Here is a 72,089-nt window from a genome sequence, read left to right as displayed (position 1 = left end):
ATCTGAGCTATCTTCATCTTCATCCCAATGTTTGTCCTGAAAAAAACTTAGTAACAATTCTCCACAACTTTTCGATTTTAACACAAGGGGTAAAATTGTTTGCATTCTCAATTTTGTTTCAGTGTCATAAATTTGACGTATACTGACATTGTAATTTGACCCTGCCAATGTACGGTAAGACCCAAATCTGTCTTCTAATGAGTCTGTTTGTATTTTCCCTGGTAAAAAATAATCGAAATTTAAAGTTTTAAAACAGTACTCGGCAAGAGCAAGCATAGCTTTTGTAGTATGGCTTATGGCTAGATGGGTTTGCTTTGTTAATCCACCAGTTGTACAATTCATTTCCTCCCATTTGTCTAACCAATTAATAAAGTTAGTTAAGAACTTATACTGAGCTGTGTCAATATTTGGTGTGAGAGGCGTTTGGAACTCATCCCTTTTATGCTCACCCTTATACAAAGTTTTCACATTCATTATTGACCACCACTTGCAAAGAATCTGAATGTAGTCTGTAAAAATATGAACGGAATCAAAAGAAAAATAGAAATATTTTCCTGGACTTCCAGGATAATCATACCTAACCCGCGACTCAAGGGGAGAGGCAAACATACTAACGGCCTTTTTATTAATAGCATTATTGTCAGTGGCTACTGATATGACATTAAACCCTATGGCAGCTAAACCAATCAAGATTTTTTTTATATATGAATGGAAATCGTCAGCATCTATGCTACGGACTGGCAAAATATGTGCCACATCTTTGTACGGAGACAATAAACTTTGGATCATAAATGTGAAAGCACTGGATGCAGCATTTGAGTCATTGTGGGACATACCAAATATTTCACTCTTTAGAAGTCTCATCGACTTTTCATCGAAGAATTCTGCTTCATGAAGAATGTCTTCTTTGCGAAAATGTAATTCACATACCTAAGGAATAGAAAACTCATCAATAAAAAAACATATGCAAAAAAAAAATATTGAATATTAAGAAAAGCGTTTAACTGAAAATGATAAAACTCAACGATATTGAACTGTATTTTTCTACTTAAAATCGGGCAGATAGGTGCAGAAAAAGATTTTAAAAAATCTTTCTGCAATAATAATTATCTGTCATCTTATAGATATGCGACAGGCGTCTCAGCATTGCATTGTTTACCTGATATTGAATGTTGCATAATTTTTAAAATTGCAACATTGTTTAACAAAATTATTACTTAGCGAAAAATAATTATGTTTCACTTTCAAATATATTTTGTTGATATGATCAACTATATTTGTTAGAACACCAGTGACATAGCCACGGGGGTCCAGACCTTTCTCCTAAAATGAGTAAGAAAATTCAAAAATAAAAGTGTCCACTCTTTTAATATTTTCCTATCGCATGCATAAGATATGGAAATCAAATCTGAGCGCATACATTCCCCAACTCTTAAATTTTGTTATAAAAACAAGTTTCACAAAAAAAAAAAAAAAAAAAAAGAAGACGTAATTGGGTTGTGCTTTTCCTATGAAAAAATGCCAAATGTCTTCGAAGAAGAGCATCGATTTGGATTAAAGATGCATCAAGTTTAAAATAGAAAATTTTTGAACTATTTTATGAAGTGTAAATGCATTTCCATTTAACATAGTAAATTTATTTATATATTAAGTATAATTATCAATTTAATTTAAAATAAATAATAAACCATTTCAAAAAAAGCAAAAAAATAAATAAATAAAATAATATAGTAAATGGGTAATTTGCTTTATGTTTGTCTGCAAGTAAAAACTGATGTTTATTATTATTAGTTGCATTCTGTTATTTACTTTATTACTTTTCATTCTTTCATATTTTATTTTCATATTGGTATGTAGGTTATATAGACCGCTGAACAAACTCTTGTATTTAGATATCATAGCTACTTTATCATTATTAGCTGCATTCTGTTCATTACTTTATTATTTTTCATTCTTTCATATTTTATTTTCATATTGGTATGTAGGTTATATAGACCGCTGAACAAACTCTTGTATTTAGATATCATAGCTACTTTATCATTATTAGCTGCATTCTGTTCATTACTTTATTATTTTTCATTCTTTCATATTTTATTTTCATATTGGTCCCCCGACACGACGACGCTTGGATATATTACTGCTATTATTTATAAGGCAATTTATCAGAAACCTCAAAAGTCGATAAATATTTTATTTTAAACATTTTTTAGTCGGGTATTTTTAGTTCTTTATTTTAGTTTTATTTAAGGTTTTTTTTAGTCGGGGTTTTTTTAAATTTTTAATTTTAGTTTCATTTAAAATTTTTTTCAGTAGGCAATTTTTAAAAATTTTAATTTAATTTTTATTTCATGCTTTTTAAAGGCCAGAATTCAAACTTTCCCGGACGTGAAATTGTAACACGAGATTCTGTGCCACTGCATCTGCGTATTCTGACAATAGTTGCAATTCAAGTTATTGCTAACCGTAGTATGCAAAATATTGCTCACCGTGATATGTAATTTATTGCTCACCGTATGCAACATAGTGTTGGAAAAAGGTTTTGTTCACCGTGCAATTCGTAATTATGTTGCACAAAGTTATTGTAAATACGCGATCGTAATATACAGTCGGACCTCCATATATCGAAGTAGCAAATTGCCGGGAAAAATTCGATATATAGAAACGATCTTATTTTAACATAAAAAACTTCTAAATCATTAAAACGTGCACGAAACCCAATTTATAATTTAAACGAGCATTAAATGAAAGATAACAATAAAAATATTAATTTTGCAGAAATTACATTTTTGCGCCTTCATACATCTTCATTCTTCGGCAAATCAACTTGATCTGTAACATTAGGGGATTTTCATTTTGACAATGGAATCGAGTGAAAAGTAAAAAATCAATCTACTTAACTTGAATGATTTTTACTGAAGCTAAAAAGACTAGGAATGATACTCAACAGACAAAAGGGATAGCTTGAAACTGATTTTATAGTGATACTGGTTACAACTAAGATTTGAAATAAACTTGAGGGAATGTAAGAACTCCAGAACGGAACAACGACCGAACTACACACTCCTAAACCCCAGATTCCTCAAGTTTTGTAGCAACCTTTAGTGAACATAATTTTCACCGCTAAGCTTCATTTTTCATGATACCAACAGTCTAAAGCAGAGAAAAACCTACGAGTATCTCGAAAAATTTTTCGATATATAGTAGAGACGTACCGAGTACTCGGAAACTACTCGGTACTCGGCCTACTCGGCCAATTTGCCGAGTACTCGGTACTCGGCCAAATTTTGATCAGATACTCGGCCAATACCGAGTAGTTGCAAAAAATTGAATATTGTCCAAGACAGATACTAAAATTTATAAAAAAAGAGCAAGAATTATATTCTGCAATCATTTACCATTAAAATTTATAAGTCAAATTTAAATTTTGAGAATAATGAAGTTTGTAATGCTTCAATGGAATAAATCTTTATTTTAATGTCTCCAAAGTTAATAAAACTTATTTATTAAAAATTATGCAAAAAAGAAAATATGGAAATATATAATGGTATAGAAAATATGGAATTTTTATATTAAAATTGGATTTTTGCTTCAACCAAAAATTAGTTATAAGAAATATAAAAATATTTTTGCTTAAAAAATAAAAGGAAATGAAACAACGGTGAAAGTACAGTGCAGAAATACTGCAGACACATGTTTTGGCATTACAAGGAATTCATTTTTTCAATGCACAAAATGGGAGCTCGTGGATTTAAAGACAAAACTCGGACTTTTTTGTTGAATGTCTTTACATTCTTTAGCTCACATGTTATGCACTGAAAAAGACATTCCCTGTAATGGGGGGGGGGGGGGGGGGGGGGGCAGAAACACGTGTCTGCAGTGCTCCTGCACATTTGTTTTATCTGCTTTTAAAAATTATTTATATTTGGCAGACTAGAACTATAATTGATTCGTATACAGTGAAAACCCTCCTAACGTACACCCCTCAAAGGCAGACACCACTCTTATGCGGACAATTTTTAATTCCCCAGTTCCAATGCAAATAACATTCTTAAACCCCTGTCCTGCGGTCATCGCTCTATTGCGAACAAAAAAAATTGTCCAGTTAGTGTCCACATTAGAGGGATTTTACTGTAATTTGCCTTAATTCCAACTTGATTAATCATACCTTTTATTTATTTTTAATTTTAAAAATAATTTTTTTGTAAAATTTTAGACAAACAAAACTGTTTATGTAATGCGTAATTAAATTTCAGCAGGAATTTAGTTTTAAAAACTATTATATGGACAAGGAGGTCTATACTACTATTCCATTAAGTTCAAAATTCATCACATGCGTGTAGATGGTTCTTCTTAGAACATAATTGGTACTTGGTAACTCGGCCGAGTAGTGAAAGGCTGGGTACTCGGCTACTCGGCCCAAGTGCTACTTGGTACGTCTAATTTTAAGATTCAAAAATATGTTATAATGCTTAGATAAGATGTGATTTTGTTTAATGCTTTGCTTAAAGATAAGGTTTCCATTATCATGTACGTTTTTAGTCTAAAATAATATGTTAACCAACTACTTTTCTGAACTATATTAGTCATGGCGTGTAAGAAAAACTCAAAATTTTTATTTTGTTCTAAACTAATTTTGGAGTAAAAGCAATATTACAAGAGTGAAAATCTGCATCACACACAGAAAGAGGGATCTATGTAGTTTTGACTGTTAAGGTTAAGATAGTATAATGCAGTGTAGTTAAATTTAGAGCAATACATTTTAAAAATGCAAAATTAATTTATAAAAGTAAAATCAACTGATTTTAATTACTGATTTTGTTAAAAAAATCACTTAATACAAATCAATTGATTTAAATCAATTTAAAAAAAAAAAATCACTTGATTTAGATCATGATTTTTAATCACTATTTAAATCAAGCTGATTTAAATCAACAAACCCTGATTAAACATGATTCTTGAGATACAATCAACTTATAAAAACCTATATTTACCCATAAAAATCAAATATTAAATAAATATCTTTGTCATTTTTGGCCTTTACAACCTTCAGCAATGTGATAATGTTGGAGTGATTATGAAATTCTTGAAGATACCATATCTCTCGAAAGGTTCGCTAAAAAAGAAAATTTAAGAAATTAAAAAATTGAATGCAAAATGAAGTACATATGCAAGAAAAGTAGGTACAAAAGTTGCCAGGAGAGATGCATGACATCCGTTCTCTCCGGGGATTTAAAAAAAAAAAAAGAGGACTAGATAAATCATGAAAAAATGTGTTGGTCCAATATTCTTAACAATCGAAATAGTAATAGTTTTATTTCTATTATATGTTTTAAAATAATATTTTGGTTTGGAAAGAGTTAATTTTTTATAGTGTTCTTACTCAGTGCTAACTTCATAGAAAAAATATTGTAAATTAATCTTAAAAAGGTAAACACGATTATAACAAAAGAAAAAAGATAACATTAAAATGCATATTTGCAATAAACTAATTTATAAAAATTTGCAAATTTGTGCAATTTAACACTGCATTTTGTTTTCTACTTTTCAGCACAAATCCATTTTTATTTCATAATTAATGCTGAAATTACATGACTTCATAAGCTTTGGTTTAGAGACGTACCGAGTACTCGGTAACTACTCGGTACTCGGCCTACTCGGCCAATTTGCCGATTACTCGGTACTCGGCCAAATTCTGATCAGATACTCGGCCAATACCAAGTAGTTGCAAAAAATTGAATATTGTCCAAGACATACTAAAATTTATAAAAAAAGAGCAAGCATTATATTCTGCAATCATTTACAATTAAAATTTATAAGTCAAATTTAAATTTTGAGAATAATGAAGTTTGTAATGCTTCAATGGAATAAATCTTTATTTTAATGTCGGCAAAGTTAATAAAACTTATTTATTAAAAATTACGCAAAAAATGTAAGTATAGAAAATATGGAATTTTTGTATTAAAAATGGATTTTTGCTGCAAACAAAAATTAGTTATAAAAAATGTGAAAATACCTTTGCTTAAAAAATAAAACAACCTTAAAAGTACAGTGCAGGAACTCTGCAGACACGTGTTTTGGCATTACAAGGAATTCCTTTTTCAATGCACAAAATGGGGGCTCGTAGATTTAAAGGCATCCGACAAAAGTCGTATTTTTTTGTTGAATGTCTTTACATTCTTTAGCTCACATGTTATGCACTGAAAAAGACGTTCCTTGTAACGGGGGGGGGGGGGGGCAGAAACATGTGTCTGGAGTGTTCCTGCACATTTGTTTTATCTGCTTTTAAAAATTATTTATGTTTGGCAGATTAGAACTATAATTGATTGGTATTACTTTGTTTTAATTCCAACTTGATTAATCATACCTTTTATTTATTTATTTTTAATTTAAAAAATTATTTTTTTGTAAAATTTTTGACACAAACAAAATTGTATATATATAATGCGTAATTAAATTTCAGCGGGAATTTAGTTTTAAAAACTATTATATGGACAAGGAGGTTTATACTACTATTTCAATAAGTTCAAAATTCATCACATGTGTGTCGGTGGTTCTTCTTAAAACATAATTGGTACTTGGAACTCGGCCGAGTAGTGAAAGGCCAAGTACTCGGTAACTCGGTACTCGGCCGAGTAATAAAAAGCCGAGTACTCGGTACTCGGCTACTCGGCCAAAGTGCTACTCGGTACATCTCTAATATATAGAGATTTTTTCGATATATAGAAACAACTTTTCTATGTAATGAACATAGAAATTTGCTGGGATTTCGATACATAGAAAATTTCGATATGTGGAAGTTCGATATATGGAGGTCCGACTGTAGTTATTGCTCACCGTATGTAATATAGAATTGAAAAAATGTTTTTCCCCGTACATTTTGTAATTAGAGTTGTAATATTCTGTTGTAAAAAAGTTTTTGCTCACTGTGCACTTCAAAATTATGAAACACAAAGATAATATAAATATGTGATTGTAAAATAGTTATTGCTCACCGTAGAATGACTGTTATGGCTCACCGTATGTGATGCAGTACTATTTATAAATTATTGCTTACTGTGCATTTCATAACTTATAGACGCAGTGAAAGGTTTTTTTGTAAATTACATAATGCATCATTCAAAAAATGAAGATCTTTTTCATAGGAGGTGAAAAACATCTCGGCTCTTTTATGTAAATGCAACTTCTATCCAAAACCAATGTATGTATGACGTTTTTTATATCTCACCATGCATTTATCAATTTTTTAGAAGTATTTAACAGTTTATTTATAAATTGCACAATGCAGCATTGATGTCTCTCAAGTTTCTGTAAAAATGTAAAATTTTCTTTAAAAACGAAGTTCTATTTTCACAAAGAGTATGAAGCTTTCTCAATGGCGGGAAGCACCATGGTCTTACATGTAAATACTAACATTATCCCTAAGTAATCCTTCTATATTGTTTATTATTGTTCACCATGCATTTCATAATTTATACAAGTTAACTCATGATGTATTTGTTAATGATACAATGCATGATTAATAATCAAAAATTATTGTAAAAATGTGAAGTTTACTTTAAAACTGTTAGAGAAAAGCATTTCTCTCTCTCTCTCAGCTCTTGTAAATGCAATTCCTATCCATAATAATTGAGTATATAATGTTTTTAATTGTTAACTATGTATTAATTTATAGGAGTAACTTAATAGTTTGCTTGTCAATTTAACATTACGGTATTAATTTTTCATATTGTAAGCAAATATAGTCTCGTTATGGAGAACTTATTATCAAGTGGAATGAATAAATATCCTACTGCTGTTATAGTTGTAGTTATTTTTGCCCCTAATTCCTTCGTTTTGTATTTAAACTGAACTTTTAAACATTTTTTAAGAGGGTTATTTGATATTTAAATTGTTTAGTTTAATATTTTTTTTAGAGTTTGTTTTCCATTTTGATACATTTTGTATTCTTGTTACACAGAATGTTTTGAATAAAAATTAAGAATTAAATTTTAAATTTCATCACCACTAATTTCAGCAAAATTTGACAAGCAGATACGCGTTTTATTTATTTACGCGAGGGAGCAAAGCTTAGGATTGCGGGGGGGGGGGGGGGCATTCCCTCGACCCGATTGAACATTACTAAAATCTAGCAAGCCTGTGCATGGCCGAGTGAATCATACTAAAGATTTGGAAATCTTATCAATAGTTATGTAACGATAAATGATTAATATGTTCACTGAAATATGTTGAATTCAAATCTGTATTTCTTGTTACTTTTCGGCAAAAAGGTTTTTATATTAGTGGTATTTCGAAAGAAAAAATATTTTTGCAGTGAAACACACAAGTGTTCCAAAAATGTATTCATGCAACGATTTATGCTTGATGAGAACCTAATTTCTTCCATAGCTGTTTGTGCAAGATGTTGCTTTCGCTTTTTTTTTTTCAAATTTGAAGAGTAAAATATAAATAATAAAATTTACGAAACTCGTTATGAACTTTCCTTTCACAGTTTGAAAACATATCTACATAAAATATAACGTTTAAAAAATGTTCCGAGAACAGTCGGATGTTGAATGTTCTATCGAGCAATTTCGGCAAGTAATTTTTGGGTAATTTAGATACAACCCTTCAATTATTATCCTTACTACGATAATAAAGGTTACGAAGCTCGTTATGAACTTTCTTTCACAGTTTGAAAACATATATATCCACATAAAATATAATGTTTAAAAATATGTTCCGAGCACAGTCGGATGTTGAATGTGCTATCGAGCAATTTAGGCAAGTAATTTTTGGCTAATTTAGATACAACCCTTCATTTATTATCCTTACTATGATAATAAAAGTAAAACTTACTTTCAAAGTTCGATGAAAACTCTTCCAATTTCCAATCTTCTAGTTTTTTCTTGACGAACAGATCAGCCATTTCGATCGCTCCGCAAGACAGCACGAAATATGCGCCGAAAGCGTATGAACATTGTCGACACTTGTTCACGCTCTTGAGCGACGCGTAGCATGCGCAATAAGAAAAGAGTTCGAAGCTCGCGAGTTTTATTCTTGGAAGTCACGCTTATTATATTTCCTATTTATACATGAATATTTATTAAACCATGTTCTTGAAACGTTAGCTGCAGTATTAAATGATTGTATGCATCTTTATTCATGAATTAGTGTTTGATAATGTGTTGTATTCTTATATGATGACTTGGGTATGTTCGTATATGATGACTCGTATTTCTCGTATGTTTGTATTTGATGCCACATTTACTCATTTTTGAATCAGTTTTATTCAAAAAAAAAAAAATGAATACATTCAGAGTTTCATTTTTGAATACATTTTTTTTAACAGTGTTCCCATTATCGAAACATAAGATCTTAAATTCTGCCGAAATTTCCAGATAAGTCTCCAAATTAGCGAGTTTCGATGAATAAGGGTAGACATCTTTCACACGCTTGCAGAAGAGGAGCAGGAATTAGTAACTGGAGGGAGGAAGTCCACTCATTGGCCTAGGAAATGTTGAGGCAAAGAGTCACATGGTTCAACTTCGATGTATGGGAGACTTATCTTACCTGAAGCGAGTTGAATACACCATATTTCTTCCAATATTTTACTTTCAAATATATCACGTGACTTGAGATCCTTTCTTCAAGAATTGAAGGCTTTACTCTCTCCACCTTTTATTCTTTTTCAATGATCAATGTCCTGCCTCATGCAGAGGGTGAAATCTGGTGCCTAAACTTTCTCGCCCAGTCTTTAGATTTGGTGCTTTTCTTGAAATTTCGGCAGACTTTAAGATCCTTTATCTTGATAACGAATGGCCCGAGGTACGAGGTCAAAAAACTGCTCTTGCGATTGCTACCTCTTATCAAACTTTTTTCATTCTTACAATTTTCGAGTTGTTCCCTGGTTAGCATGAAAACTTCAGAATTATGCCGTTGGAGCACTTTAACATCTTATCCCCTTTTTTTTCCATAAAAGAGGGAAATAATTTGCTTCCATTTACTTTTAAAAAGTTTTTTTTCTTATGCACTTATTTATTTTTACAGTGTTCGCTAACACTTTGGCTTAAGGATGAAGATCAAGGACAAAGCGTCTCGGTCAGCCCATGGTGATGTTTCTGCATCTGCATCGGCCAAAGCTCATCCGCCCACACCACAAATGAGCCAATGGCGGATCTTGAAGAATCTGGTCGTGGTGTGTTTAGGGTTTCTCTTCCTCTTCACCGCCTACCAAGCATTGGCCAACCTCCAAAGCACCATGAACATGGAGGACGACATAGGAGTCGTATCCCAAAGCGTGATATATGCCGTCCTGATTGTGTCTTCAATCTTCCTGCCAAAGCTCGTCATTCAGAGATTCGGATGCAAGGTCACCTTGGTGATGTCCATCTTGACATACGCCCCGTACGTCGCTGCCAACTTCTACCCACACATGTGGACATTTGTTCCAGCAGCTGTCCTGGTGGGAATAGGGGCGGCTCCTCTGTGGTCGGCAAAGTGTACTTACATCAATGAAATCAGTTTCATGTACTCAAGCCATGGGAAGGAAAGCTCTGATGTAGTAACGTCCAGGTTCTTTGGAATCTTTTTCATGATATTCCAAAATACTCAAATCTGGGGTAATCTCATATCGTTCTTTGTTTTGAGACCAACCCCTAAAGACGAAACTTTGATTTGGGGTAATGAGACATTTATAAACAACGACACTCTACTGTGTGGAGCAGATTTTTGCAGTGGGATCAATGAAAATTTAATGCCTCCATCCGTTGAAAAGCGACATATGCTCGTAGCCATATACATCTCGTGTGTAATTTTAGCTGCGATCATCGTGGCCTTGTTCCTAGATCCGCTAAACACAGAGAAATCGAAATCTAAAGAGGGTGAAGATAGTGTTTTCGCTAGAAGCATTGCAACACTTAGGCAGCTGAAGAAGGCGGACCAGATGTTGCTAGTGCCACTGACGATATTTAGTGGGATGGAACAAGCTTTTATTCTTAGTGAATATACTAAAGTAAGTTCTAAAAGAATTATAGTCAGAAGCTATTTCTGTTCATTATTGATTTGCGTTTTCAAATAATTTCATTATTTTGTTTGGGTTAAATAAATATAAGGTAACGCATTACATTAATAAAACCAAACCTAAAAGCAATATACCAGACTGGCCGGTTATCACACCCAGAGGCTGCATTTTTGTTCTTATCGGAACTCCTCAGTCTGGGATAGTGAATAACCGAGTTGGAGACAGATGTCATCTCATTGAAGTGAGAGCGCCAACAAACTGGTAGATAAAGAGGGTTTATATCTCAAACTTACTGCTGCAAACCTAAATGTTGCAAAGACTAAACTTAAGACAGTTGAATATCGAAAAACTGGTGTATTGCCTAAACTTTTGTTCAGTTCTTTTTACTCTGAAACTCAATTTTAACCCACTTCCTGTGATCGGATTCTTTTGAAATTTGAAATGTGACCTCAGACCCGAAGACAATGCAATATTCTATAATAAAATTACGATTAATTATTTGTGTTGGACAACTAACTATTTTCACAGCTCCATCCCAATTTAGTTTAAATTAATTACGTAGCCAAAGAGTGGCAACACTTGTTTTATTCGTTACTTGATTTTACGTTTATTTTACATATACTTTTTTTAGCATTGTCATTTCAAAAAACAAACATACAAATAAATAAATAGTGCAGACTTAAATAAAGTAATTGCGAAAACAATTAAAGCTTTGCAGACGATAATAAATTAATAGAAAATAACTGTGAAGCTCAGCAGACGAGACAAATTCAAATATTCAGTAACACTATTAAAGACTCTTCGTTTTATCCGCAAACCATTATTTTAGCAGTAATGAAACAATTTGAGACCTGCCTTGTTTCATTTCCTAGCAAATATGGGGGAAAATTTCGCACAGTACTGAATATCTCAATGTTAATTTACAAACATCTAATCTCGTTTTACGTTCTATAGGCTTACGTCGCATGTGCCTGGGGTTTGTACTATGTTGGACTCGTGTTTATCTGCTTCGGCGTAGTCAACGCGATCATGTCGTACTTGTCCGGGAGATTGATAAAATACGTGCCAAGAATGGTACTCATGATGACCGCCGCTGCTGGAAATTTGGCCGTTTGTCTTGTGCTACTGTTCTGGTATCCAACTTCCGAACACGCCGTGTATTTCTTCATCATTGTTGGAGTCTGGGGCCTGAGTGACGCCATCTGGCAAACGCAAGTTAACGGTAAGTATTAAAAGCTACCAATCAATTTTCTTAATCTTCCGTTAGTCGCGAACTCAGACACGGTTAGTCGCATTCTACCAAAGAGTTGTTTCATTGGGCACCCCGATGGGAGGTAATAACAGGTTTCTGCGACCCGCCCAAAAATTTTCTAAATTTCGTATGACGATTATTATCATTCGGCAAAATTTGAAGATCCTTTCTGCAAATAGAGAATATCCGCCTGCCCAAAAACTTAAGTTCGGAGGGCCCCTGGTTGTTTAGAGCTTTTTGCAAGCTAAACTAAATTTATTTCACTTTAAATTATTGATGCATTTTTTAAGAACAGCTGATTTATAATTATTAAAATACTTTAAGCTCTGCCTCCGAAAACTTCAAATAACGCTATAGTCAAATCTACTAGGGATGCAATTGTGAAGTGAGCCAGATTAACGAAAGGAAATATAAGAAATATTCTCTGTTTAAAACTTTTAACTGCTCGAGCTTTCTTCGAAGTTGCTTTAAAATAATAGCTTCTTTTTGAAATGAAACCACTGTAAACAAATAATATGTGCTAATAAAAATTTAGGGTGAATGTCGGGTAAAGTGAAATGGTAAAATATTCTTATAGTTTGCAGCCCCGCCTATCTAGTAATATAGTATAGTAATATATAATAGTTGAATTTAACCATGTTTTTAAATATGTAGTTAGTTCTAATCAAAAAATAATGGGCTCTAAAATGAGAGAAAAATATAATACCAATCATTTTCAAAATTTGATACACCTATTATAATATTTTGTAGTTTACCAAAAAATAATTTTTGTTACTACAGGGTGATTAAGTCTTTGTAATTTACTTTCTAAGTATTAACTGATATCTACTGATAATCGGTGAAGTACTTATTTAGTTAATACTAGAGGACCCGACAGACGTTGTTCTGTTCAGACTTTGTAAATTGAAAAGTTAAAAAAATTTCAATAAACTATCAAGTGTTTGAACCGTTTTGTTGAAAAAAATAAGTAAAAAGAAAATGTTTTAAGCTGCTTAGTGTCAGAATACGTATATTTATTACAACTTGATTTATCTAACGCCCACTGAGTAGTTGTTTCATTAACTATTTTTTACCCGTACTTGATGGTTTGTTCCTTCAGCCATACTCAAAGGATAAAAAGCGTTATTAGATATTAAGTGTAAAAGTTTAACTACCCATCTAGAACAAACGGGAAATCCCGCTGCAACATCCCCCATATGAAAAAGAATTTTAAAAAATCGAAAGGATATCGTTTAAAAAAAATGGTAAGTTCTTTGAATAAGTGAAAATCACTCATCCCCCCCTTCCAATGTAGAATAAACTAAAATGACTTAAAACTCTTTAAAACCCAAAAGCAATTCTTTGCAATTTGAAATATTTCGCCAAATAAACAAAAAATGCTATAAATTACATTAACAGTAGCTTTAAAATGTAAACGAATGATCATGCAACTCTATTGTTTATAGCCAAAGTCGCCAAGCCACCACGTTACTGTAATCCAGCCGATCAGTTAGCGAAGCCAATTCCAACCGATTAGCAGTCCGATCTTTTGAACGAAAAACTTTTAATACTTTTCATATATTGCCTAATTTATTCTTTCCATCAAAGATAAAAATCTTCCACTACACTGATCTTTTGTGTACAGAACTACCCTGTTGTAATTTACTGGACGAAAATAAAATTTGTTTCGTCTTTAAATTCCATCTTCTTTTCCTTTAATAATGTGCTGATTAATTGTATAATCCTTAAAGTATTCTTAACATTGGTGCCAAAACTCGGATGGATTTCAGCCGAGGAAGAAATATTGTTAGGTACGGTACTTTCTGATCATTTGGTTAGGAAAACCTAAAGCACCGATCCGGTCACATGGTTCAACTACGACGACAGAACACACGTTTTGCGTAAACCTTCCACTACTTTACTTTAAAATATATCACTGGACCTAAAATCGTTGCTTTCAAGAGAAAAATGAAGGCTTCGTTCTCTCTCTCTATCTACGTTTTATCTATTCTCAATCGACATATCGCAATAGGAAATTTCACTACAAAAAGCAGATGTGGCTTTCTTATTGTCCTTTGGCAACGGGTTAATATATTTATTTCAGTTCACGCTCAACAATAGGTTAAAATGAATATTAATAATTTGGGAGATATAACCATCCAATGTTTAAATTAATTAATTAACAAAAACGTTTCCGATTCGATCCATCGCGCTTCAAAACCATGCTTGCCACAACTTAATTACACACAAAAAATTTGATCAAAATCGGTCCAGTCGTTTATAAGCCTTATGGTGACAAACGTCCGCACAGAAGATTTTTATGTATTAAGATTAAGCATGTTTTGATCTTAAATGTTCAAGAAAATTTATGAAGTTCAGGCGGGGCAAAGCGAAGTACTCTATTTGTTTACTTAATCATTATTTAAAAAAAAATCATTTACGTAATAATTCATAAATTAATTCATTTGCATCGCTCAATTTATTAATTCACTTTTTTATTCATACATTAATTTACATATTGATTCACTATTTGATTCAATCATTTATTTTTTCTCAGATGTTAATTAGTTTATTTATTTATTTATTCGTTTCTTGTTTAGTTAGTGATTCATTTATTCATTAATTTGATGAAAAATGTTTTCAATGACCCAATAGAAGATAATTCATCAGAAAAATATTTTGCTTTTCACTTTTTTCCATAAAAAAAAGTAACGGTGAAATTTTGCCTTTTTTTTTTGAAGGTATTTTTTTTTTTGCTAAAAATACAAAACAATGTTTCAAAGTAAGTTTAATTTATAAATACATATTATTAGTTTTTTATGTGCTGAAGTTATTAAGTCTGCTGAAGTCATATGAAATAAAGTCGTCTTTTTGGAAGGGTTGAGTTTTTTTTTTTTTTTTTGATGATTTTTAGATTAAAAACAAGTTTTTGCCTGAATTAGTTCTTTTAAATAGAAACAGTGATCTACGGAAAATTATGAATGCCAAAAAAACCCCTAATGCGAACATTTTTTTAATTATTATTTTTTATTATAAAAGTTAGCGTACTTGCTTTGGGCGAACTTCCTCTACATTTGGCTTATAAAAATATTTTTTTACGAATTTTCTTAATGATTTTTTAGTAAAAAAACTTTACTATTGAGCTGTGATCCTTTCAGCGTACTACGGCGTCCTCTTCCGCTCCTCCGAGGAGGCCGCCTTCGCCAACTACAGGCTGTGGGAGTCCGTGGGCTTCTTCGTCGCTTTCGGCTACAGTGGCCTGCTCTGCGTCACGCCCAAGATCTACCTTCTGATCGCCGCCCTCTTCGTCGGAATGCTGGGGTACGTGACGGTCGAGACGAAGACGAGTACCCGGAAGATGGTGTACGACGTTTCGAAATAGGTGACGTATCCCGGAGAGAATTGAATGCTGAAAAAACACTTTTAATAGCACGATTCAGACCACTCACAACTAAGGCCCGTACAGTGGAGGAGCCGACGCATCCGCCATTTTGGAGCAAACTTGATCCAGTGCTTCGTAGCGATAGCATTGCTGCTGATGTTTGCCTTTCTTTAGCATGTGTTAAATTGAGTCAAATGGCTGGTTATTCGGCTGTTAATTGTGTAAACAGCTCTAAAAAGGATTTCAGTTCTTCAGATTTCCAGCAGTTGCAGAAAGAAAAAAAGATATGGATAAATAATAGCCCGTGAAGCGACTGGCAGCCTGGAAACGACGCCAACTGTATCCAAAATTTCGCCAATGTTCACCTTCGCTCTCCGACTCTCTCGTTCCCTGTTTGGCGAAGGATTGCCAATAAAGGTAGCTTTCCCTGTTGTACGCTTGCTCCAAAATGGTGGATGCGTCGGCCTCTCCAGTTATAGGGGCTCAACTCACAACGAAATGATAGACTGTCGTACGCAATACAAGCTAATGGGTACGTTTCCGAAATTGTAAAAGTATATTTTTTCTGAAAGAGCATGTTTAAAAACATAGGATCTGACCATTTATTAAATAATTCGACTAAATTTAATATTTTTAAAAAATTACTTCAATCGGTGCGCTTTCATTGTTTACGCTTCTGCCGATGACATCTCAAATGATGAAGTGCCATTCACTGATGCCATTCGCAGAGCACACAATTTAATTCGCTTCTTCACTCACGTGCACTGCAACGATAGGGTTGATAGCAAGCGTAGAGCGCAACATTTAATTCGCTTCTTGATTATCATATTGTGGAAACGCGATAGACAGATGCGCCAAAGTACATCATTTGTGACGTCATAAAGACCACGGCTTGTTTTCAAAATCAGACATTTAAAAAAATTAATTAAAAATGAACTTTTGGGGAAATGAAAGGTTTCCCTCGCTCCATGTTATTATTATTATTATTTTTGCTTATTCTATCAATTTCAGTGACTTACAGTATTACTTTTGCCTGAAGGAAGCAACCCCCATTGCATCTCTCACAACACACCACACATGTTTCTCTCTCTCTCTCACATTTTATTTTAGTACCTCATACCAAATTTTCTGGAAAATACCTATCCATATACCTATCCATACCTATTTGCTCCCTTTGGGAGCTTTATCAGCATGGACGGGCCATAATCGAACTGAGGCCGATGATATACTTTATAAATACGCTCAGTTAATCTTTGAACTGGGAGTTAAAAATATTTTTTACAACTGTGAGAAGTCTGCATTCATACAACTTGTAGCAATTCAGGAAACATTTTGACAATGATACTTGATATTTCCAGGAAGTGGATGAAAACCATTGAAATCCCGAAACGTTACACGGAAATACTCAGTAAGTTTCGGAATTTTTTTACAGTGTATCGTTGCTAGAGATATTTTTGTCGCCAAGCCTGCAACTTGTCAATCACTTTGGCCTCAGAGTCCGTTGCTTGTAAATTCTTAACGATTTCCGTAAGAATGGTTTGTTTACCACTGCAATATCAGTGCAACACTGTGAAAAAAATTCAGAAACGTTCTTAAAAAACAATGGCCATCTGATGTGCTCAATTTCTACCAGTAACATACCATGCAAAAAGCAGGAACGTTTTCCGCTAAAACTCAGTAACCTTCCTGAAATTAACCTGGAACCTTTCTAAATAATACAGAAATCTCAGTTAAGAACTGTAACTTTTCTAGAACCTACAGAGAAAACTTAAGTAGGGTTTGAGTAATGGCTTGTTGCCTTCCTGATTTACCAAGAACTCCCCAACAGCATGTTTCCAATTATGGCCAAAGGTAAGACAGAATTGCTAGAGTATACCTAACTACTCACTTGCCAGCGATTCTTACAAATATGCAGAGCCCGGAGCCTTATCCGCTCTCATCAGCCGCGTTCATAATGCACTTTTCGACCCGGTAAATCCCCGCTCTGGCTCCACAAAAACCCGATTGAAAAATTCCCCGTTTCCATGTAAAAAGAAGTTCTCCCATTATACCAGAGAAAGCGGTTTTTACCCAGCATCCTTAGCGGCTAGAAGATGAACTTGTTTCGCGTAATGCATTCTGGGTAGAAACACCGCTTTCACTCCAGAAGCTAGCAGGAGTAGAAAGATTCCACATAAACACCGCAAATAACCGGAATTCGGTGAAATGCAGGTTTTTTCCGGGGTCGAAAGCAGGGTTGCCAGATTTAAGAACAGTAAATACGGGACAGGCTTCTAGGAGTGAAAACCCGGGGGGGGGGGGATTTTTAAGGTTGAGGGCAATTACTGGATATGGTGTATTTTTTAGGGGTGTTTTCCGATGAAGATCGGTTCTTCATAAAAAAACTGAAGAATTCAATCGTATCAAATCATTAAACTTTACAAATGTCGCCGATCAAAATATAAGAAAATAATAGTTTAAAAAACTAAAAAAACACGCTTTCGTAGTAAAATGAACTAAAAAGTGAAAAATAATCTTTGGATGATAGTAGTCGACCAATCACTTAATTTTAATGTAATACAAAAAGCGTAGGGTGCTTGCTGTCTATTCACATTTTTGCTTGGACAACAAATGGCAGAAATTCAGGACAATTGATAAGAAGCACCCTACGCTTTTTTGTATTACATTAAAATTAAGTAATTGGTCAACTACTATCATCCAAAGATTATTTTTCACTTTTTAGTTCATTTTACTACGAAAGCGTGTTTTTTTAGTTTTTTAAACTATTATTTTATTTTTCTGTTTTTTAGTCTTATGTTGAAGAATTATCAGGTAAAATTGCAATTACTTCTTTTCGTAAAAGTTGAATTGTAATTATTTTTAAAACGAGTGCGAGGCAATATCTTAAAGTTAAGACAAGGGCACCCCGATGGAAAGCTATTGTGAGTCATCGATGTATGTTTGGGGAAACCATATCTACATTACTTTGAAAATTTGAGATGCATTTGAATAAAAGTTTTGTTCAACAATGGTCTGATCAGCAATGAATTTCCAATTGAAGGCTCACCTAAATTTTGGCATGAAATTAGTTTAAAACAATTATATTTCATGTTCTAATTACATTGGAACATTGGAACAAATTTTATCTGATGCAGAAAAATTAAAGGTTTTTATAGATATTTTTAAATAATTTTTGCAAGCATTTTTTACTGTATTTTTTAAAATTTTTCCTTTTTTACATTGTTGGATTTATGCCAAAATATTGATTAAAATTGGAGGAAATTCACAATTAAAAGAGTTAATTAATTAATTTGATTATAGAATATTGCATTCTGATCGGGTCTAATGTCGCGTGCCAAATTTCAAAAGAATCCAATCGCAGGAAGTGGGCGAAATTTGAGTTGCAAGATTCTATTACAAGATACATACATACATACATACATACATACATACATACATACATACAGGTGAAGCTAATAAAAGCGTGTTAAAAATCGTTTTCATTGCGATGGCCGACGCATGCGCAGGGGTATATTTCCAACATTAGTCAATGAGCAAAGAGGAAGTAATCATTGGTCTGCCGCTCATGGCAAAACAAAAACCAAATTGAAATGAAAATAATTTTTGCGTTATCTGCCACATAATTTTCTTTTTGCTCTTTTTTTTTCATATTTTTTTCTTTACTTAATTTTTTTTCCCCTTAAAATAATGCCTCGTTTTGTAAAATAATGTAATAAGCTAGAATACGGGACTTTAGCCGTCCCGTATGGAAGCTCCCCGGGACGCGGGACAATTTTTCAAAATACGGGACTGTCCCTTGAAATCCAGGACGTCTGGCAACCCTGGTCGAAAGTGTCCATGGAAACGGCCCTATTGGGATCTTTGTCATTCTGGAACCCGCTCTCATTGCGATCTTTGTCATTCTGGACGCGCCGTAATCGGTCTGTAGCCGATACAATTAACACAATTAACAAACATGCTCAACTAATCTGTAAACTGGTAGCTAAATATATTTTTCACAACAGTGTGAAGTCTGCATGCATGCAGTTTGTAGTAATGCGGGAAACTCTTTGACAAAAATAATTAATTTTCACATGAAATTGGTGAAAACCTGTAAAATCCCAAAACGTTCCCCGAAAATAATCAGTGTCGTTTCGGAATTTTTTTTATAGTGACGGTGCAGGGACAAACAAGATTTTTTTTCTGGACATTTACACTCCAATATCTTAAATATGAATAGCAAAGTTCAAATAAAATTTTGACTAATATCTTCACAGATTTAAAATTAACTGTGATAAATTCCTGAGTACTTCTTATGAGATGTGCAAGTTATGTAAATAAATAATTTATTAATTTTGTAAAGAATTGCAATGCTGTTGTTTTTGTATATTTTTTCCAACCTAGTTGACTTTGTTGTAAAATAGTCTACTAAATATGATTACAGAAGTGTTATTTTATGGTTTGTTGAGAGAAAAATAAAATATTTTCATTTGCTATTTCTTTTCATATTTGAGTATTGCTCAAAAAAATATATTTTGTGAGCTTTTCCGGACATGTATGCAAAAACATACAGACACAGAGAAGAAAAAAAAGCGTTTGAATTTAGTTACCTAAAATATTACAAGCACAAATTTCCAGCCTTCAGCAACGCTGAAATTAAACAACAACGCTATTACTGCCCCCTCTATATGCCCCTCCCCCATGCCGATAGAATGGTGTCGTAGTTAAGACGCTGGCCTCTCATACCCAAAGACGCAGGATCAAACCTGACTCCAGTCGGTGGATTTTCAAGATGCAGAACGTCGACATCGTCTATCACATGACGTGTAAAAGAACCCTCGATTACTCGTTTCGCTTGGAGTATCTCTTGGCAAAAGTAAGTTCTTAGTGCAGTTTCGCAACGAACAAGAGTTCAGGTGCCTTCATTTATTGGGGAATCTGGACGTCAAAATTCTCGTGGTAATGGTATTGTAACGGATCCGGTGCGACTTCCAACTCTCTTGAAAGGACGACACAGTTCTTGATTAAAAACACAGGAAATTTATTTACACTATGTACAGGAAAGAGCGTCAACAACTGCTAAATTAATCATCAGCAATTAAGCAAATATCACACAACACCGTAAACTCAACGGTTACACACGTATTTACTTCCAAATACGAAAAACAACACAGCGAAATGCCTCGCAATAAACAGAGCTAATACACTCTCAGTACAAATTCTCAATCCAAACTGACTCATTCACAAGATGCCCGTCGCTTTATACCGAGCGAAGAAATCTCTAGAAAATCCTACTAAGTTCTACGCATTTCTATATCTTCTTTTTATTCATTCACGAATCTTATCAATGAAAAATAGGGGGTCCGTATACTTCAATCGAATGTATAGGGGCTGTATATTCATTACAGGAAACTATTTACAGGTTACGTTACAACAATAATTTTAGATGAAAGATAATTTAGTAAACGCCTAATGTAGCTAGATTACGACAAATTAATCACAAAAATAATTACTATTTACAGAATTTGTAACAGTATCTCACTGTCAGTGATGCTACGTGAAAGTGTGGATGCTATGCTGGAGAATCGCACTAGGTCTGCAAAATCCAGTGCCTCTACTGCACCCCCATTACAAATTCTGAGGGGCTCTGATCTGGCAAGTCACTGCGTGACAGGCACCCCAGGGGACCCTCAGTGGCAATGTCTTCAGCCCCATTAGTGTTATATTTCCTTTTATGGAACCCGTGCTCGCTGGTCATATAAATGGTAATTGGTCATTCAGACATTATAATACTAGACTTTACTATTCTAATTACTACATTAACTATATACATAATACAATATACAAGACAGAGTGTGTCGCCAATGCGCACATCTCCGGAGTTCGTTTCGATCTGCTTGCTCTGTTCTGAGAGAATGTTTTCCCCAGTGACGTTGGTGGCTCTGACGTCACTACGATTACGATAGCAAATTTCGATAAGTTCAATACACTACAATTAGGGGGAAAAAAACTCTCCCTCTTCCAAAGGATTTGCTTGATTTGATTATCGCCTGTATAATGTCTAAGGAAAAAACATAAATCCTAGTCATAATTTGTACTAAGTACATTAAAATTTCGTAGTAGATTAAAATTTCGAACCGTGAAGTCATAATTCTTCAGTGATAGCCAAAAATACGGGAAATGTGTTAAAATATTCAAGTCTGGTTATACAATAGAAGCTTTTAAGATTATCGATAGCTGGTGCAGGTCTTACACATGTCATACATTTTTGAGTAATTTTAAGCTGTGTTTTGGCTTCTTTCAAAACTTTCCATCTGATAACCCTGGTCTGAGAATTTTTTTTTCTTTATAATGGTTCTGCGTTTGGCTATTCCGACATGGCATCCAGTCTTTCATGTACCACCATTAAAGCGCGGATGCCAATGGCAGAGATAATATTGACGTCCGATTTTCAACCAGATGAAGGCACCACGGCTTTCTTCGATGTGAAATTGCCCTGGAGATTGAATCTTGGCGGGGGCATTCAAAGCCAAACCAATAACCAGGGATATTAAGCAATAAGTTAACCGCTTCTAAGCCAGAACTCCCTGCAATATGCCAGACAGCCCAGTTATCACATCCTGAGACGGCAGTTTCGTTCTAGTCAGAACTCCTCAGTCAGGAATTGTGAATAACCGAGCTGGAGGCAGATGTCACTTCATTGAAGCTGAGAGTACCAACAAACTGATAGCAGGATGTGATAACCGGCCTGTCTTGTATATTTCATGCAGTTCTGCCTTAGCTGGGACTTAGGGGCGGTAAATTACTGATAAATATACAAGCTTTGCCTTCAATTCAATAGTCGAACCGCACCATTCTGCAGACACATCGCTGGTGAGATAAATTCACTCTATTTACTCAGCATCAATAAGATATAAAAACAAATTCTTGCAGAAAATTCATGTGGTGGCCCCTAAATTTTTTCCCTCAGAGTTCCAAATTTTAGTTCAAAAATGTTTCAATAGATGGCGCTGCACATAGTAAGCCGGTAAGTCAAAAAAGAAAATTTGAAATTCACCGATTTTTTCTCCGATTGTGACATGGGATTACAACCGACGATTGTTTGAAAATATTGTTTTGTTCTTTTGTTCATTATTTTCGAAAAAATATGATGCAATTTTCTGTACATTTTTGGATTTACGGGCTTATCTGCCACTCCCTCTATTGGAAAAATTGTTCAACTAAAACTTGGAACTCAGGGGGAACAAATTTACGACCCACCACATGAATTTTCTGCAAAAATTATTTTTTTATCATTTACCGTTTTCCTGTTATCAATTTTGAAAAACAGTCAGTCTTTTTAAAGACACCCTGTACATGCCGTAGAATCATACGACAAGGGCACTGACGAATTTTTGCATCTCGAAAATCCACCAACTTGCCATCACAGAATAGAAAGCACAAAGTGTCTAAGTTCTCAATAATTAGGTTTAATTATTTATTAACAGTTTTTGACAAAGTGTATTATCGTACGTGTAAGTATTGAAATCTGAGGCACTATTTTTCTTTTTGTAATATTTTCATTTATGTTCCTTGTAATGACCACAAACCGTTAAAAAGTTTTTATTTATTTATTTATTTTTATTACTTATTTATTTTTTTGATACTAAGCATACTGTTCCCTAAAATTCTAAAGCATCTCGTTTTGAGGAAAATAAATTCTGGTCACCTAGGTCAACTTTCCCCTACATTGCAGTTTAGCAGCAGCGAAAGTATTTCTAGATCTAGACCAGAGATCTCTAACGACTTCGATAATTCAAGGGCACGAAAGATAAACAACTCTAATAACAGCAAAACAATTATTGCAGTAAAAATAAAGCACCAGTTTCTGTAGCTTGACCGTGTTATGTCTAATTAAATAGATCCAAGTCACAGCGCTATTTCTGTATCAGGAATCCGTTCACGTTCTTGCGTCTTTTTTATTTTTACTTCACATTTCGTCACCACTTCCAAACTGCTGTGATGTGGACATGCGTAACTAACCGAAAGATATGTCAAAGACATTATTATTATTTTTGACTATTTTAACCTAATTTCTCACTCTAATTCTGAAGGCGTAGAAAGTGCAGCATCATAATAAGGTTATTAATAAATAAAAAGTCAACCTAGTGAAAGTAAACTCTTTACCTCTTACTGAAGGTTATTTTCTAAAATGTCTCGTTTTTGAGGTGTAGGACGTTAAAAGTGGGGCGACTTAAGCATTCGATATTTTCTAAATGCAAAAGACATGATTATAATGGTAAAGTTGCATGTATCAGAAATTAGGAGCAACATAAATAATCGCTCACTCCTTTCAAAAACGTCATATCTCAAAAATTAGCGATTTTGAGTTATGACTGTTTTTGAACTGACATGAACGAGTAGCATATCTCTGCAAGACCTGCATTTATAAAACTTAATATTTCGCCGTTAGAGGGCAAAAATGTCGTATTTTAGCCCAGTAAATTTAGGCCAAAAATAGGGTCGATGCACCACAAATTTAAAATTAGCTAAATTTTTCACGATATGTTCCTGAGCATGTGTAGAACAAATCCTGAAAAGTCCCCTAAGTTCCCATGTGAGCTTCCATCCAAAATGGCGGATCAAAGATGGCCGCCTGGTACATTTTGCCTCCCTTATACCTAAGTCAAAAATTAAGATTTTTCAGTTCTAAAAAAAACTATAGGTTCTACAAGTAATATTATTTTGATATATAACCTAAAATAACCAATAGAAAATTTCAAACACTAGTCGACCCGTGCGGAACTCCGCACTGTGCTTCGAATCGTTTCATAAGGCCTTTCGCTCTTTAAGAATTTCAAAGGAAGAACATTATGAAGAAGAACCGAAAAAAAAGTAAGCGCAGAAGAGAAGGCATGTAATTTAAAGACATAAGTAACAAAACCTCGTTAAATACAACGTTGTGATAATTTGATCATCGCTCACCTTTTGGTCGTACATATTTTCAATGCAAACATAAATATCATTAAAAGTGTGGCTGAGTAGTGACTCGTGAAAAAGCAATAATTGTGCACGTGAAAAAACAGGTTGTGGCAAATACACTCCTGCCCATGTGAGCATTTGACGGAAAAAAAAGAAACATTAAAGAGATATTTATTGGCACGGATTCGAATTGGCGCCATTCTGATTAACAGCCCGACACCCTAACAAACCTAGCAATTGCGCCTTCCTTTTCGAAAGCTATTCATTGAAGGAATGCGTAGTAAAAAACAGCAGAAAAGCTTTTTGCCAATAATAATAATAATAATAATAAGATCATGCATCTATGTTTTGTCATTAACCAGCAAGATACGATTTAAAATTATTCGTAAAGCATGGAATTTGATTAAAGAATGACGAAGCTCTCAAGTAGCGATTGAAACAAACATTCTAGAGAAGTAATAAATTAGATTGAAAATAAGTGTTTTTATCTTTGAATATTGAACTATTTCACATAGAAGGTTGCTTTAACCGTTACGGCTTAAATGCCCGCACATGTTTCTCTTTTAATCGAACACTTGAAATTCAAAACCAAAACCAGTTGAACTGAGTCCGTTTTTTAAGTGAAATTTTTCGAACGTAGACAAAATGTATTTTTATTTTCAGCAGAAAGCAGAGGAGTAGAAAATGATTTCTTGCTAATGAAGTTGATAATACTTTTAATGCTTTATATCGTATTCGCGCGAATAAAAAGTTAAAGGTTTACTGGGTGAAACTCGTAGTTTTAATTTGGCGTAGTATTTTTTTCATTTGTACAAAAGGTCGAACACTGCTATTAGAATCATCTACATTTCAGCATACAATGAAAATGTTTTTCTGCACAAAAAGGATTTCCTTTAAGTAAATCTAATACTTTTTTATGCTTGCATTATGCTGAGTGATCTGGATGTAGTCAAAGCTTTAAAAAAAAGGAAGAACACCCTTCGATTAACAGTCAACTTATCCAAATGATAACTGTAGCCTGCATAAAGGAGTCAAAACACCAAGTAGCATTCCTACTGCATTTATTTTATTACGTTTGTATGTTATGAGTACATGTAATGCGTAATACTAATATAAATTTGATATTATATCGGACAGCCCAAACTTGCCCAAAGTTCAGATAGTTCATAGCCGAACGCTCTACCGAAAAAAACTTATCAATTTAACCGAACAACTAAGTCCAGTGCTTTTAAGCTTTATTAAAATATGAACACACACACAGGCTTTTTTTTTTTTTTGGCCGAAAGCGACGTAAAAAATGGAAAACTGCATTAGAACTTTGCTTTTAAAAAATGCATAAGAACTACAGGCTGCATCGAGGTTTTGAAACAGCAAGGGGCGTTTTCAAAAACTTGATTTTTCGACCGTAAGTCTATTTTTCTTCATTAGCCAGCCTGATAAGTTTTAAAATGAGAAGGGAATAATATATAAGATAAGATATTGAAGAAACATTTTTTTATTCTTGAAAATTTTTACAATTTGTTACCGCAGGCTGCTTGAACCGTTATGACTTAGATGGCAGCACGTGTTCATCAATTAACAGCACGGTTAAAATACAAAATAAATTGAACTATGCTCTTTTTTAAGCGTAGCTTTTCGAATGTAGTAAAAATGTGATAAGTTATTTGGTTTTTTTTTTTTTTTTTTTTGCAAAAAGTAGAAAAAATATATATTTTACCCTTCAAATTGAGGTAGTAATTTTTTTATTTGTACAAAGAGTCAAAAACTCATTAGAAGAATATATATTTCAATATACGATTTATTATTTTTTTTCTGAACAAAAAACAATTCTATTGTAGTCTGAAATCTTAAACCTGTTACTTATATTTTCGCTTACATTATGCTTTAATTTTCTTACCAGAGCCAAAGCTTAAAAAGAAAAAAAAACCGTACAATTCAGAAGTAATTTAGCACAAAGTCACTTCAATTTTTCATATCAGCAAGGAACGTTTCCTTCTCATTTATTCTATTCCTTCATAGTTGTTCTTCACTTAATTAAGTGTTCATGTAATGCGCGATATTTCTGTAATTTTTTGTTGCAGATTGTCCGGACGTGGGCCCGAACACGCATTCTCCTGGTTACGAAGAGAACGCTCTGCCGATCAAGCTATTCAGCTCTGTCGGTCGTAGCGCAAATTAAAGTTATAAGTTTAACCGAAAACCTCATTCTGGTTCTTTAAAGCAGGTTTTTCGGCTGAAAAAAACAATTTTTAGACCGTGGGTCTATTTTTCGTCAGTAGCCAGCACCATAAGCTTTAAAATAAGGCGTAAATCAAAGAAATCGATCAAGAATTGAGGAAAATCTGGTGTAGAAACCAAAAACAGGCTACAGAAATAATATATAAGGATTTGCTATTATGTCGGACAGCCCAAGCTTGCCCGAAGTTCAGTTAGTCTATAGCCGAACGCTCTACCGAAAAAAACTTATCAATTTAACCGAAGAACTAAGTCCAGTGCTTTTACGCTTTTTTTAAATACACACACACACACAGATAGGTTAATTTTTTTTTCTTGGTGAAAGCGAAGCAAAAAATTGCAAAATTTTATTAGTGCTTTGCTTCAAAAAAAAAAAAAAAAAAAAATCTGCATAAGAACTTCAGGTTGCATCAAGGTTTTACAACAGCAAGGGGCGTTTCCGAAAACTTGATTTTTTGACCTAAGTCTACTTTTTGTCATTAGCTGACCTGATAAATTTTAAAATGAGAGGCGAATAATATATAAGATAAGATAGTGATGAGAAGTGTTTTTATTTCTAAAAATTTTTACAATTTGTTATCGCAGGACGGTAAAAAACAAAATAATTTGAACTAAGCTCTTTTTTAAGCACAGCTTTTCGAATGCAGTAAAAATGTGATAGGATATTTGTTTTTTACAAAAAGAAGAAAAAAAATGTAGTTTACCCTTCAAATTGAGGTAGTAATTTTTTTACTTGTACAAAGAGTCAAAAATTCATTAGAAGAATCTGTATTTCAATATACGATTTATTATTTTTTTCTGAATAAAAAAAAATTCCATTGTAGGTTGAAATCTTAAACCTGATACTTATATATTCGCTTACATTATGCTTTAATTTTCTTACCGGAGCCAAAGCCTTAAAAAAAAAGAAAAGAAAAAAAAAACGTACACTTAAGGAGCAATCTAGTTCCACGTTGCATTAAGTTTTCATAACAGCAAGAATCGTTTCCAACATTTATTCTATTCCCTCATATTTGTTATTCATTGATATTAAGCGTTCGTGTAATGCGCGATTTTTATCTAACTTTTTGATGCAGATTGTCCGGATGTGGGCCCGAACACGCATTCTGCTGGTTACCAGTCGAACGCTCTGCCAATCAAGCTATTCAGCTCCGTCGGTCTCCCTGCAAGTTAAACTTATAAATTTAATCGAAAACCTCATTCTGGTTCTCTAAAACCGGTTTTTTGACAGAAAGAAACAATTTTTAGACCGTGGGTCTATTTTTCGTCAGTAGCCTGCACGATTAGCTTTAAAATAAGGTGTAAATCAAACAAATCGATCAAGATTTGAGGAAGATCTCGCGTAGAAACCAAAAACAGGCTACAGAAATAACATATAAGGACTTGTCGACCCGTGCAGAACTCCGCACTGTGCTTCGAATCGTTTCATAAGGTATTTCGCCCTTTAAGAATTTCAAAGGAAGAACATTATGAAGAAGAACCGAAAAAAAAGTAAGCACAGAAGAGAAGGCATGTAATTTAAAGACATCAGTAACAAAACCTCGTTAAATACAACGTTGTGATAATTTGATCATCGCTCACCTTTTGGTCGTACATCTTTTCAATTCAAACATAAATATCATTAAAAGTGTGGCTGAGTAGTGACTAGTGAAAAAGCAATAATTGTGCATGTAAAAAAACAGGTTGTGGCAAATACAGACCTGCCCATGTGAGCATCTGACGGGAAAAAAAGAAACATTAAAGAGATATTTATTAGCACGGAATCGAATTGGCGCCATTCTCATTAACAGCCCGACACCCCAACAAACCTAGCAATTGCGCCTTCCCTTTCGAAAGCTATTCATTGAAGGAATGCGTAGTAAAAAACAGCAAAAAAGCTTTTTGCCAAAAAAAAAAATAATAATAAGATCATACTTCTATGTTTTGTCATTAACCAGCATGATACGATTTAAAATTATTCGCAAAGCATGGAATTTGACTAAAGAATGACAAAAATCTCACGTAGCAATTGAAACGAATATTCTAGAGAAGTAATAAATTTGATTGAAAATAAGTGTTTTTATCTTTGAATATTGAACTATTTCACATAGAAGGTTGCTTTAACCGTTACGGCTTAAATGCCCGCACATGTTTCTCTTTTAATCGAACACTTGAAATTCAAAACCAAAACCAGTTGAACTGAGTCCGTTTTTTAAGTGTAATTTTTCGAACGTAGACAAAATGTTTTTTTTTTTTTTTCAGCAGAAAGCAGAGGAGTAGAAGATGATTTCTTGCTAATGAAGTTGATAAAAATTTTAATGCTTTATATCGTATTCGCGCGAATAAAAAGTTAAAGGTTTACTGGATGAAACTCGTAGTTTTAATTTGGCGTAGTATTTTTTTCATTTGTACAAAAGGTCGAACACTGCTATTAGAATCATCTACATTTCAGCATACAATGAAAATGTTTTTCTGCACAAAAAGGATTTCCTTTAGGTAAATCTAATACTTTTTTATGCTTGCATTATGCTGAGTGGTCTGGATGTAGTCAAAGCTTAAAAAAAAGGAAGAACACCCTTCGATTAACAGTCAACTTATCCAAATGATAACTGTAGCCTGCATAAAGGAGTCGAAACACCAAGTAGCATTCCTACTGCATTTATTTTATTACGTTTGTATGTTATGAGTACATGTAATGCGTAATACTAATATAAATTTGATATTATATCGGACAGCCCAAACTTGCCCGAAGTTCAGATAGTTCATAGCCGAACGCTCTACCGAAAAAAACTTATCAATTTAACCGAACAACTAAGTCCAGTGCTTTTAAGCTTTATTAAAATATGAACACACACACAGGCTTTTTTTTTTTGGCCGAAAGCGACGTAAAAATGGAAAACTGCATTAGAACTTTGCTTTTAAAAAATGCATAAGAACTACAGGCTGCATCGAGGTTTTGAAACAGCAAGGGGCGTTTTCAAAAACTTGATTTTTCGACCGTAAGTCTATTTTTCTTCATTAGCCAGCCTGATAAGTTTTAAAATGAGAAGGGAATAATATATAAGATAAGATATTGAAGAAACATTTTTTTATTCTTGAAAATTTTTACAATTTGTTACCGCAGGCTGCTTGAACCGTTATGACTTAGATAGCAGCACGTGTTCATCATTTAACAGCACGGTTAAAATACAAAATAAATTGAACTATGCTCTTTTTTAAGCGTAGCTTTTCGAATGTAGTAAAAATGTGATAAGCTATTTTTTTTTTTTCAAAAAGAAGAAAAAATATACATTTTACCCTTCAAATTGAGGTAGTAATTTTTTTATTTGTACAAAGAGTCAAAAACTCATTAGAAGAATATATATTTCAATATACGATTTATTATTTTTTTTTCTGAACAAAAAACAATTCTATTGTAGTCTGAAATCTTAAACCTGTTACTTATATTTTCGCTTACATTATGCTTTAATTTTTTTACCAGAGCCAAAGCTTAAAAAGAAAAAAAAAAAACGTACAATTCAGAAGTAATTTAGCACAAAGTCACTCCAATTTTTCATATCAGCAAGGAGCGTTTCCTTCTCATTTATTCTATTCCTTCATAGTTGTTCTTCACTTAATTAAGTGTTCATGTAATGCGCGATATTTCTGTAATTTTTTGTTGCAGATTGTCCGGACGTGGGCCCGAACACGCATTCTCCTGGTTACGAAGAGAACGCTCTGCCGATCAAGCTATTCAGCTCTGCCGGTCGTCGCGCAAATTAAAGTTATAAGTTTAACCGAAAACCTCATTCTGGTTCTTTAAAGCAGATTTTTCGGCTGAAAAAAAAAATTTTAGACCGTGGGTCTATTTTTCGTCAGTAGCCAGCACCATAAGCTTTAAAATAAGGCGTAAATCAAAGAAATCGATCAAGAATTGAGGAAAATCTGGCGTAGAAACCAAAAACAGGCTACAGAAATAATATATAAGGATTTGTTTTACCTTAAAAATTGAAATTTCTGTGTTCTTTGTAATATGCTGCAGAACACATAAGCTACTAAAATAAATAATTTTTGGGGGTATTTTGTAAATATTATTTTCACTAGTATCTTAGTCTTTAGTTTTTATTCTTCGATTTTGAAAAATGCTACTTTGTTTGAATTGATACTTGTGTTTTACCGACATTTTCCCATAAAAAAAAAAGTTATAAACATATATGATCTGCAAACTGTGTTTTTTATCTGAAATGTACAGTTTTCCTTTCGAAAAATTCATTGTTGAGCTGTTTAGCTTTTTAAAACTACCATAAATCGCAAAATGATTCCAAATTCCTTTTTTGATATTAAGTGAGGATTAAGAAAAAAAAAAAAAAAAAAAAACTCACGGTAACAATAAAAATTCATCAAAAAAGATTCAAAACTTTTATTTTTAATAAAAAAGGTCGTTGGTCTTTCAAAATACTATTTTTTGTGCATTTTAGGTAGCAAATCGTAACTTAAGAATGATTTTTTGAAAAATATATTTCCATATAATTATGTGACAATGGAAAAAAAAAAAATGTCGGTGAAAAATTACTACCTTTAACTTTGGGAAATTCTTTTGGGGAGTTCAAAGTTAAACTTCGGGGGAAAAAAGGGGTTATTATTAAGAAATAAATATTCTGCTCAATCTTCCACAGCTTTTTGACAGGATTGCAATTTTTCTCAAATAAAACAATAATTTACGATATCATTTCAAATATGAATTTGTCCCTTTTCGAGGGCATTCAAAGCCAAAGGACTACCCTCGGGATCTTTTACATGGGGCGAGGGGTGCAAGTGAACTGATGTAAAATTTTCTGAAGACAGTGTGAAATTTTCGGAAGCTCGACCCCCCCCCCCTCTTTTCTGTAAAAACTCTTCAAACATACATACAGAACTCATATAAAAAAACACATTTCCAGATTTTTTTTTTGCTTTTTTTGAGCAATCACGATTGCTTATTGTTCTCACTTGACTGTTTTGATGTGCTATCATTTTATTTTCCCGCCAGCACTCTCTGCAGTATCACCGTCGACCAGCTAGCTCCTCACGATGCTGCTCCCATAGCGAAAACCGTCTCCAGATTGCATCCATATGCTACACACACGCGCATACATACACAACTACACACACACACACACGCACACACAAATACATACACCTACACACACATACACAAACACATACACACACAAACACATGCACACACTCAAACACATACATACACACACACGCATACATACAGACACCTACACATACATACAGACACTTACACATACACACTACCCACACACTCATCACACTCATGCCTGCACATAGACAGAAACACATATGCCTACACACATACACATTCCCCACCACACACAAACACACATACACACAACTACCCACACACTCATACCTGCACACAGACACAAACACACATGCCTACACACATACACATACCCCCTACACACAAACACACATACCTCCCCCACACACACATAAACACACATGCCTACATACACACACGCACACTTGTGATTGCGAAAAACATAATTTGAATTCAAGAGGTTAAAATTCAAATTATTTTTTTTTTTTGTATATACTGTCGGTTTTAGAATGTTGCCAGACCAAAATTTTCGAAAACGGCAACCCAAAATTTTCGGAAATGTTGGAAATTTCGGATCACATACACCCTTGCATGCTGCATAATCATACGACATGGGTGCTCACGATTTTCTGCATCTCGAAAATACACCTACTGACCACCGCAGGTCAAAAACCGTGACCACGGTGCAGAAGGAAAAAATATTTTTTCTTTACTTTTAAACCATAAACCATACTTAAAATATGGTTTTTTTAAAAGCATTTCCCTCATGATTTAAGTAGTCAGGATCGTCCACAAAGGATGTCGTGCTTTAAGCGGGACCTCTTCCCTCTCAAAGAATATTTGTAAAATTGTGTAGTTTAAATAATTACTTTTTTTTTTTTGCCTATAAAATCTACATAAACGGTTAGATGTTTAAACCTAAATCCTAAATCATTGGTAAGAAAATAATTTTTAATATAATATTAAAGCTAAGAGCTTTGTGCTAAAAAAAGAAAAAAAACATGGCTTTTTCATGTACATTTCAGCCAAACTAAGATATCACAAAAACTATGAACTGTGTAGTCTGTTTTTAGGTTCAAAACATAAAGCAGAGTATTGCATATCTTTTAATACCAATATTGTATCTGTAGGTGAATTAGATTTTTTGACATCGTACAAAACTATGCTAACGAATTAAATAAATGTTAATGAATTGTTATAAATGATCTATTTTTAAGTCTTTTTTTTTCTAATTGGACGCATATTTAAAAATAATGCACTGTTTAAGGTCCAAGAGTCTAATTATTAAAAAGAAAATTTAAAATAAAAAAAAATAAAAATAAATAAAAAAAACGAGTTCAAACCTATACGTAAGACGAAGTTACCCTTCATGACTGTATTAGACTCTTTAGAAATAGTTTTCAGAGCACTATAACTAACTACCTTATAACTACAGTAACAAAAAACTATATCACCGTCGCAACACACGTATTGCGAAGGTAACGGCTATACCCGTCACGAAAAAAAAAAAAAAAAATCATGTATCGAGCCATTGTTTTTGTTCAATTGTATACATTTACACGCCAACCAGGAAGGGTAATCAACCTAATAAACGCAAACCATAAATAGTGCTACAAGATAGAAATTAAATTTTGTTTAGGTGCAGAAACAAAAGATATTAAGCAATTCTGACGCAGTTATGACACCCACGCTCTACTATTTTTATTGACTCAAGAACCTCTGAACAAAGATTCAACACAAAAGAAATATCTCATTTGCTGTGAGTTTACTACAGAATGAGAGTATGAGTCCGCAGAGCCCATGCATTATTTGAGGGACAACATAAACTGCAGGAACTCATATAGGTATGCTATTTGATCAGCTGGAGACTTCAAGTTTTCAGCTCGAAAAATCAGCTTCAAGTTCTTCTACGTCTTTGTATTGTAGAATCAAAGACATTCTAGTGAAAATGCAGACGATGTAAAAGAGTTATTGGAAGAAATTTTTCTATTGCATTTACCAAAAACTAGGAATTGCAGAAAATGCCTGCTCAAGAAACGTCAAAGTTATGACAAAATGAGATGTATTAGAAGCTCCAAAATTGTAATTTGCTGTTTATTTTTACATATTTTGCACAAGAAAAAGATATCAGCTTGATGCGTCCATAACCTTATCTTGGGAAAAGAACTTTCATTTGATACTTGTCTGCTTTGGACATAAATCTTGCAAAAATAACTATTATACTTAACGATGTCGAAAGAATTGGAAGAAAAAGGAAATGCATGTGTGGTACAGAATGGATCAGTATCGAAAATACAGATTACGGTCACTACTTTCTGCGAAGATGAGAACGGAACGCTGGATGAGAAAGCTGCGACCACAAGTTCAGCCAAAATCGACGGCGAAGATGAAAACTCTAACATCTCGTCTTCCCCTCAAGCGCAAATTGTTCGCAATCTTCTAGTCTTGTCCTTTGGACAGTTCCTGCTGTTTATGGCATTTGACACGATGTCCAATCTGCAAAGTACCATCAACGGCGACGCCGGTGTCGGAGTTGTGTCTTTAGCCGTTATTTACGGATTCTTGACATTTTCGTCTCTGTTTCTGCCAACGCTGATTATCCGTAGTCTTGGATGCAAGAAGACCTTGGTGTTCTCCGTCATCAGCTTCTGTCCGTACATCTTGGCCAATTATTACCCAGCATGGTCAACGCTTATTCCAACTGCTGTGGTGTGTGGGCTGGTTTCTGGACCACTGTGGTCCGCAAGAAGCACTTACCTAAACGAAATCAGCCACCGCTATGCGGAAATGCGAGGGTCTTCTGCAGAGGTTATGAATGCTTGGTTTTTCAGTATAGCTACCACTATTCAACAGAACACAGAAATTTGGGGAAATCTGATTTCGTACTTTGTCCTGATGAAAGAGGATGACCATGATTCGTACATCTCCACCGCTGTTTTGGACCATTGCGGTCCCGATTTCTGTGATGACACTGGATTTAGTTCAAACCCCAACCTGTCACCCCCCGCGGACGAAAAGCGCTACATTTTAGTGACCATTTTTACCGCCCTGAGTCTCATGGCGGCGTTCTTCATGGTGTTTTTCTTGGACCCTTTAGAGTCTGAGGAGTCAAAAGAAGACGAAAGTCACCATAATTTCCGCCCGATGGACATTTTTGCAACATTTAAGCAAATGGTAAAAGTAGATCAGTTGCTTTTATTACCCTTGTCGTTTTATACTGGTCTCGTGGATGGATTTTACAATGGAGATTACTCAAAAGTAAGTATTTTGCAGCATTTTATCACTGTAGTTAACATTGGACATAAAGTTATTTACTTTAACAAATTAAGTGTAAGTGAAATCGTGTGGTTGTTTCGTGTGCTTAAGCAAAATTTACGTCGACTCTTCGTCTAATTTAGCACGGAGGACCTTGATACTCAGGAATTCAGATAGAGGGACTTCTTAAATTTAAAAGCTCCAAATCGCTCTAAATTTAAATTTAGATTCGTAAATTTTAAAAAATTACTTTTTGATATACACGATCTAATTTCCGTATTGTTCGAGATTTGCACCACAATTAGAGCACTTAAAATATTTTCTTCTAAGTAACGTGAATAGGTTCGGCGGAAATTGCCTCAATCAATCAAAGAATCAACTAATCAATATATATCGTAAAAATAAATTACATATAAAAAAATTATATGATGTGAATGTATAATTTTTAAATTCTATTAAAACGCAGTGGAACTAGGGGGGGGGGGGGGTCATGAAGTTGTTTTCATGCCTTATAAAGAAAAAATTCTATCTCCAAAAAAAAAAAGGAGTTTTTTTCTCAAAATATGTTTTGCAAGTTCAACGCAAAGCAGCACACTTCTTAGTGATTTCTGCTTAATGTCAGAAGCTCAGCACTTTTTCACCCCACAGAAGGTTTCCTTGTAACTCTCGAGACACGTTTATGCAATACTTAGTGCAATTTGGTACTTTAATTAAGTTGTTTTTATTGTTTATCTATACTAATTCTTGCAAACTTTAAACTGCGCATTTTATGCGTTTAACATTGTATATAAACATTAAATCTATTAATGTTCAATCTTAACCCTAAATTTTTCAAAGCTTTCTTGGAGAATTTGTGCAGGCAGCTCCATTAGAATTTATTCTTTTTATGCTTAATAAAAATAATCATTATATTTTCCCCTATTTGTTCACCTTAATGTCGTTTAGGGTTTCTCCAAGCCAATGAGTTCTTTTCTATTGATAGACATCTGGCGTTAAACAAACAATTCTAAAAGTATAATTAGATAAGTTTTTCCGTTTTTATTACATTTAAGGATAAAAGCTGTAACTGTACGCACATACATTTACAGAAAAATATCTGTGCCTTTTTTTTCAATTTGATTCTAGAAGAAAATAGTTAAAAATAGCGATAAAAATAGTTGCTCGACAAAAATAACTCCTGAAATAGCTCCTAGATAAAATAGTTTGTTATTATTTTACTACTCTCTATATTGAAAAGCAAAATATACGTAAAATACACCGCCAGCTCAGACATTTCCAGCCGAGGACAGCGGTTTCGTGCTTATTAGCCCTCAGCAGCCCGGCATAGGAAGTGACTGAGCTGGAGACGGAAAACCTCTTAAGGAAGCCAAGAGTGCCAAACAAACTGGTAGCTAATATATAATTAGCGCAGATCAGACGAGTGACCGAAGCAGTGGTTCGGTTCAACTCGAGGATTGAAGGCAAGGCAAGGTTTATTCAGTAAATTACCGGGCCCAATAGCCAGGGCTAAAGCAGAAATACATGAAATACACCGCCAGTTCAGTCATTTCCAGCCGAGGACAATTGGACATCAATCCATCCAAGGACGCCTGGCTATTGGGCCCCCCGGTAATTTACTGAAACCTTACCTTGCCTTCAATCCTCGAGTTGAACCGAACCATTGCTTCGGTCACTCGTCTGGTCTGCGCTAATTCTATATTAGCTACCAGTTTGTTTGGCACTCTTGGCTTCCTTAAGAGGTTTTCCATCTCCAGCTCAGGCACTTCCTATGCCGGGCTGATGAGTGCTAATAAGCACGAAACTGCAGTCCTCGGCTGGAAATGACTGAGCTGGCTATTGGGCGGTAATATACTCAAAATATACAGTTTGGACTAACTAAGTTAGCTTAAAAACCACATCTTTTGCTTTTAAATTGGTAATTATTTTACTTTTTTTTATTTTTTTTTCAATAGAGTATGGTAATGAGAGTATAAGATGGCGGTATAAAAAATGTGTGCAGTTCATGCTTTCAAAGTAACCCGCATTTTTTTCCCAGTAGTACGTGAAATGATTCGCAAAAAACTATACACAGGAAAAAAATTGCTAGGGTTTTTTTTTTGTGAGTAGATGTATTGCTATTCAGATAAAAACAAAAGTGTGAAAATAGTCATAAGTTTGATTTTATGATATTTTTGAAGTAAGAACCTTCGAACAAGCGTATTTTTTTGGCAAATTTGCCTTATGTGAGATCAGGGCCATCAAGCGCAAAGGTCAGCCCTTGTCAGTTTGGTTCCCGGGCCCGCTTTCCCCATGAAACTCGTTAAGTTTATTTTACTCTAATTCCGAACCAGGTCCCTTAAATATCGGGCCTCTAGTTTTTGACTCGTCTCACATGTCATCTCGTCTGCTCTGGATGTGAGATAAATCAATAACACAAGAAGTCGTAAATATGTTATACTTTCGAAATCCAAAATCTAGTAATTGTCGACATTTGCCGGTGAATATTAACATTCACATAGCTTAAAGACCGAAAACTTCTGGTGAAGCACGGTGAAAGTTGACATTCTCCAATTTTGTCAAAGTAAAAATATATGTCTATTGCGCAATTTTTTGCATGATTACTTCAAAAAACGCCAAAAAGTGTAAGAAAATACGAAAAAAAAAAAAAGAGAGAAGGAAAGGGAAAAAATTAAAACATTTTGTTTTTTACGATGAAATAAAAGCTCTGTACCATCACCCGGCTATACAGCATTTAAAACAATAATTATGTTCAATACCATGATATAGATCCTATTAATACAAAATGGGATCCAAGACAATTTCCTAATGACAATTTCCTAATTTCCTATTTGGGACAATTTCCTAATGACAGCTCTGCCAACATATAATAAAAATAGAAATTAAATAACAAATTAGCAAAATAATTTTTAAAATACATTTGCTTCATTCGCAACGATTCAGTATTACTTCAACATGTGATGACAACAAAAAGATTGTATTCACTTTTTTTCAGCACACTTTCAGCTGTTTTTGGGGTTTGGCAGGCCCGTCATTTTCGGATTCTTCCAAGAAGGAGAAGGGGCAAAGGGCATGTACTCAATGTAAATTTCATTGGAAAACAACAAAAACCACGCTCACTTATATGTAAAACCATTAATTTTTTAAAGCCGGGATAGAGGGAAATCGACTCCCCCCCCCCCCCCCCGACTCTCTAAATGACAGGTCTCGGCTCAGAGTGGTGACCCCACATGCCTGTATAGATATCAGACATTGATATTTATTGACTATATAATATGTTTACTCTTAAATGAAACATTGCTCCAAAACAAATGTCGTTTATTATTTTAGTTTCATTTTACCTTGTGAAAACATTTTATACACATTTTTAGCTTGCACACACGTATGTTTCAAATAGCTCAAACACTTGAATATTCTTTGCTTTATTGATTTAGACATTTTGTAAACCCTCGTTGTGGACCCAGACGCTCCCCGATGTCAGGTTACGGGAGGTCACTATGACCAACCGTTTTTCATTTTTTTTTTCATTTAGCAAATTTCGGCTGACGATCCATAAAACGACACAGACAGCAATATTGCAATTATTTTTCAATCTATTTTCAACTATGCCTAATGTTTCTTTTCATCAGATGAAAGTATGTATGCATGAACGTACTTTTTGTTTTATTTATTTATTTTATCATTCGGAAAATTCAGAGTTAATTGAGAATTTCCCTCTTCCAAAAGTTTATGTTGGGGCACATCTGTGTAGCGGAACTAATCCACAAGTTACCACAAAAGAAAATAGGGGGGAAAAAAAGAAAAGAAAAAACATGTAATATGAAATTAAACATTTCACTGGAAAGGTTATTGTTTAATTTTATTTGTATGTTTCTTTTTTAACCCTTAATTGCTGAGTGTTTCCATTTAGCATATTACCTAATTCTCTCTTCTGAACATGCCCGTGACCAGGATTTCTAAGAGAGATGGTTATTAACTTTTTTAAAAGCAGTTTTAGTTCCGAAGCGAAATAAAAATTGATTTACTTTTTCCACCAGTCGCTGTATGTTCGTTTTGTTTAGTGTGGTACAACTGAGAATCCCTACTTGTTCTTATGAGAAGAATAAAAAATTACGACTTGGTGTGTCAGGTAGCTTTACAGTTCTTTGCAATGATTAATTCTGCTGAAAAGTAGATACTTGTTATTTATTCAGTTGAACCCCAATGTTGCCAAATGGGTTTTTAATAATAAACCATACTTGAAATAAAATATATTTCCAAGCGTTTTATGAATTTAAAAATATAAATCAAAACAACATTTAAAAAAATGTTTCTGAAAAACCTTGAATTTAAAGTTTAAATGGATTGAGTCATGTTGAAGTTGTCTTGTGCCAGCTAGGCTGGCAATTCGGGGTGCGCTGCTTCACTTTCCCAACTGTACCGTAATTCGGTGTGAAGTCCGACTACACACATGCCATAAGGACCCGTTTATAGGGTAGGCAACCATTCACAGCATAACAACACATTCACACAAAAGGAAGGACAAGGACAGGAGAGAGAAAGTACATCCATGCCCTAGCCGGGATTCGAACCCGGGACCACCTCATATTGAGTCATGTATTTCTTAAATAAAATTTCACGCAAGAAGTTAGCCTTCTATAATCTGAGACATTCAAAAAGATTATAAATTCTGACATCTGCTCTCCTAATCAAATTGAAAAGAAAAAATGTAATGCTTGTGTTAGTCATCGCATATTCATTTAACAAATAATGTTTGTTTTAGGGGGCGTGCACCAATGATATCACGCTTTGAGAGGGGGTGAGCATGAAATTATGACAGTTTGAGACAACGGGGAGGGAAGGGTAACAAGAAGTGTGACATCACACAATTTAGTGTAAGAAAAAAAAGTTTTTATAACAATATATTTATGCAATACTAGAAAATCGCCCGTCAAGGTATGATGGGTGAAAATTGTTTCTACATTTGAACGAAGCAATTGCCTGTTTTGTGATAGTTTGATAGTTGAAATTTTAACCCTAACTCCAATGGATGATCCCTAAACTCCAGTAAATAGCGTTCATTGTTGACCACTTTTTCGTGTCTTCATTCTCCTAAAATGACAGTATTACCAGGAAAACGGTTAAGTTACCGGATCGAGTTCAGTCCTGTCAAAATAAAGCCTTTCCCTGCATGTTAAACATTACCAAAACATATTATCAAATTATCATACCGTGGCGCGAGTTTCATTGTTGATGACGCCAGGAGCGTTACTTGATTATTGACTATTATATATATATATATATATATATATATATATATATATATATATGAGGATGTTGTGAGTGACTATTAGAAGGGGAGGGGAGGGAGTAAGGTGAAGTGTGATGCTAAGTGACAAAAGGGAAGGGGTCAAATTAATTTTAAAAAATGTGAGACATCAATTATGGTTAGCCCTTTATGGGATGCTCTTATCTTTAGATTGCGAATCTTTCTTTACTCCGCTACTTGATTTTCAAGTAGCTAAAAATAATTTTAAAGGCCATTTTGCTAGAGATTTTGAAGTAAAAAAATTAAATTCCTTGTTACTGCTTTGTGACAAATTTTTGGACGAAATCTGATCACCTACTGTTACAATAAAATGAATGCAGGAATCCTTATCAACATCCGTGATTAAATATACATCGTTCAACAGGATTGCCGATGAGATTTTTAGCAAAACTCCAAGATAAGGATCAAAAATTCCCTTGTAAGAAAAGCCAATATCATCCTCATATATATAATAGCCAATCATCGAGTAACGCGTATGTTTTAACAGTGAAACTCGCGCCACGGCATGATGATTTGACAATATGTTTTGGAAATGTTTAACATGCAGGGAAAGGCTTTATTATACTAAAAAGACTATAATTTTGATTTAAATTTATTATGCACAAATTGGGGAGCACTTAGCTTGTAAATTAATGTTAGGAGCCGAATTTATCTCTTTATTACTATTATTATTATTTCCTTTTCAATATGTTCGTTCCTTTCTATTGGGTACACGTGCTAAGAAATTACACAGAAAAGTTACTAGCAAGTCATAAACAATATTTTATTACTTTATTACGATATTTAGCAACGAAATAAACAATTTACCTGCAGTGCTTTGCTGTTTTTAAACTCATTTAAAAAAAAATATGTTACTTTCTTTTATAAATACAGTGTAAATTACGGCTTGGAAACTTCTGGGAGAAAATCGAAACTCCAGCGAAGAAACTCAAATACTTATTGAAAAATTAGTTAATTACTATACTTTACTGTGGTATTAGTTATTTACTACAGAAAGGTTTAGCAAAAATTAAATATATGTCAAAAAGTTATTACATTGTTTTTTTTTTTTTTTTTTTTTTGTTTTTTCTTTTGAGACTCTGATAGTGCACAGTTCAAAAACCTCAACAATATTACGGTGCACAAACCAAAAATACTAAATTAGACTGCAAACTCGAGTCCTGTCTAATATTTTTAGACTGTGCACCAGGTCCTGACTAATATTTTAGAACTGCGCATTCCAGTCCTGTAATATATTTTTGCACTGTGCAATGTGCATCCGAGTTCTGCGGGCTCAGAAATATTGAACAGGACACGGGTAAACAGTCCAAGAATATTATGGCCATGCATTGTAAAAACGATTCAGAAACGTTCCTGGAAAGTAATGGGCAGCTGATGTGACCAATTTCTGCCAGTAACATACCTTGCAAAGTCCAGGCCCGTTTTCTGCTAAAATTCAGTAACCTTCCTGATATTATGGTGGAATCTTTCTGAAAAATTCAGAAATCGCCCCGTTAATAGCCAGTCGCGTCTTCGGAAAATTAGAGTAAACTTAGGAAAGTATAATGTCATTGCTTGGCATCTTCCCGGTTTATCAAGTCAGTTCCAAGAGAATTACTGCAAACATGGCCAAAACTACGCCAGAAGTGCATATAATTAAGGGTAATTTTACTCACCTGCAATTCTTCCAAAACTACATTGTCCATACTTATTTGCTCCCTTTGGGAACTTATTTAGCATGGTTGAGCCTTAATTGACCTGAAGACTACTCACTTTATAAATACGCTCAGTTAATATTTAAACTGGGAGATAAAAATATTTTTCACAACAGTGAAAACTCTGCAATCGTGCAACTTGTAGCAATTCAGGAAACTTCTTAACAAGGATACTTAGTTTTTTCAGGAAGTGGATAACAACCACTAAATTCCCGAAACGTAACACGGAAATACCCAGTAACGTTTCGGAATTTTTATACAGTGTGGTGGCCTGATCGGTAAGGACTTGTGACTGGAGGGTTCCAGGTTTGATCCAGGCTGGTCGAGGATCCCCATCTTAAATAATGGTGACTGGGGGAACGTTAAATATGCTCGTGGTGTAAAGTCCCCCAAGTGAATCGATACCTCTGGGGATTCTGGATCAGGGATTGCTCGACTCATGGTCTGGATCAAAAAATCAGAGCTGTCTTCAGGGTCCCATCCAACAGGTTAAACCACAAACTGTGGTAGGTACGGGTGACCCTGGAATGAAAAGACGGTGAAAAGTCCAAAAATATTAGACAGGAATCGGAATAAAACTTCGACTAATAAAAACGTTCCAAGTATTTAACCCCTTCAGACCTGGTGTCTGGTATACCGGACATACACTTTAAACAGCTGCTAATCATTTAATAATTGATTTAATTAGTTGAATTTTTTTATAGTTGACTTTACATTCTACTTATTATAATCTGTGAAATAATTTTTCGTTTTGGGATTGATAACACTGACATATAAGGATTGAGAGATAGAGAGTGGCTCATTTTTCCAACCATGGATTTTCATCTGAAAAGCGAGGTTTTTTTCCTGATTTTCTTGAAAATATAGAATCTTTAATTAATCGTTTCAAAGGCGTATAATATGTTTTATAATTGTTTGTAGAACATTTTATAATGAAGTTTGTTCGGCATTTTATCGTTTTTGTATATGAAATATTGATTTCAAAATTATAAGTCTAGAATATTGGACGTGCCATAACTCTTTTAATGCTTCTCCTACAAACTCAAAACTTTGTCTATAAGATACCCATTACCATAGTACACTGCAGGGGCGGCAAATAGGGGGAGCAAGAGGGGGCGTTTGCACCCCCAAATATTTTGCGCAGAATATTAAGAAATCAGGAAATTCAATTTACCTAACGCGCAAATCAGTGATCATATGCAATAGGAAGTTAAAAAAAAAAAAAAAAAAAAAATCTGCAGATGATCTTTAGTAAAAGTTGATGAAACTCGAGGCCTGTCCAGCCACGAGCAAGTGTTTTTCGCTATTTGGATAAAAACTTTGAAATTCATGAATCATTTCCAGAACTTTCATAATAAAAAAATAGATGGAGAATAAATTTGTTTCAACTAAAGAAGAAATTTCCTCATATGGTTTATATGCCTCATACTTGTAAGTGCAGTGTTAAGATGATGCTTCTGCTTCTAATGTGAGAGGGCAGTGCAGTGTGACTGGCCCGATTTTTACGAGAAGTTTCTTGGTATTTTGAGTTCATTGTTGCGCTCATATTTTAAATATACATTCAATTAGTGAGTGAACATTGATTCCTCCTGTTAAGAGGCATATTTAGCAGTTCAATACATTGTATACTTTCATGGAAACTTCTTACAAAAGACACGCTATTTTTGAAAAATATTCGTGCATCAACAGATACTTTTGCTGGATGAGGTACAAAATAGTCTTTAAAAGTTAAAGCTAGAACTCTTGATCGAGCTCCTATTAAGAGCTTAATTTGGATTTATTGGACATATTAAAAAATAAATAAATAAAAAAGTGACAAAAATCCACATGATGATGCAAAGTTAAATGATTGACTCAATATTTTGTATCAAATAATAGATTCATTCAGTTTCTAATGAAATTAACACAAGATTTAGTGATAAATCTAAGTTCAATATTAAATGTGCAGGTTATTGAACAAGATAAATAAAATATTTCAGTTACAAGTAAAAGTTGTTGAACGAAGCAAAAAGAATTGTTTTGCGAAGAGCCAGTGTACTTCAGTGATGAAAAATGAAGACTAGAGCACAAATTTTAAACTTGCATGGTTTTTTTTTAAAGAGAAAAATTTTAAAGATGCGTTTTCTAACATGACTTTGTAGCTTCAATTATTTTTTCACCGATTCCAATCAACTCAGCTAACTGTGAAAAATCATTTTCGTGTCTCAGAAGGTTAGAGATTTTTTTTTTTTTTTTTTTTTTTTTTATGCATGATGGGACAAGCGAGACTTTCATCTTCAGCTATACTGCCAAGAGCATGCCGCTGGATATTGACGGAATATAGTACCAAGATTTCCTCTTCTTCTGGATTCCAAAAATCGTGAATTAAAAATTTACTTTAGAAACTGTAGTATCAAGATCTTTTCTGTTATAGCTGACTATTAAAATAAATTAAAAGTGTGGATATTAAAATTTGAATTTCTTTAATGACCTTACTTAAAAAAAATGTACTCGCATTTTATTCCACACTGAGAAAATTCATGTTTAAAAAACTCGACCCCCCAAATGAAATGTTGAAATGCCGCCCCTGGTACACTGTGTACCAAATATCAATATTTTTGGTCCAATATTTCATAATTCCGACTGAAGGGGTTAATATTTATTCTCTGTGCAATTGTCTGGTCAACAAATTTTTTCAATAAATAATGGCTACCAATATCTTAATTTCCAGGCATACGTGGCGTGCGCTTGGGGGGGTACCACATGTTGGAGTGGTGTCCATTTGCTATGGTGTGGTGACGGCCGTGGTGGACAGTGCCAGTGCTCCCACTGTGGCGGTGCTGGGCAGAGTTGGGGTCTTTCTTGTGGCAGCCCTGGCCCATTTCTCGCTCTTCATCTCACTAACTTTGTGGAAGCCTTCCCCGGAACACACCACCACCTTCTTTCTCGTGGCTGGAGTGCATGGGATTGGAAATGGCATATGGATGTCCCAAATCGTAGGTAAGTGGTTTTTAACCATCTGGTTCACCGTCAACTTTGACCTTAAGCCTGGCAGCAAACCGCCGGTCGAAGCCTTCTTTAACCAATGAGGAGGCTGCAATCTGCTGTCATTGCGTCTGACAGGGGGTCAAATGGTACACTGCAAAAACGATTCAGAAACATTCCTGAAGAATTATAGGCAGCTGACGTGCCCAATTTCTACCAGTAACATGTCTCGCAAAAACCAGAAACGTGTTCCGCTGAAAATCAGTAACCTTCCTGAAATTATCCTGAAAAATCCAGAAATATCTGCACGTTTAAATCCAGTCGTTTCGCTGGAACTTTAGAGTAATATTATGTAGGGATGAAAAAAAAAACAGCTTGGCCATTATCATCGGTTTCAGCTCGGTTATGGACCGTCCATGCTGATAAAGCGCCCAAAGGAAGCAAATAGGTATGAACGACGTTGCTTTGCAAGAATTGCAGGCGGGTACAATGCTCGAGAATTGCTTGCAATTCTGCTTATGAAACTTTCTTAATAAATCAGGAAGGTGCAAAGCTATTATAATATACCTACCTAAGTTTTCGCCAAAGCTACCGAAACAAGACTGACTTCAAACAGGAAGATTTCTGAATTTTTCAGGAGGCTTCCGGTATAATTTCAGGAACGTTAATGAATTTTAGTGGAAAACGGTCCTGGTTTTTGCAAGATATGTTACTGGCAGAAATTGGGCACGTCAGCTGCCAATTAATTCCAGAAACGTTTCTCAATCGTTTTTACAGTGTAGCGGTACCCACACGGCTTTGCCCGTAGTAGAAAACTAAAAGATCATTTGATTAGCCTGTAAATAATGGATGGTGAATTTCTCACCAATATGCTTTATTAATTTGCTCGTCCGTGTTATGGTAATTTGCTCATCCATGTTATAGTAATTTAATCGTCCATGTTATGCTAATTAACTCGTCCATGTTATGCTAATTTACTCGTCCACGTTATGGTAATATTCACTCTGTAAAATGGGCTTAAAATTGGAATAGAAAAAACAAATCGAATTTTCGAGAAATCGCTTCGAAGTGCTCACCCCTATGCTGCGAACTAATTTTGTGTCAAACTTATTGAAAATCGGCCGAACGGTCTAGGTGCTATGTGCGTAACAGACAGCCAGAGACAGACTTTCAGGTTTATTATTAGGTAACGATTATATGAAAATACAAACAAATATTTACATTGTACGTATCGTATCTTTCTTCAAAATGTACTTTATTTGTATTCCTACCAGTAGTTTCGAACATAAATCTATAAAGTAGCTTTCCATTGAAATGTTAAAATTGAAAATTGTAAAGATTTACCGCTTGAGCACAATTCAAAATGCTTGTAAATTTTTTTAACTACTCTACTTGGACAAACTGCGACATAATTTTACTGTAACACTATACAAAATTTTGTTTCGCAAATGTACTGAATGTTTAATTTAAACGACAAATAACTGAGAAATTAAAGAAAAATAGAAACAGAAAGCTATTATGACAGCTATTTTGTTTCTAATAATCTCTACATAGTATAAAATGAAGTCTCCAAAAAGCGTCTGTGTGTTTGAACGCACAAAACTCGAGAACTACACGGTCGATTTCGCTGAAATTTTCACAGTTTGTTCCTTTAAGTCCTGAAAAGGTTTGCAGACCAGTTCGAAAATAATTCGATGAATAGTTCTTTTTTATTCCAATTTAGGCCCAATTTTCACATAAATTCTCAAATATGGGGGTGAAAAGTTACTTGCACATATTAATATTGCATATCGTTAAAAAGAGTAGAATTTTCCGCGTTCAACGCAATTTGTTCCAATGCTCTAACTAACTTAAATACGGTGGGAGTTATTTGCGTTTTTAGCTCGAATTTGTTTAGGCTTAGCTGAAATTTAGGCACTACTTTCTTCATTAAATCTATCAATAAAAAGTGAAGGAATGGTCCCACAGTTTTCATTTTGAAACAATTGAAAAGAGCTACATTTTTTACTCCAGATCCATCTCGACCTAAGGTCGAAAAACTAAGCTTCTATCTCTAAAGGAAAAAAAAAGTTACGAGTCTTTTTTTATCAAATTCAAAACATCGCAGTTCCATTCAAATTGTTGACCATTTTCTTTCGCATTTTAATTCCTTAAACTTATTTTATTTGGTGTTTCTATGGCTACGCTTTTTAAATCTATCTTTCTCGATTTAATTTCTTAAAAATATTTTATATCTTCATTGTTTGAAAGTGTAATTTTGCATGTTGCTTTTTCTTTTCTTTTATTTAAGCCTGATTGTTGAATATACGTCACTTGACAAAATTTGTATTTTAAACGTGGACCGGGCAAAGCCAGGCAACGCAGCTAGTCTTATATAAAAGCCTGTTCTATTATATTCTATTCAAGAGTCACAACTGACTACAACTGTATTTATGTCGAGGACTGCATACTAGTGCCTTGCCTCCATTATTTTATATACCGATAGATGGCAGCACCATCATCGGATCGAACAGTTAATGAGAATTTAGAACTAGTCCAAGAGCTGATAGCTACCTGGTACTAGCACCCCCAGAGGTATCGTTTCACTTGGAGGACATTGAGACCACGAGCATATTTAACGTCGCCCAGTCCCCTTTAATGACGACGGTGGGTCTTCGACCAGCGGGGATCGAACCCGAGCCCCTCCGGCCCCGAGTCCAATGCCCTACCGATCAGGCTACCACGGCCCTAAAAGCCTGTTAATTGCTAATTCTGTCACACGTACTAGCCGCCATAGAGCGGCTGGATTTAACCTATTCGTCAGCCGCCTCAACTTCGCCGTCTATGGTGGTTTGTGCAACAAAATAGTAGTAAAGAATTGATGACATCACGAGTATCAGCAAGAACAAGCTTCAGGTATTACATGGAATAAATTATAGAACTTAAAAGTGTCTGTAGAATTCTTGAACAAATCGCGTAATATTATTTGCTTTATGTTCTGAGCAAAATAAGCCCGTCTCGTTTTATGCCTTTAACTGATTTTTATTTTGTTTTTTGCAGCTTTCTATGGATACATCTTCAAGAAGAACGAAGAGGCAGCATTTTCCTGCTTTTATTTCTGGAATTCTCTCGGATTTCTAGTCGCATACAGTTACAGCAGTTACTTCTGCACTTACATCAAACTATTCATCCCTGTCGTTATGCTCGGTATCGGTCTTCTGTGCTATTTGGTGGTGGAAATTAGGATCGTGAAGAAAGCCTTGGCTGCCTACAACACCAAAAGAGTGCAGTAATTGTACCACAAGAATTGAGCGTGTCCAGTGTTGATATTTATTTGAATGTATGCTGTATGAAATATGGATGTATAGGCAAGGACGCCCCCCGAACGAAAATTTTTAGGAGGACGGAAAGCCTCAATTGCCGAAAGGAACTCCAAATTTCGCCAAATCATGACAATTTTGCCAAATGGAACTCCAAACTTCGCAGAATGATGATCCTTTTGAGGAATGGAACCCAAATTTCGCCTAATAGTGATAATTTTGCCGAATGGAACTCCAAATTTCGCAAAATGATGATAAATTTGACGAATAGAATTCAAATTTCGCCAAATCATGATAATTTTGCCAAATATAACTCCAAATTTCGCCAAACGATGTTAATTTTGACGAATGGAACCCAAATTTCGCCAAATAGTGATAATTTTGCCGAATGGAACTCCAAATTTCGCCGAATGAAGATATTTTTGCTGAATAGAACTCCAAATTTTGCCGAATCGTCGGACAAAATTGCCGGAAAGGGAAATTTTTGGAGGGTCACGGTGACTACCCATGACCTCTAACTGGAGCGCCCCGTATAACAAAAGGTTTCCTACTGAATGGTAAAAGTGAACAGCATAGTATAAATTTTGTTGTTGATTTATTTAGTCGCAAACCAGTGAAGAAGAATTTCACGACAAGCTCACCTAATCCAGGATTACCTCACAAACTTTTATTTGTCTCTTTGTTTCTTGAATTTCATTCGTTCAAGTAAACGTTATGTTCAAAGTAAAGTCTTGTGTAGTAATGCAAAATTTTGTGCATGAAATTATCTGGATTTTTATTAACTAGTTTTAGCTATCTCAACAAACCCCCGATTCCTATTGCAATAACCACGTATGGTGCTGGGGGAAGAGGGGGCGTGACCTCATACTTGTATTAACCACATATGGTGAAGGGAGCGTGACCTCATGTCAGTGTTCAAAGGAGGGCGCAGAAAAGGTAGAAGACCCCTTGTTTGAAAGACATGAAAAAATATCGAAACGATTTTTCACAGGAATTGGTCTACTGTCTTCTGTTTAAACGTGTGCGCTTTGAAGTAATGGTGTTTGTTAAACTACCATAATTTATCGTACGTTCTACGCAGAAGCTGTACATTTAATCAAACTAGCAAGAAGTTCTGTCCAGAACTAAATAAGCCTACTTTCCCGTGTACCAATCGACTTTCTAGTATCTGATCAAAATTCTCAAAATTAGTTGAAATCGCAAATTATTTATACCATATTTTTTTAAATATTTTAACCAATTTCTAGAAATAAAAAAATATGCCTCGCTCTTCTCAAGAATTAGATGCATATCAAATAAATAAACGTTTTATTCCGTTAAAAAAAAATCTTTAGCCGCTTTCAAAAAAGAAAAGAAAAAGAATTAAAATTAGTAAACTCATGAAAAAAAAAACCGTTTGTTTTTCCCCTGTTGCCAAAAAATAATTTTAAAGTGAATTAATGTCATTTCAAAAATAAATAAAAATTTGCAACTCCAACAAACTATAGGGGGCACTGCAGCCACCGTCTAATGGCGGATGCAAAAGGTAAAACAAACGCATGCCGTAGCGTAGAAAATGCTAATAAGCCTATTAATTTTTGTTTGTATGCATGAATTTTTTGCTTTATCCTTTCTAAATTATTTTTTAAAGCCTTGTAGATATTCTGGTCCACGAAGAAAGAAATGAAAATTCAAGAAGCATTATTAAAGTCAGAAATCGATGCAAATTACGTAGTTCGTTGTTCTAAGCAGTCATTTCCACAATGCTGAATTCAATATTTATCAATTCGTGATGGAACTACATTTTCATTGTGGCCATATGGCTGACAATAATAACATTTAATGCTAGATAATTTAATTATATGACATTACGAATTATTATCAAAAGAAGAAAATGATACTTCTTTGCCTTGCTTGGCTAGCGCTAATTGTTTTGCATTTGCAGCTGAGTTACTTTTTTCAAATTGCTGAATCGGTTAATTAAAAAAATTTCTGTTTTATATGTTTCTAATTTCTGAATCATGATTTAATTCTGTCATGCTATGCAAATCATCAACAAAATTCTTTTGCTTTGATGAGCGGAGCTGCTATCAGTCATTAATGGCGGTTGTTCTTTAGATGTCCACAGTTTATGAGCAGCGAAGTGTTATTTGTTTTGTATGGATCAAGGGAGAAAAGCCCATAGCAATTCACAGGGAAATGCACCTTCCCCTTAGTGATCCCAAGTCCAGACCTTCCACTTAGTGATTTTTAAGATTTCGGTCAACTGAAGAAGTTTTTGGCAGGACAGAAGCCAAGAACGCGGTGATTCCACCCACACGCAACCGGAAGAATTATACAACAAGGGGATCTCTAATTTAGTGCTGCAATAGGACAAATATCTGAACCGGTATGGTGACTATGTGGAAAAATAATGTAAGGTACGTAGTACGCTACGTATACACTGCGATGCAAAAGTTTAGACAATGACGTTCTTCAACTGTAGAAGTTAGAATTGCGATAGTAGGAATTCAAAAGTCTGCAAACATATTCAAAAACTCTTTTGAAATACTATAACCAAAATACAATTGTTTGATATGCTTTAACAATACTGCTTTGGATAAAAATAGAAATTTGCTTTTTGCAAAAGTTTAGACACTATTACGAGTTTCTGTGATTTTTTTTCGTATATGCAAATTTAAAAGAGATGACATTACAGACCTCTTGTACTTGAGGTCTGCCAACTATAACACTTGGTAGGCGAGCTGAGCAGATTAAAGCGGATGCGGTAACTAAGATTTGGCAGTTGAAAGCTGAAGGTAAGCTTGTTCCTGAAATTTCGGCTTTTATTAATAGATCAAAGAAATCTATTGATCGAATTTTATCAAGTTACTGCAATTATAAAGCAATACGCAGATCTGGGAGGCCGCGTGTGACGAATAAATGGGATGATCGTCAGATCCAAAGACTAGCAAGTACCCAACAAATGACTGTTCGTGAAGTTCAAAGCTCCTTGGGGCTTTCGGTATCAAAGGATACAATTCGTAGACGAATTTTGGAAACAGGGACAATGGTTCACTGAAAAATGAAAAAGAAACCAGCTCTAAAGCCACATCATAAATCACAACGAATGTTGTGGGCTCGAAATCATATGTCATATGGATAGAAATGGATATCAGTAATATTTAGCGACGGAAAAAAGTGGAATCTGGATGGTCCAGATGGCTGGACATCGTACTGGCATGATTTACGAAAGGAAACCCAGATGTTTTTTAGTCGCCGACAAGGTGGTGACTCTGTGATGGTTTGGGCAGCGTTTTGCTACAATGGACAAGTGTCTTTGACCTTTACCAGTGGTCGCCAAACATCACAGCATTACACTAAGACACTAGAGGATAATCTCCTACCATTTGCTGAGCTTATAGAGGGCCTTCAGTGGGAATTTCAGGGAGACAATGCTTCGATTCACACTGCAGGAAACACAAAATCTTGGTTAAATTCAAATAATGTAAAAGTTCTCAATTGGCCAGCCTGTAGCTCAGACCTCAACCCTATAGAGAATCTTTGTGGCATCATGTGTTACAAAGTTTACAACAATGTAGACAATACACTTCTGTATCGGAACTTAAGAGATCTATTGAGGAAGTATGGTACGAAATTGAGTCCTAAACCATGCAAAATTTAGTTTCTTCGATGGAAACTCGTATTTATGAACTAATAAAGAAAAATGGATGCACAAGCAGGTTTTAAAACTGTTTTATTCAATTTTTATTTCGTTTGTGTCTAAACTTTTGAGACAATGTTAATTTTTTGTTACAATGTAAAAACTTGTAAAATGCACAGGTCAACTTTTCATTGCTATAAATATTACATAGTATGCATTGCACCTTAGACTAAAGTAGTCTTAGAAACTGAATAAATAGATTTCGAAATTCGTGTGAATTTGCTCATTGTCTAAACTTTTGCGTCGCGCTGTATTTGAAAATACCTGTATGTACCTTTTTTTCGGCGAATAAAAAATAGGCGCTAAGACATTTTGATTTGCCCTCGAACTTTCATCTTTCGTTCAATGCTATTCAGAATTTTTCTCCTCTGCAAAGATTTGATTTAACTTTTGCTGTTAAGTGAGCTTGCCGGTTTGGGTTTTCAGAAAAATTTCTTTTTGATCGCGGTAGTCCCAGTTTTTACTTCCCGTTTTGCTTTACTTCCCGATAAAAGTTAAATTTGATTAAAGATGGCCAAAAAAGTCTAAAAATAATTATCTAAGAAGGATTATTAAGGATAGTTACTTCGTCACTTGTAATATTGACACGCAAGACGCAAAATGGATATTGGATTGGCTTGAGAGGAATTGTACAACAAGATTCAAACCAAAAAAAAGGACGAAAACAGAAAAAAGAGAAAAAAAAAGAAAAAAAAAAGAGAAACCCTAGCCAATAAAAAGTACATGTGAACAATTTTCAGATTTTTGTTCCTCATTCAACATATCTCTTCTTACTACACTGTAAAAAAATTCCGAAACGTTACTGGTTATTTCAGTGGAACATCTCGGGATTTCACACGTTCTCACCTATTTCTCCGTAAAAACAAGTATCTTCACAAAAAAGTTTCCTGAATCGCTACAAGTTGCACGCGTGCAGACTTTTCACTGTTGTTTAAAATACTTTTAGCAACCAGTTTAAAGATTGAATGAGCGTGTTTATTAAATGTATCGGCCTGAGGCTACTTACGGTCTGCCCAGATTGACTAAGTTCCCAATGAGAGCGAAATAAGTCAATCTACAGCTTTGCAAGGCAAGAATTGTAGGCAACAGATATGCTTGGTTCTTTCTTGCGCAGCTTTGGCCGTGTTCGCTCTGATTTTTATGGAGTCTTCTTGGTAAATCAAGAAGGTTCTAATCAATAACACTAAACCTAATTATTTTTTCTAGAAAGTTTTAGAGACATGAGTGGCTTTAACAGGGAAGATTTCGCACTTCATTAGGAAACTTACAGGTTAATTTCAGAAAGGTTACTGGCTTCGAGCGGAAAACGTTCCTGGTTTTTCCAAGATATGTTACTGGAAGAAATTGGGCACATCAGCTGCCTATTATTTTCCAGGAACGTTTCTGAATCGTTTTTACAGTGTAAAGTCAGTTATAAATATTAACATGTAAGGAATAAAATGTTTTAGTTTATCTGCTTGTGTAATGTCTTATTACTCCTGGTAGAAGGTTATGAACCTAACCTGAAGATAATTACCCCTGGTTAAGTTCATAATAACCATTTGCTCGTAGCATTGAGAATGAACTGTCCTCTAAAACCCTCTAAAAACCAATCAAGGGTTTGAACCCTTTTAAATAGCCGTGATGCTGGGGGGGGGGGGGGGGGAGGGAGAATTTCAGAAATCTGTTGGCTAGCCTAGTTTTATGCCAAAAATTGTTCTGCCAACAAGCTTTGCATATTCACTGCACTGTGAAAACGATTCAGAAACGTACCTGGAAAATAACGGGCAGCTGATGTGCCCAATTTCTGCTAGTAACATGTCTCGCAAAAACCTGGAACGTTTTCCGCTAACATTCAGTAACTTTCCTGAAGTTATCCTGAACGCCTCCTGAAATATTTAGAAATCTTCCCATTTAAAGCCAGTAGTGTCTCTGGAACTTTAGAACAAGCTTGTGTACAGTGGCGCCGACTCCATGGGGCCTGAGGGGGCCCAAGCCCCCTCAAAAATATTTTTGAGGGGGCAGAGCCCCCCCAATAAATCAAGAAAATTATTAGTTATATTATGCTTTCTAAACTCATAAATTTAACTTTTATTTTCTTTCTTTGAAGATAGCTTTTCTTGTAAAATACATTCAGTAACAAGTTAAAACAAATAATTATTGCGGTAGTAAGCAGGTTAACTGAAAACGAGTGGAATGAATAATGATAGTGTTACGGTGCTGCAAGCACACTTAGAATTTGTCCCAGTGCGCGAACTTACGGGTCAAGTCTGTTGCTGGTGGGCAGCGATGCGACGCGCTCATCTAAGTGTTGCTGATCTGGAAAAAATATACGAGGGTTTGATTTGTATATTAAATGAGAGGCGTGATAGTTTTGAATACTTTTGAGTATTGTGTTTAAAAGAAAAATCTTCGCAAAATGAACAAATTCAACATCCTTCGTTTCCTCAGAATCGACGGATACCAAAGAAGTATGAAAACAACGAAGCCACACTTTCAAAATCCCAAAGGGGCCGTGGTAGCCCGATCGGTAAAGTGTCGGATTCGGGGCCGGAGGGTCCTGAGTTCGAACCTCGATGGTCGAAGATCCACCGTCGTCATTAAAGGGGACTGGGCGACGTTAAATATGCTCGTGGTCTCAATGTCCTCCAAGTGAAACAATACCTCTGGGGGTGCTAGCACCAGGTAGCTATTAGCTCCTGGACTAGTTCTAAATTCTCATTAACTGTTCAATCCGGTGATGGTGCTGCCATCTATCGGTATATAAAATAATGGAGGCAAGGCACTTAGTATGCAATCCTCGACATAAATACAGTTGTAGTCAGTTGTGACTCTGAATAGGAATAGGAAATCCCAACGCACTACAAGGCAATACATTGATGAGGTTTGCGAAATGGCGCAACCTGCATTATCGGGCGGTTTACATCAACTGAACTCCCACAGGTTATTGCAGTTGCACAAGAGTGCTTGCTTTTGTTAAACAGAGGTGAAACAAATTTTGAAAAATCAACTGCTTTTCAAAAATGACCTAGACATTGAGAGACTTGCGTTTACATATGAGTATGTTAGTCGATATCACTAATGAAAAAAAAAAACTGGTCTTAAAAAACATGTGTAAATTAAATTACCTTTTTACAAAAAATACTGTGTATGTTTGTATTTATTTTTTCCTTTTTTCAAAGCCAAAAAATGTTTCAGGCTTGTCGAGTTTTCGGGGTTCTAATGTTCATTATATAACTTTGAAATGCTTTAAAATTCACTATTTTTCATCTCAATTTTAGAAAATTTCCCGCTGCAAGACCCTCCGGTATGCCCCCCCCCACACACACAATATATTTTTTTTAGTCCGCGTCTCTGGGAGTGCCCTTCTATGCAAGTCAAGTGCCCTACCTTTTTCAATGCCTAGCTACGGCACTGCACGACTCCCCGTAAAAATGAACAAAAAAATTTCTCTTACTAAGACAAGTGACATGATCTAGTTGAAACAGAAAATTTGTATACCAATTTTTAGATTGTTTTACTTTGAAAACGCCATGTCACATTTGTTTGTTTAAATTATACACACCAGAAAATATGTAAATTGGCATTTTCAAGGAACAAAAATCTGACCTTTATTGGGGGGGGGGGAACCTCCGTGGAAGTACATAACCCCCTAAGCCCCCGGTGATGTCTAGCCCCCTCAATAATTTTTGCAAGTCGGCGCCCCTGCTTGTGTAAGCACCTGTAACATAACTAGGCACCTTCCTGAGTTATCAAGGGAGTTTCGCAAGAAATACTGCAAACATGATCATAGCTTCTCTCTAAGGCTCCTATATAAGGGGAGCTGACTTATCCGACATTTTGGTTCCAAAATTGTCGGGCGAAAAAAATAGTATTTGTGCAAAAGTCTCATTTCAGAAAAGTGGTGTGAAAGCTTTAGATGTGTTGCCTGATTGATGTTTGATTATTTTATTCTGTAGATGAAGACGATTTAATTTATACAAATTAAAAACAGATAAGGTGACAAAATGAGGTTTATTACAGTAAACATTTCTTGATATGTTTTTTTTTTTTTTTGAATTTGTGAACTAAGTAATCTTTCTAGATTTACCTTCAGTGACATTTTACTCAACTTATCATCAATTGCGTTACGACATAGCAACCAGCGAATATTATAACGTATTTATAAATACTAGAAACGAGGTTGGATCCAATTTTGTCTTGGAACCAAAATGTCGGATAAGTCAGCCTGTCCTTTTCAAGGAGCTCTACTTCTCTCTATAGCTAAAAGAGAGAATTTCAAGTAAGCATAGAAAACTTTACCTGGCTGCAGTTTTTGCAAAAATACGTAGTCCATGGACTTTTTGCTCCCTTTGGGAGCTTAAACAGTCTGCACGAGCTGCTGCGGGATTAAATCCAATACAACTTAATAAATGCTTTCAGTTTATTTTTAAACTGGAAGCTAAACATATTTTTCACACCAGCGAGAAGTCTGCATTCGTGCGACTTGTAGCAATTCAGGAAACCTTTTGACAGTGATACTTGATTTTTCCAGGAAGTGGATAAAAAACCATTACAATCCCGAGACGTTACACGGAAATACTCAGTAACGTTTCGGAACTTTTTTACAGTGTGAATGTACCGTTCATACATTAAAATACTGTTTTGAGCTCTCGTTTTAAGAGATCGAAGTATAAATATAAAGTAAAATCAACATTAAATAATGTAGAAATAATCAATTTTATCTACTAGTATTTTGCATGTAAGAACAGTATCATGTCTGCAGTTTTCCCTGAGCTATCTTATTTTACTGGATTTTAAATTTTAAAGATGTTCAATTGTTAGCGTTGGCTTCAGACGGGTTGATATTTTATTTATTTACTGAAGTTAATTAACTTTGGGATGCTTGGTGATTGAGTGAAGTCTGGAGTGATAGAAATGTTCTGATCCATGATTTACTAAACATGATTCCATAAAAGAAAAAAAAAAAACCACAAATTTCCTTAGATGCCGAGTTGCCGAAAAAAAATAGCAGTCACGATTAGATAAGGACCTTCAACTTCGAATATTTCATACAGAGTGTCAGATCGATTAAATTTGGAAGCCTCTGTAACATAAACATCCCTTTATCAGCTGCGTGGCGTCAGAATTTGGCTCGGGCAGCGAAGAGAAAAATTCTGACAGCTTTCTTTTGAATCCCTTGTCTGGTAAAAGGAAATGGAGAATGGAGAGCGGTAAGTAAGTTGTTTCATTTCAAGATTAATTTGGATGAGTTTTTCTTACGTACAGAAGGCACTGTCAGGGGCGTGCCGAACTTAAATTTTTGGGAGGGCGGAAAATCTCAATTTGCAGAATTAATAATAATTTTGCCGAATTGTCGGACAAAATTTGCCGAAAGGTGGTAATTTTGTCGAATAGAATTACAAATTTTGGCGAATGATGGTAAGTTTGCAGAATCGTGAGACAAAGTTTGTCGAAATAAGATGCTTGGGTTTATCAATAGATCTATTTCAAACAAATCCAAAGAAGTTCTTCTGCCCTTATACAGAAGTTTGGTAAGACCTCATTTGGAGTATGCTGTTCAGTTTTGGTCTCCTTATCTTAAGAAAGATATTAATGTATTGGAAAGGGTTCAAAGGCGGGCTACAAGGCTAATAAATGGACTTCCTCAATTAGACTATGATTGCAGGCTTAGAAGGCTAAAAATGTACAGTCTTGAGCAAAAGAAGAGACCGAGGGGACATGGTTCTGTTGTTTAAATTTATTAAAATGAAAGATGTTACGGGGCTGAAGTTTAGCACTGAAAACAGGACAAGGGGTCATTGTTTTAAGCTATTTAAATCTCAGGCTAACATTGATATTAGGAAAAATTATTATTTTAGCAGGGTAGTGGAACCTTGGAACAGCTTACCGGAAGAGGTGGTAATGAGCAAGGGAATAGTTCCGTGGCTTGAATACTCCATCTTGCGGTGGTTTAAGAAATTAGCCAAAGAAGTTAAACATTTCAATTTTGCGGTTAAAAGGTAGATGTCATGTTGGACAGGTCATATCCGTCCTTGGTTTTCCGTTTTTCAGCTGCCATTTGCCAGAGACTACAACGCTTCCTTACGATTTGTTTGGAATTACGGATACTAGTTCAAGTTTTTTATATCGCTCTGTCTTGGTTGGGGGAAGAAGCTTATCAATCGTTGCGAAAAACAAATTTAAATCACAGTAGGGGAGGATGACCCAGAGAGAGCCGGTCAAGCCTTCGTATGCTCCCCTATGGTGTGTAACACTGAACTGAATAGTTCAGATCAGTGGTGTGTAAGCGGCGATGCATACGTATGTCACGTTTACATGAACACCCCCGAGTTTTAATCAGTCCCAGCGAAGCAACAGTGAAGCGGCATGGCGCAACCAAACCTAAAATAATAATACTGAACAAATGAGACATTTCAGAAAAAAAAATGAAGTTTTGTAACTTGTGATTAGTTGAAGGCCAGCTTATTATTATTATTATTACAGTGAAACCTCCCTTAACGGACACTCCCGAATAACGGACACCTCTAATTAACGGACATTTTTGCAAGTCCCAGTCCCTCAGTATAGGCCATTCCATGTAATTAACTCTGAATAACGGACACTCCGAATAACGGACAGTTATTTCACAAAAAATTTCCCTTGCGATCGTAGCACTTCCGGTTTTTTTTCTTTTCGCAGAATATCTTAGTAACTGCTTGCCTTTCAACGCTTTTCATCCTCCACAACTGATATCCCCCCCTCCCGGTCATTTCCTTATCACTGTTTCTTGGAATTAAAAGGGTGGTAATGGGCAAACATGGGCGGATTTACGGGGGGGGGGGCAATGCCCCCCCCCCCCAGTTTTGGGAGGACTTTATGTAGTAACAACAAATCTTCCAAAAATTAAAAAATATATATTATTTTTTCTTTTTTGAATAGTTCAGAAGGGCATGGGTGGATTTATAGGGGGCATAGGGGGAAATGCCCCCCAGTTATGGGAGGACTTTATATAGTATCAACACATCTTCCAAAATCTTAAAACAAAAAAATCATGACTTTTTCTTTTTTGAATAGTTCAATGAAAATGAAGAGAAAAGCGAATGTCCTTTTCTGATGGGAGAAAAGAAAAGGAGAAAAAAAAAAAACGAACATTAAATATACAAATAGTACAGCTGTCACTGGGGTGCTGAAAATGTGTCTACATTCACTATTTTGGACTGAAAACCATTTGGGCAAGTATACGAATGAAAATATAGGCTAAACCGAGCTATACATTAAGCTGCAACACTTATAATAATTGACGATTATTTTAACAAATTAGAACCTAAAGCAAAGGGGGGGAAACTCCCCCCACCTCACCCCATTCGCGCTAACAGAACGATCCACTCGTTGTGATTTGTGTCCACATTTAAAGTATATTTGTGCATAATATTTATGTTCTTAGTAGATTAATTGGCCTTTTGAGAAATTCTAAAAAAGTTTTTTTCCTTCTCCCCCCTCTCCCTCAAAGAAAGAGAGAGAGAAAATAAATACTATCGCAAACTGACTAAATTTCAGTTATCTGAGTGTTTTGATTAAATGAATCTTTTTACTTAGAGGGAGAGTACAATTTTACTTACTTTATAAATACTGTTTAAAAAGTAAGGTCAGTCATAATCATCTAAGTGTAAGTGAATCAGTCCTTGTCATTATGGAAATCTAAATAATTGAGTCATCAAAAGTTTTGGAAAAATTTACTGAAATTTTATAAAAGTCTATAAAAACCTAACAAAGATTGGTAAAATCGTAAAAATCCTTTAACTGTAAAAACTGACGAATTTTTATAAAAATTACAAAAAAATCAAGCAAAAATTTGCAGGTAAGAGTGAATTACAAATGGGACCGAATTTGCCTATAAGATAAACAAGCTATTGCTTAGGGCCCCTGCTTTGAAGTGGGTCCCTAACTCCCAAAAAAAATCATGATTCGTTCCTTAAAAAATGGAAATTGCTTGAAAAAACTAATTTCATTTTTAAGTGCTTGAAAACCTTGAATATTTGGGAAACGTGTGGCTACAAACCTTAAATTTTAAAATTTCTAACAAATGGTAGAGGGGGAGGAATGCCAAAATATGTCAAATTCAGCTCCTTGCCACATCCTGTATTAAAAATGTAAAAATCATGGTCCTCACGTTGGTAACATATTATTTCAAATAAATTTTTGTGACTCACATATTTCATATCTTGCTATTTATTCAATCCCGAATGCAGTATTTTGGAAATTATTTTGTATTGATTGCTTTTATCTTACTTCTTCTGCACATTGTCTATCTGTTTAGCACAGAAAAAAATACTACTTCTATTTCTATTCGTTTTCTGCCCCACTTGCAACTGAAGAAAAGTTGTTGTCATGAGAAATGTTTGGTTTCTTTTTTCTTTTAAATTTAAAATAACTATTTCTCACAAAGTTAGAACAGGACTGTAAAAATTTACAATCAAGTACTAAAATATCAGAGACTGGAAAGTACAAATGAAGTGCATTAAATAATTTTATTTATTCTAGAGTCCTTGAAAATAATTAGATAAGTCTTTGAAAATCCTAAGCAAAATGGGCTCCAATTACTACTGCATATTGTTAATCTGTTTAGCCAGGAAAAAAAATGTTACACTACTTCTATTCCTTTTCTCTATTCCTTTTCGTTTTCTGCACTACTTATAATTAAAAAAAGGTTGTTGCAATGAGAAATCTATCTTTTTCTTTCAAACTTAAAATGGCTGTTTCTTACAAAGTTTGAACAATACTGTACAATTGTATAATCTAGTCATCAATTTCTATGTCTATCCAGTTAACCTTTATAAGGCTTCATAATGCAGAATTTCATATCCATTTTACAAAATTTCCTCCGAGGGAGAAACCCCCTGCCCCCTAAAATTGGAGATGTTCTATTTCCCACTTAAAAGGGAGCCCTGCGTCACTCTCTTGATACCAGCTCCCTCTCTTAAGGTCAATTCAAAAAGGACAGCATGAAAACACACATTAATGAAAACGACACACAAAAAAGTAAAGCATGGACTTATGCAGCACGGGAAACAGACAAAAACATGGGAGTGGGGGGCAATAAAAATGTTGCTAAAAAAAAAAAATCTTGCCCCCCCCCCCCCCAGGAACTCAGTCTTAAATCGGCCTATGTGGGCAGAGGCAGCGATTGGGGCTTAAAAGTTGGGGGCAGAAAAAAAAAAAAGAACTAAAAGACATGGTACTTTTTGCGAGCAGCAAAAAATGAAAAAGAAAAAAAAAAAGTCATTATTTTGTTACGGCTAGTTTTGAGAGTATTGAAGCAGATAAGTGAAAACTGATGTCAGTCTAACAATTAACGTACGTTTTTCTTAAGATTTTAATGAATTTTGTACACAATAACTATTCAAAAGTTAAGAGGGAACTGGGCGCTTTTTCTAACTGGGGCTCTCGAGAGATGCAATTGAGCAGATCGGCGCCGGTAGTAGTCGGCTTTATGGCGCCGTGGTTTCGTTGGGTTGTTTAATTTTTAGACATGAAAAAGATTTGCCCACATTCAAGGTCATATTGCCAACTGTCAATCATGCAATAGTGATAATCGAGATAAAATAAATTAACCATAAAAAGTAGAGAATTTTCGGAAGCACTGAAATACAGTAAAGAATTGAAAAACTTTTTCCTGAGCAAAGGGGACACTGAAGGACTTGCTAAGATAAGTGATTTAAATATTTATATTGAGAAACAGGCTTGTAATGCAAAAAAGAGATGTCAAACTGTTTTAACGGATTAATTAGATAAGTTAATTGATTAAATGCTTTTTAAGACAAGTGTGTGCTGTCAGTATACCTTTATTAAGAAAAAACAGATTAATTACTCTTGACGTAAAATTTAGTAAACCTTTCGCAATTGTTTCCATTGCGTTCTACAAAGGGAACAACAGTACATTTTGAAAAAGGTAAATTAAGTAGTTCCTCCTAATAGCGGACACCTCCCAATAACGGACAAAACTTCTGGTCCCTTGACTGTCCGCTATTCGGAGGTTTCACTGCATTATTATTATTGATTGTCAATAATATTACGTTTTTCTGACACCATCCACCTACAAACTACGATAGTCATTTCGTTTGTTTCTTTTTTAAATTTAAGGTTTAATTATTGAAATGAAAAACGTGCCTTTGGGCAAAGCGGATATAGGATTTAATCATATATATTTATTTATAATTTCTTGACTCGTGTGCTGACTTAGATTTTCTATTTTAATTGGAGAAGTATAACTTTAAACATTTATTTTTTAGAATGGCCATTTATTAGTCTATTGATTTAATAAGTTATTTCTTTATGTTTCATAAACAAATGTGCTGACTTTAAATTGGATCAGTACAACTGTTTTATAATTTTTTATATAATGGCAGGCAGCTAGTCAACTTTTTTTTGTTATTTAAATCTTCATATTTGATTTTCAAATGTACCAAACTACAATTAGTTAAGCTTATTTTCTTTGGGCTCCCTGGTAGGGCAAAGCGGGTTTTTCAAATGTTTGTAAAGTTTGATAACAAATAAATATTGGGTAAAAAATAATACAAAGATCTCTTTTTATTTTGAAGTTCAAGAACATTGCTAGGAAATAAAACCGAAATGGTTACGATAAAAATCCACAAACTACAATTTTCGAGCGTTCTTCGAAAACCATACTCGATTTGGGCCAGTCTCCCCTAATTGTGAAGTTAACTGATAATAAAGTTAACAAACTTCAAGGCTAACCAGGAAAGCAAGCGAATACTGTAATCATTAAAAAGAAGTTTAAATAGGTAGCAAATAGGTTGTCGAGATGTAAGGTCGTAAAATCTACCGAAATTTCAAGAAATTTGAAAACTTGGAAAGAAATTTATCAAGCAATTTCACATACTGCATCCATGCGTGAAAGATGACTTCCATTACTCACTGAAGCTCGTTAATTTTGGCAACTTTTATTGAAATTTCAGTTGGCTATAAGACCTTATATTTTGATAACGGGGACACATGGGCAAACAACTTATGCGTCCAGAAACATGTTTAACAATGCACTTTCGATTGCCACTTATTTATTTTTCATTATTGCATTATCGTGTGACTTCCTGGTAAGAAGAGTGGAATTTGGGCTTTTGAAACTTTCCTGGTCATCAATTTAAATCCTTTTTAAAAGCTTTTGTCGCCCTATATATGTATTCCGTCTTAAAAAAATTTGATATCTTGAATTTTATGTTCTACTGACCTGTGCAGTTTTGTGCCTGTTTGTTATAACCAACATAACATAAGTTTACTTCATTTCCATGACAGTTCCCTATTGCATTATGAATGTTTATTTTCCCCTTATTTTTATTTTCAGAGCAACGGAATTTGCCAAAATATGAATAAAAAACACGTCACGCAGAAAAAAAAATCGAAAAGGTTATCAATATGATTTAAATTACTGAAAGAACTTATCGAACTCCGCCCAAATATGAACGAAAAGTCGAAAATCATAAAAAACCTCGTCGCCTTAGCTTTCGGACACTTCCTGGTCTTCACAGCTTTCGACTCCTTGAGCAACCTCCAAAGTACCGTCAATCAAAAGGGTGGTCTTGGCATCGCCTCTCAATCTGTGATTTACGCCTGTTTCACCATCTCATCCTTTTTCCTTCCAACCTATTTCATCAAGAACTTCGGCTGCAAGAAGACCCTCATCATATCCGTCTTCAGCATCTGTCCCTATGTAGCAGCAAACATGTACCCCACGTGGTCGACCCTCATCCCCTCTGCAGTGCTAAGTGGACTAGCGTTTGGCCCACTATGGGCGGCTAGGAGCACCTACGTCAACGACATTAGCTTCCAGTACTCGGGCTACACGAAGGCTTCCATCAGTGTGGTCAATGCCTGGTTTTTCGGACTGTATTCTTTCTTCCACGAAAATGCAGAGATTTGGGGAAACGTGATATCTTACACAGTTCTTAGAAATCACCAAGATCTTGACCATTTTGAAACTAACGAAACATCATATTTTTGCGGTTCCGATTACTGTCAGAGTGGAGTGGTAATTGAGAATCCGAATCTGCAACCACCATCAACAGAAAAATGGAATACGCTTACTTTGATTTATCTTTGTTTTGTGCTCGTCGCTGGAATTGTCGTAATGTTCGTTTTGGACCCTCTTCAGAGCGACGACTCCAGCAAAGACGAATCTTCTGACAAAGGTTTCTCTGCCGATTTGTTAATTGCTACATTGAAGCATATGAAAAATAAGAACCAGCTGCTTCTTGTACCATTGTCGTTTTATTGTGGTCTTGCTGACGGCTTTTACAACAGCGATTATACAAAGGTAATAATATTTTCTTTTCTCGTTTTATTTGTTTCAAAGTGAATGCTATTTCATGAAATAACGTGGCACGCATATCATTACTATGTTTAATAGATTTTTCGATTGTATGAGTTAATGCTAAAGCTGTTTTTCTGAAAATAACCCTAAAATGCGGAATATGCACTATGGGATAGAAAAAAAAATCAGGAACGTATCATTAAGTAACGAGCAGCTAGTCCGACTAATTTCTGCCAGTAACATAAATGGCTAAAAACAGAAATGCTCCTTGCTAAAAGTCAGTGAACCTGCAATGTTCCTGAAGAATTCAGTAACTTGCCTAATTAAAGTTAGTTGTGTTTCTTGAGTAAATCAGAAACATTGAAAAATATTGAGATGCGTTCATAATAATAGCATGCTACATTTCTAATTTACACCGAAAGCTCCTGGTGCAAATAAGGCCGGAGCTTATGCAGAATTGAAAGCAAATAACGAACAGCTCATTCGCCAGCAATAAGTGCCAAGCTACAATATCCAGGGACTGAACTTCGTCCCCGTTTGAAGCTCAGTCATTGTGGAGGATCCGTAGAACAGCTGATGGCGAAGCACCTATGAATAAACTGAATCCATCTTTAAATTGCTAGCTAAGAGTATTTTTTATATGAAAGAAAATTCTGTTTTCATGAAACTTATAACGATTCAGGAAACGTTTCGCAAATGTACATGTTTTTCACAGGAAACTGGTGGAAAGCCGTGAAATGCCCAAAAATATTCTGTAACGTTTCGAAATTTTTCCACAGTGTGGTGCTAATAGTACATCCTGATTAATCTAACCTTTCCCATGGAATTAATGTATGTCGAAGTGCTTCGGACTGACAATTAAATGTTTTGGGTCGTATAAACCTGGTAATCTAATTATATAAATCCTTCTGATGATTAAGTTCAGTATCAACTCATAGCACCTAAATTTAATTTATAAGAACCATTTGCTGCTTGTACCGCAGTCATTTTCTTGTAAGCTTCCTGATGTCTTCTACAAGAGCTATTGCACAAGGGTAATAACATTTATTTTTTTCCATTCAAACGTTTAGAATTGAAATATAAATGAACGATTTTTTATAATATAGAGGAGTTAATACTATTTTCTGTAAGTTACCACCTTAAGACCAGGGCAAATACATGAAATACACCGCCAGCTCAATCAATTCCAGAACTTACTGAAAATACCCTGCCTTGCCTTCAATCTTCGAGTTGAACCGAACCATCGCTTCGGTCACTCGTCTGGTCAGAGCTAATTCTATATTAGCTACCAGTTTGTTTAGCACTCTTGGCTTCCTTATTTAAACGTAGAAAAATTGAAATTGTTGACTGTTTTGTGAGCTGTAAACTACTAATAGTAAGTCCAATCAAAATCTGTTTAAAAATTTTGTTTTAACCTTACTCAGTTAAACCATTAAATGCAATCACTGCTGTCATAGAGGTTAGGTACTTTTAAGATATCCGACGTTGGTTTCATAGTGCTTTATCTATGTAAGATATATTGTAGGTATAAATAAAAATGATAAAAAAAATCACAAACCCCATATTTCTCTTTCTTTATAATAGCAATTCAATTAGGGGTTCAAAGAACATTTGGAAGAATAACATTCAAAGCTCTAACCATCATAAAGAACCATTTCACTAACAGTGTTAGCAAAAGTAAGTTATGGATTAGTTTTTTAAAGCTTCAAAGAGAGCCACAAAAAAACAAGAATCATAAAAGAAAATAAAATGAGAAATAAAGTATATTTTAAGGAATAACTTATGGAATATATGTAATATAAAATTAAAAACAACATATCTGTGTTGTTGTGTTATTTAGGCTTTGTCAACAGCAACAACACATGCCTGTAAAATACAACATATTAAACTAAAGTACTGTCCATAAATGATGACATACTTTTTTTCAATACTTCTCACCCTTCCCCCTTCGTCACAAAATGCCCCCCCCCTCCGATTGTCACATGTCACAATATTTTTCAAAAATATATTCTTATAATAAATGTGTTGTGTCACACTTCTTGTTACCCATTTCCACCCCCTTGTCACAAACCGATATAATTCAGAAAACCCACCCCTCCCTCCTCAATGCCCAATACCATTTGTGGACAGCCCTTATCACATCAAGGAGTCACCTGCCCAAAATGACATTACAGTTGGGGAACTCATTTTTGGTCCTATGCTGGTTGGTCTAATGACCACAACCGAATAAGAACTTATGCTCAATGAAGTGTAAAATTTTATAGACGGATTGGACAAACTTAGATGAAATACATAAGAGTGATTTATTTTAAACTAGTGGTAACCGCACGGCTTTGCCCGTAATAGAAAAATTAAAAGGTCTTTTGGTTCGCCTGTATATTTACAATTAATGTATGGTGAATTTTCTCGCCAATTGGCTTGTACCCACACTGTAAAAAAATTCCGAAACGTTACTGGGTATTTCCGAGTTACGTTTCGGGATTTTAATGGTTTTAACCCACTTCCTGGAAAAATCAAGTATCATTGTCAAAAAGTTTCCTGAATTGCTACAAGTTGCATGAATGCAGACTTTTCACCGTTGTGAAAAAGATTTTTATCTCCCAGTTTAAAGATTAATTTTGCTTATATATAAAGTGTATCGGCTTCAATACAGTTGCGGTCCGTCCATGCTAAGTAAGCTCCTAAAGGAAGCGAATAAGTATGGACTACGCTGCTTTGCAAGAATTGCAGGCGAGTAAAATTCTCGTTACTTACTTGCAATTCTGGCTTAGCTTTGACCATGTTTGCAATAATGCTCTTGGAACTTCCTTGATAAATCAGGAAGATGCTAAGCTATTATATTATACCTTCGTAAGTTTACTCTAGTTTTCTAGAGACACAACTGGCTTTAAACGGGAAGATTTCTGAATTTTTCAGGAGGCTTCCAGGATAATATCAGGAAGCTTACTGAATTTTAGCGGAAAACGTTCCTGGTTTTTTAAAGATATGTTACTGGCAGAAATTGGGCACATCAGCTGCCTATTATTTTCCAGGAACGTTTCTGAATCGTTTTTACAGTGCATGTTACGGTTCCACGTTATGATAATTTCGTATCTCGCCAATTGGCTTGAGACCATGTTACGGTTCCACGTTATGCTAATTTCGTAATTTTCTCGTCCATCTTATGATAATTTTGTTATTAAAATTAGAATAGGAAAAGAACAAAATCGAATTTTCGAAAAATCGCTTCGAGGTGCACACCCCCATGCTACAAAATTACTTTGTGCCAAATTTCATGAAAATCGGCCGAACGGTCTAGGCGCTATGCGCGTCACAGAGATCCGGACAGAGAGACTTTCTGCTTTATTATTAGTAAAGATATTTCATTCCTTCATGCAAAAAAATTGGACTAGTGATCTTTCTTCTTTTCTAGTCCTACGTGGCCTGTGAATGGGGCATCTCACAAGTGGGCTTTGTGACCACTTGCTATGGAGTGGTAAGTGCTGTGATGGATTGTTCATCAGGTCTTCTCGTCAAACATCTGACGCGGGTTCCTGTCTTCCTGATCGCCGCTGCATCTCACTTCTCCATGTTTATTGTTCTCCTCGCCGTCAAGCCCTCTACCGGCAACTTCTCCGTCTTCTTCGCGCTGTCTGGAATCTATGGAATTGGCGCTAGTGTCTGGTGGTCGCAGATTACGGGTAAGCAACTGCCTTACTTTCCTAAATTGTCAATTTCTACTATGGTGAAAGATCTGGTTCAACCTTTCACCGAGAAACAGTGCTCATTTGTTGCAGCCGTCATTTGGTACTGTAAAAAAATTCCGAAACGTTACTGAGTATTTCCGTGTAACGCTCCGGGATTTCAGTGGTTTTTATCCACTTCCTGGAAAAATCAAGTATCATCGTCAAAACGTTTCCTGAATTGCTATAAGTGGCACGAATTCAGACTTCTCCCTGCTGTAAAAAATATTTTTAGCTCCCAGTTTAAAGATTAACTAAGCGTCTTTATAAAGTGTATCGGCTTCAGTTCGACTGTGGCTGGTCTAGACTGATAAGGCGTCCAAAGGGCATAAAGCAGTTAATGGACTACGTAGCTTTGCTAGAACTGTAGGCGAGTAAAATGCTTGATACTTGCTTGCAATTCTGTCTTAACTTTAGCCATATTAGCAATACGGCTTTTGGAGCTTTCCAGAAAATGCAGGAAAGTACCAAGCTATTATATCATACTTTAAAGTTCTAGAGACGCGACTAGTTTTAGGCAGGAGGATTTCTGAATATTTCAGGAGGTTTCCAGGAAAATTTCAGAAAGGTTAATGAATTTTAGCGGAAAAAGTTTCTGGCTTTTGTAATATATGTTACTGGAAGAAATTGGGCACATCAGCGGCCCATTATTTTCCAGAAACGTTTCTGAATCGTTTTTACAGTGTACTGAGTTGAAGCCTTATGATGGTACTATTTGTTTCACCATGCCACCATAATGGTTCAGCTTAGTTCCAGTTTTTATCGCCGCAGTTGTATGAGCACTATTTCATTGCAAAACGTTGAACTAGAATGTTTACCACTATAGAGTGTGAAAGCACATTATGAGTTTTTGAAAAACACATTTCGAAGTCTTATTTACCATTTTTGGAGTAGTGGGGAAAAAAAATGCAGCAGAAATGGAAGACAGCAACAAAGGAGAGAGCCTTGTGGCTGTTACATAGGGATAGAACATCTTTGTAAAGCTAGCCGATGACGTTGCGAGAGGCTATGATGCAAGGATCGCCACGATGGTTACCCAGGGCTTTCACCACTACGCCAGAAGAAGTCCATGAGCTAGTAAAAAAGAACAAATTATATATTAGCCTTGCAAGGGGCAACTGCTCCTCGATTCATGTGTCAAGTTATTAATTTCGTAAATCACCGCATTCAAGATCTAGAACTGCGAATTGCAATCAACGACTTGCTTCTTCAAGTTTATTGATTTGTGTATTGAGAGTACTCTCAAGTATTTTTTTCCCTAATGTTTGAAAATGTATTAATAGTTCTGATATGTATACTGAAATAGTAATATGTAAGCAGTTGGGGCAAACCTAACCTGGCAGTATCTTAATGCTACGGTTAGGATCTGCAAAGTCTTCATAATGATGTCAGGTTAAGTTTTTTTTTTTTTTTTTTTTGTACAATTTTGTTTTCCACTTGCTACTGCATTAATTTTATTTTGCTTTTTGTTTGCAGCATTCTATGGTGTTATATTCAAAGAAAACGAAGAAGCCGCCTTTTCTAACTTTTATTTCTGGAGCTCTTTAGGATTTTCAATTGCGTATGCCTACAGTGACTCTCTGTGTACCTACGTGAAGATTTATATCTTGCTGGTGCTTCTTATTGTTGCAATTGTGTTTTATGTAACTGTAGAATTAAGTCTTCAAAGGAATAACACAATAGAAGAGAAAATGCAAACGCAAGTAATACAATAAAGATTAAATAAGTGGAAATATATAACAAGTATTTCATTGCTCATTTTATTGTAATAGAAAGAGTAATAAAGGAATTCCCGCTGTGCTTAGACTTCTTAATGGACACTATGATTGAAACATAAAAATTTCTATATCATCTTAGAAGGTTTTATTCCTATAGGGAAATGAAATTTTGGGTCGTGATCGCCTGATGGGTAAGACGTCGTACTCATGACTGGAGAGTCATCGATGCCAATTGAGTGAAGATCCTCCATGGTCATCAGTGGTGTTTGGTACACGTAGAATCTGTCAGGGTCTCAAAAGATCCCGCAATGAATCAATACCTCTGAGAGTATAAGAGCAGCGATTTTTCGGCCTTTGGATCAAAACTTTGATCTTCGTTAGTTATAGCGCTGCCATCTAATATGTGTTCTCTTAGAAATGCCACTTCTCTTCCCCACTGCTGTACTAAAGGTTCTCCATTTTCAAGGGCGCTCATATGCAAAATTTTAAGGGGGGGGGAGCTTAAAAATTTTCCCAATGGTTTAGCAGAATATTTTCCCCATGGAAATCGATTTCAGTACAGATTAGAGATATTAAAAATTTGACCATTCTTAATCACTTATTCATTAATGGCTGGAAAAGAAATTTTTATAAATTTTTGTAAAGAAAAAAAGCACTAAAAGCAATAAAGTTCTCATTTCTGAGGGGAGGGGGGCTCATTCCCCCCCCCCTTTATATGGGCGCCCTTGTCAACTTTTGAATTTTTTTACAACGTAATTGCTATTTTGGTAGATTAAATTATTTTTTGTTTGTTTGACCACTCATCGTGCCTCAGTGAGAATCAATTTTGATGATTCTTTTATGGATAGGGATGGTCAAACTTTGCCTCCCATTTTTTTGATCGAGGGCCACAGGGCCGGATTTGGAAGTGTGGAGACCCCTAATCAGGGTTCGAAAAGATCATCATATTTTAGAAAATATCCGATGCGTTGATATATATATATCCGAATATTTTGATATATATGCATGCATCCGATATTTTCGATCAGCACTTTAATAGTAAATACATCCTGAAGTTACTGCTATTTATTTTTTTATATTATTATTATTATTATTTATAGGGGAGAAAAAACGTAAAATTTGCTGACCCGTGAACGTTAGGATATCTTGTAAAAATTTTATTGTGAGGGCCCCTTTGTTGTGGAGGCCCCAGGGCAATAGCCCCGCCTCAGAGCCTGATTACCGCAGGGGCATGCGGGGCACAGGCCCCTCCTCTTAGATTTCAGGGGGACCCAAAATCCCCTTTATTTATCATGTTAATTAAAAATAAATAATAATTTCCCTCAGAATCTGGAGTACAATGATGTCATTGATATTTTTGCAAATGCTAAGCAAGGAAAAAAATCTCTTATTTGTTGATAAAAATTCCCCTTAAAATCTTGATCTCTGTGCAAATCCTAAAACCACTCCAAGTTTAGTCTGTATTTATTATTAAAAGTTATATCAGAGATAACTTTAATATTTACGGTTTACTGCAACGGGCAAAGTGCAACTACATCTTTAATAATTATTGTACACTATATCACTTCTACTTTTTAAATATATAGTACTATATTTTGATATGAGGTACCACCAAATTTTGCATGGCTGTGCTAATATGCAAGTATCGAAATATTTTATAGCTTTATTACGTAGAATAAGCAGGAATAGGAGGGGTGGGGCACAAAATGAATTTCATACCCAGTGTTCTCCAAAACCTTTGTCGGGCCCTAAGGGGACCCTGAAATAGAATTGTGCCCCATGTCCAATGTCAGAATGATCAGGCTCTGCCCCGCCTGCCCTCCCCTAAATCCGGCCCTGGAGGGGCCAAGTAGGATTTTAATCCCGAATAACTTTTATACGTAGAGTGCCTAAATTTAGATTTCGAAATTCGTCATTCATGCTGCCATCTAGTGAAGATACAAGTAGAAAAAACTTAAAGCTTCAATCACAAGTTCTAGAGTTATTTAGGATGGAGGATCAAAATTAATTTCTCTAAATGCTAAATGTCTTCCCAAAAAAAAAAAAAAAACACTCATAAAAAAAAAGAAAGGAAAAGAGAAAGAAAATAAGGAGAAAAAAAGGAAAAACAAAAACAAACATTTATAGCCCTTATTCATCTAGCTTCGAAACAAGATTTGAAAATTGAGAAAAATATTGAGATAATCTGTTTTTCTTCTTCTTCGTTATTGTTCTTCACAACTGGCGATGTAAAATCAAATTATGAGCATATAGTTGGTGTTAACCTAACTCGGCAGCGTTGTAATGTTGTGATTAGAATTAGCCTTCAC

General features: G+C 35.0%; 3 protein-coding genes across 3 annotated transcripts; all 3 read left to right on the top strand.

The window, feature by feature from the left end:
- Positions 1-10,138: 10,138 nt before the first annotated feature.
- Positions 10,139-15,612, top strand: LOC129228633 (UNC93-like protein). Its single transcript, XM_054863315.1, has 3 exons — positions 10,139-10,990; positions 11,954-12,221; positions 15,389-15,612. Exons 1-3 carry the CDS (start codon positions 10,139-10,141, stop codon positions 15,610-15,612), a joined length of 1,344 nt encoding a protein of 447 aa, XP_054719290.1.
- Positions 15,613-33,911: 18,299 nt separating this feature from the next.
- Positions 33,912-49,064, top strand: LOC129228632 (protein unc-93 homolog A-like). Its single transcript, XM_054863314.1, is given in 4 exon segments — positions 33,912-35,113; positions 44,820-44,840; positions 44,842-45,088; positions 48,113-49,064. Coding segments are annotated over 4 exon segments (1,530 nt in total). The 5' UTR covers positions 33,912-34,084; the 3' UTR covers positions 48,346-49,064.
- An 8,147-nt stretch (positions 49,065-57,211) lies between these two features.
- LOC129228239 (UNC93-like protein) lies at positions 57,212-69,862 on the top strand. Its single transcript, XM_054862907.1, has 4 exons — positions 57,212-57,246; positions 63,375-64,343; positions 67,753-68,020; positions 69,539-69,862. The coding sequence occupies exons 2-4, from the start codon at positions 63,489-63,491 to the stop codon at positions 69,775-69,777; spliced, it is 1,362 nt and encodes a 453-aa protein (XP_054718882.1). The 5' UTR covers positions 57,212-57,246; positions 63,375-63,488; the 3' UTR covers positions 69,778-69,862.
- Positions 69,863-72,089: the final 2,227 nt, after the last annotated feature.

This window comes from Uloborus diversus, chromosome 8, assembly GCF_026930045.1.
Source record: "Uloborus diversus isolate 005 chromosome 8, Udiv.v.3.1, whole genome shotgun sequence".
Lineage (NCBI taxonomy): Eukaryota > Metazoa > Arthropoda > Arachnida > Araneae > Uloboridae > Uloborus > Uloborus diversus.
This window is presented reverse-complemented; position numbering and strand designations above follow the sequence as displayed.

Bases quoted from the DNA above. Each gene is read 5' to 3' on its own strand.
- LOC129228633 (XM_054863315.1), top strand. From the start codon at position 10,139: ATGAGCCAATGGCGGATCTTGAAGAATCTGGTCGTGGTGTGTTTAGGG. The intron at 10,991-11,953 runs GTAAGTTCTAAA...TACGTTCTATAG, and splicing joins TTCTTAGTGAATATACTAAA to GCTTACGTCGCATGTGCCTG. The intron at 12,222-15,388 runs GTAAGTATTAAA...TGATCCTTTCAG, and splicing joins CTGGCAAACGCAAGTTAACG to CGTACTACGGCGTCCTCTTC.
- LOC129228239 (XM_054862907.1), top strand. From the start codon at position 63,489: ATGAACGAAAAGTCGAAAATCATAAAAAACCTCGTCGCCTTAGCTTTC. The intron at 64,344-67,752 runs GTAATAATATTT...CTTCTTTTCTAG, and splicing joins ACAACAGCGATTATACAAAG to TCCTACGTGGCCTGTGAATG. The intron at 68,021-69,538 runs GTAAGCAACTGC...TTTTGTTTGCAG, and splicing joins CTGGTGGTCGCAGATTACGG to CATTCTATGGTGTTATATTC.